This window comes from Ostrinia furnacalis, unplaced genomic scaffold (genome assembly GCF_004193835.3).
Source record: "Ostrinia furnacalis isolate ACB-3 unplaced genomic scaffold, ASM419383v2 OfSCF2049, whole genome shotgun sequence".
NCBI classification, from domain to species: domain Eukaryota; kingdom Metazoa; phylum Arthropoda; class Insecta; order Lepidoptera; family Crambidae; genus Ostrinia; species Ostrinia furnacalis.
This window is the reverse complement of record NW_021132288.1, coordinates 392,759-461,178: the sequence shown is the minus strand read 5'-3', so window position 1 is coordinate 461,178 and position 68,420 is coordinate 392,759. Positions and strand designations below refer to the sequence as shown.

General features: G+C 36.4%; 11 protein-coding genes across 16 annotated transcripts in view; 5 read left to right on the top strand and 6 right to left on the bottom strand.

The window, feature by feature from the left end:
* Positions 1-4,030, top strand: part of Zip71B (Zinc/iron regulated transporter-related protein 71B) — a 9,628-nt gene extending 5,598 nt beyond the window's left edge. Inside the window, exons 3-4 of the mRNA XM_028306818.1 lie at positions 1,676-1,870; positions 2,015-4,030. Of these exons, the coding sequence (XP_028162619.1) occupies positions 1,676-1,870; positions 2,015-2,937 (1,118 nt within the window). The 3' untranslated portion in view covers positions 2,938-4,030. The remainder of the gene's footprint in view (positions 1-1,675; positions 1,871-2,014) is intronic.
* A 1,493-nt stretch (positions 4,031-5,523) lies between these two features.
* Positions 5,524-7,172, top strand: LOC114354439 (uncharacterized). Of its 2 annotated transcripts, none has more exons than XM_028306826.1 (3): positions 5,524-5,676; positions 6,440-6,493; positions 6,967-7,172. In XM_028306826.1, exons 1-3 carry the CDS (start codon positions 5,644-5,646, stop codon positions 7,069-7,071), a joined length of 192 nt encoding a protein of 63 aa, XP_028162627.1. In that variant the 5' UTR covers positions 5,524-5,643; the 3' UTR covers positions 7,072-7,172. The 2 variants fall into 2 exon arrangements, with proteins under 2 accessions (XP_028162627.1, XP_028162628.1); XM_028306827.1 differs by lacking the exon at positions 5,524-5,676 and adding an exon at positions 6,078-6,241.
* Positions 7,105-7,925, bottom strand: EMC4 (ER membrane protein complex subunit 4). Its single transcript, XM_028306825.1, has 2 exons — positions 7,752-7,925; positions 7,105-7,657 (listed from the first exon to the last, which is right to left on the bottom strand). Exons 1-2 carry the CDS (start codon positions 7,805-7,807, stop codon positions 7,195-7,197), a joined length of 519 nt encoding a protein of 172 aa, XP_028162626.1. The 5' UTR covers positions 7,808-7,925; the 3' UTR covers positions 7,105-7,194.
* A 2,544-nt stretch (positions 7,926-10,469) lies between these two features.
* Positions 10,470-13,839, bottom strand: LOC114354437 (tyrosine aminotransferase-like). The gene is made up of 5 exons (XM_028306824.1): positions 13,413-13,839; positions 12,724-13,052; positions 11,714-12,187; positions 11,103-11,285; positions 10,470-10,765 (listed from the first exon to the last, which is right to left on the bottom strand). The coding sequence occupies exons 1-5, from the start codon at positions 13,558-13,560 to the stop codon at positions 10,565-10,567; spliced, it is 1,335 nt and encodes a 444-aa protein (XP_028162625.1). The 5' UTR covers positions 13,561-13,839; the 3' UTR covers positions 10,470-10,564.
* Positions 13,840-16,637: 2,798 nt separating this feature from the next.
* LOC114354443 (tyrosine aminotransferase-like) lies at positions 16,638-19,729 on the bottom strand. Its single transcript, XM_028306830.1, has 5 exons — positions 19,538-19,729; positions 18,550-18,878; positions 17,541-18,014; positions 17,266-17,448; positions 16,638-16,830 (listed from the first exon to the last, which is right to left on the bottom strand). The coding sequence occupies exons 1-5, from the start codon at positions 19,677-19,679 to the stop codon at positions 16,654-16,656; spliced, it is 1,305 nt and encodes a 434-aa protein (XP_028162631.1). The 5' UTR covers positions 19,680-19,729; the 3' UTR covers positions 16,638-16,653.
* A 3,793-nt stretch (positions 19,730-23,522) lies between these two features.
* On the top strand, positions 23,523-25,008 carry sicily (NADH dehydrogenase (ubiquinone) complex I, assembly factor 6 homolog sicily). Of its 3 annotated transcripts, none has more exons than XM_028306806.1 (5): positions 23,523-23,731; positions 23,820-24,057; positions 24,135-24,367; positions 24,452-24,614; positions 24,703-25,008. In XM_028306806.1, the coding sequence occupies exons 1-5, from the start codon at positions 23,607-23,609 to the stop codon at positions 24,880-24,882; spliced, it is 939 nt and encodes a 312-aa protein (XP_028162607.1). In that variant the 5' UTR covers positions 23,523-23,606; the 3' UTR covers positions 24,883-25,008. The 3 variants fall into 3 exon arrangements, with proteins under 3 accessions (XP_028162607.1, XP_028162608.1, XP_028162609.1); XM_028306807.1 differs by having other exon boundaries at positions 23,524-23,731; positions 23,816-24,057; XM_028306808.1 differs by having other exon boundaries at positions 23,646-23,726; positions 23,816-24,057.
* Positions 25,009-25,118: 110 nt separating this feature from the next.
* Positions 25,119-27,536, bottom strand: Paf-AHalpha (Platelet-activating factor acetylhydrolase alpha). The gene is made up of 4 exons (XM_028306809.1): positions 27,334-27,536; positions 26,900-27,106; positions 26,587-26,709; positions 25,119-26,499 (listed from the first exon to the last, which is right to left on the bottom strand). The coding sequence occupies exons 1-4, from the start codon at positions 27,397-27,399 to the stop codon at positions 26,218-26,220; spliced, it is 678 nt and encodes a 225-aa protein (XP_028162610.1). The 5' UTR covers positions 27,400-27,536; the 3' UTR covers positions 25,119-26,217.
* Positions 27,537-27,852: 316 nt separating this feature from the next.
* LOC114354424 (deubiquitinase OTUD6B) lies at positions 27,853-29,073 on the top strand. Its single transcript, XM_028306805.1, has one exon. It carries the CDS (start codon positions 28,045-28,047, stop codon positions 28,909-28,911), a length of 867 nt encoding a protein of 288 aa, XP_028162606.1. The 5' UTR covers positions 27,853-28,044; the 3' UTR covers positions 28,912-29,073.
* Positions 28,634-31,810, bottom strand: LysRS (Lysyl-tRNA synthetase). 2 transcript variants are annotated; one of them, XM_028306803.1, is made up of 8 exons: positions 31,500-31,810; positions 31,046-31,424; positions 30,679-30,930; positions 30,203-30,595; positions 29,938-30,120; positions 29,700-29,860; positions 29,336-29,576; positions 28,634-29,256 (listed from the first exon to the last, which is right to left on the bottom strand). In XM_028306803.1, exons 1-8 carry the CDS (start codon positions 31,592-31,594, stop codon positions 29,155-29,157), a joined length of 1,806 nt encoding a protein of 601 aa, XP_028162604.1. In that variant the 5' UTR covers positions 31,595-31,810; the 3' UTR covers positions 28,634-29,154. The 2 variants fall into 2 exon arrangements, with proteins under 2 accessions (XP_028162604.1, XP_028162605.1); XM_028306804.1 differs by having other exon boundaries at positions 31,636-31,781.
* Positions 31,811-32,492: 682 nt separating this feature from the next.
* Mo25 (calcium binding protein Mo25) lies at positions 32,493-35,706 on the top strand. 2 transcript variants are annotated; one of them, XM_028306860.1, is made up of 7 exons: positions 32,493-32,574; positions 32,801-32,986; positions 33,112-33,228; positions 33,498-33,640; positions 34,071-34,239; positions 34,362-34,631; positions 34,897-35,706. In XM_028306860.1, exons 2-7 carry the CDS (start codon positions 32,858-32,860, stop codon positions 35,074-35,076), a joined length of 1,008 nt encoding a protein of 335 aa, XP_028162661.1. In that variant the 5' UTR covers positions 32,493-32,574; positions 32,801-32,857; the 3' UTR covers positions 35,077-35,706. The 2 variants fall into 2 exon arrangements, with proteins under 2 accessions (XP_028162661.1, XP_028162662.1); XM_028306861.1 differs by having other exon boundaries at positions 32,565-32,668.
* Positions 35,707-36,743: 1,037 nt separating this feature from the next.
* LOC114354466 (uncharacterized) lies at positions 36,744-49,429 on the bottom strand. Its single transcript, XM_028306859.1, has 14 exons — positions 49,219-49,429; positions 48,832-48,871; positions 48,553-48,751; positions 48,399-48,457; positions 48,099-48,285; positions 47,411-47,583; positions 46,996-47,323; positions 46,809-46,911; positions 46,614-46,731; positions 43,501-46,531; positions 42,933-43,173; positions 42,187-42,315; positions 41,402-41,593; positions 36,744-40,557 (listed from the first exon to the last, which is right to left on the bottom strand). The coding sequence occupies exons 3-14, from the start codon at positions 48,745-48,747 to the stop codon at positions 40,403-40,405; spliced, it is 4,911 nt and encodes a 1,636-aa protein (XP_028162660.1). The 5' UTR covers positions 48,748-48,751; positions 48,832-48,871; positions 49,219-49,429; the 3' UTR covers positions 36,744-40,402.
* Between the last annotated feature and the right edge of the window lie 18,991 nt (positions 49,430-68,420).

Below are 68,420 nucleotides of genomic sequence, written 5' to 3'. Positions count from 1 at the left end.
AGCGCAGGTTTGTTTAAGACGATAAACAGCTGATAGAATGCAATTGATGGACAATCTATGGAAATAACACAAGTGATCACTGTGCTATTGCTTACAAAATGTCGAATCAACAAGGCAAAAAACATATGATGACACACTAAGGTACGAGACAGGTACTATGAAAATTAAATGACTAATTACATTGTTCAAGGTTTCGTTGACGATTTTTACTATACCCTTGAGATGCAAATTAAAGAAAAGGAGGAAATGATTTTTCATTCAAGTAAGTGTTCGTTCATGACTAGGCACCGTGATCCTTGAGTGAAGTGGTCATTGTGATAGAGTTGGCCAATGGCCTTCCCCCTTAAAATATCTAAGCACCTATTCCTAGATAAGGCTCCTAAGACACCTGAGAGACATTTACTTCATACAATGTAGTTGCAAATTGCAATATTTGCAATACAATCTTCACGTGATCTAATTAATCTAATAAATCACTCAGGATTTCTAATTTGCTATTCGTCATCGTAAGTTGTCCTGTGAGTGGGAAATATTTTAATGCAACTTATGTATTATCTATATTTCAAGGTATTGATATCACCGTCAGTCTAATAAGGCTTTGTTTGTTTTTTTTATGCTAAACAAGGCAGGTATTTGACCACAATCGCACCTATTATCTCAATTATTATGTATTTTAGTGAAGCAAACATCTAATACCAGTAGGTATTAAGTGAGTCCAATGATATTGAAGCCGGTGACCTCATCTACTTTTACATAAATTCGCGGAAGCAATCTTCTAACTTACTAACGCCAAAAAAATTACTATGCTATCTGAACATTTTTTACGCTCAATCGAACTGTCCACTCATTTTATTTTCAAGGTGTAACTAATTCCCATAAATTGCAATTCTGCGGCTCGCAGTTTGTATTTAACATCATTTTTTGCCTAACTGTAATATCTAACTTGGAACATGCCTCCTTAGATAGCAATAACTTATGTCAACTGTAAAATTCTCATCTCTTTACATAAGCACAATACCTACTAACATAGATTTTGAATGTTTGAAATATACTGTTGCATTCAACTGCTAATTATAAATTGACAATAACAAATATTTCCAATCCGGTGTTACAAGTGGAAGGCATTCGTAGAAAGTGATGCAGCAGTTTGATCTCGCACTTTCTCGTTGAACCCAACCGGAGGTTGAATCTACCTACTTCTATGAATGAATGTATTGACCGGTATACCTATGCAGGTATTTGTTATTTAAATCCGCAATCATTGGATAGGAATACAGATTACACTTTATTTTATGGTTTACTTGGTTTTTATTTTCACAATAATGTTTTCATTTCCTATCTCATTGAGTTTCATCTTGAAAAAGGTCAATAAAGTATAATACCTAACAACAAGACGGACGGATAGTGTGATTGCCATTTATGAGCGCGTGATTATCCTATTAGGAGAGAACGTCGAGCAAGGCAACTGAGAGCTCGCCTGCGCACACGGCTCTCGACCCGAGTCCCGACCCTTGTGAGCCCAAGGCCCTCTTTTAAGTCCCATTTAGAATATTAACTCTACTGGTTCTACGAGGTTCCGGTTAGCAGCGCTGCCGTTACGCAGTTCAGCGAGATTGAGGAGTTTAATACTTTAATAGACAGTAGGTATAATACTAAAGACACATTTTTGTTTCAGGAGAACCAATTTTGAGGAAGTCATGCCTATCACCAAAAGAAATTTTAGAAGTGTACGGAATGGAGAACGAGCCGGGTGTCATCACCATCGAGCCCAAAACATTCTTGGAGATGTGTCCAGCGCTCGTCTATCAACTGGATCAACGCTCCTGTTACAAAACGGAAGCACCCGCACCGAAACTGGAAAGACACTGGAGTAAGTCGTTTGTTTATGAATGAGATATTACTTCTCAAACGACACGACTTTGTGACATGCACGCTATGTTTTAATTAATGTAAACAATAAACTACGCTACAGCAACAATGAATACATAAATAATAACACTTTCTGTTGTTACAGCATGGATATACGCGAGTTTAAGCATTTTGGTCATCAGCGCTACGGGTCTCGTGGGTGTAGCGATAGTGCCCATGCTCAAATCGGTGATATTCAACCACGTCCTACATTTCCTTGTGGCAGTTGCCGTCGGCACATTATGTGGAGATGCACTGCTCCATCTTCTGCCGCACGCACTGAAATCCCATGGGCCCTCATCAGAACCACAAGAGGAAACGGAAGTGGTACTAAAATGTAGTGTCACATTTCTTACCATCTTGCTTTTTTATACCGTAGAAGCCATAATGCAAACCATACACGGTGGTCATTCGCACTCCCATGACCACTCCCAAGGCAAGTCAGTAGAAGAAATAAAGACAGATTCAAGTAAACAAATAGAGCCCATCGAGCTAGGCGCAATGATGCCTGGATCACCTCCGCCGCCAGTCGAACGGCCGATGACCTCGACTGCTCTGATGGTGATCGTGGGCGATGGTCTTCACAACTTAACAGATGGCTTGGCAATCGGTGCTGCATTTAGTGGCGATCCAGTTACCGGATTCGCTACAGCTCTCGCAGTATTTTGTCACGAGCTTCCGCATGAGCTTGGAGACTTCGCCGTGCTACTGCGCTCTGGAATGTCAATAAAACGCGCTCTATATTACAATTTACTTTCCTCAGTGCTTAGTTTTATGGGAATGGCTGGTGGGATATGGCTCGCGGAAGACCACGAGTCAACCTCTCAGTGGATTTACGCCGCAACAGCCGGTACATTCTTTTACATAGCTTTAGCAGATCTAGTGCCTGAAATCAATGAGAACAATCATGGTAAAACTATGAATCTAATTTTAGCTGTGTTGGGTATTCTTGCTGGCGGAATCATAATGTTGCTTATTGCACTTCACGAAGACTCGATTCAATACCTCTTTAGAAGCGCGGAACAATGACCTTAGGCTTTTTGTAGGCTCTTTACATGTTTAATGTGATAAAAACTCATGGTTGTTTTTGTACGTAGTCCAATAGTAATACTTACCTTATGTAGTATTAAAATGATTGCCTGATTGTTAGTAAACCTAGTTTTTGTGAAAGAGAGTAAATAAGAAGTATTTTTAACTGCATCATTGAATAATAAAAATTGCCTCTACAAGTCTACAAAGTGATGGAAGAAGATTTAGGTGATAAGCACTCAACACAGACTGAAAGCCAAAATATTCTATTTATCAATACAACATTGTTTCAGCTAACCTGTAGGTACCTACTGAAGTCTTGAAAACTCTTTGCAAAGTATTAACTCGTTTTTTTGGTACCCCGTAGATTTGTGGTGACAGACAGTGCATATTATGGTTTATCTTAGAGTTATCTATCATAGGAGTGAATATTAAATTTAATCTGTTGTACCTTAATCATAAGACATCGAATTAGACCGGGATTTCGATTCGATTATCTACCCCCCTAGACAAGTTGCACTTTTTGATCGAATCAAAAATCGAAACTGTCATAACTCCATACAAAAAAGAGGCTTTTCGACCATTTTTCGACTGATTTGCGATTATTTACTTATAATGTGCACTTTGTCTAGACCCACTGGTCACTGTTTCTTCTTGTAAATAATTACTCTGTACATTTAACACGGTACGTACTACTCTTATGTGTTTTGAAGTGAAGTAAAAATGGAAATGTTTATGTTAAAGTAGGTAAGCAATATTATGTAAAGTTAAGTTGAACTGCGGCGCGCCAGGAAGGGTCACTGTAGTTATTATTTGCATGATACGAGTATGTCTAGAAATGCCTGAGTTGTTTATATGTAATTAATTCATTAAGTTATAATATAATTTTATTTCGTGAGCCCATCAAAACTTTTACTTGTGGGATCATCAATTTCATTATTTTATTGTTTAAACTAATTTTTTAAGTTTATTTAATTTAAAAAATCGGTCAGGGTGCAAGGGTTTTAAAAACATTGCGAAGCCTTAATATTAAACCTTTACCTGGTAGTGGCAGAATTGTTGCCACCATATTTTGAACCTTATTGAGAAAACATAAGGTTCAAAACTAATGAAAAATATTTTTCTCTATACCAGTTAAAGGGTTTTCTACATAATTTGTAAACTATGGGCTATCAATAACTTCTCAGAATTGTACAAATTCCAATGATAATTATTTATACATTCCAAATATTACATTTTAATTTGAATCCAATTATTTAATAAAATCTGCTTTTATATGAAATCTACGTTAAGTGTTGTAAATATTGAGTTATTTAATTAAAAATTAAATTAAGTATTTAGTGCTATAACCTAAGTACCATAATGAAATAAATTAACTATTATTTTAAAACATTCGATTATCTTTTATTTGTGTCCTTGGTTATTTTTATTTTCAGTCAATGAATGGGTAACTACAGGGAAAAAGATTATCTCAGGGACATTCCTGAAGCTCTTTAAGTGGTAGAAAAACAGTACCTCTAGTAGGAAAAACTTTCGAGTTCGTTTCGTTGCGTATTCAAAGTGTCATCGAAAAATTTTGTATGAAAAATTAAACAGCGCCCCCTAGGGCGGCTATAATATAGGGGGCGCTGTTTAATTTTTCATACAAAATTTTTCGATGACACTTTGAATACGCAACGAAACGAACTCGAAAGTTTTTCGTACTAGAGGTACAGAAAACTTTAGGCTAACGCTTTCGTAACGAAATTACAATATGCCCAAAAAGAAACCGCTTCCTCCAGTAAAATGCACATGGTCTTCTTCTTCTTTTCTTGGCAATACTCATCGAGGCCGACTTGATGCCAGTGTCAAGTAGGTATAGATGACCCACGCTGAACTGTCCCGCCAAACTCAATGACAGGGGGGCGCTACCATCGTTCAATTATATGGTTTCCAACATGGCAAAAATCTGAACCAGCGATCCGGTATTGACGGTGGCGCCCCACTGTCAATGTCATCGACAGGACAGTCCAGTATTTTGGAACTANCAAGTAGGTATTTTTAATTCAAGTAAATGATAGATGAGATGATAAAATCCCCCCTACACCATGAGTTTCAGTAAAGATGTGACACTTTACTGAAACCGGACGCGGACTTCTTGAGGGAACTTGAAAACTCATGTTGCACTGTTTTGTTTCATTTGGCTCATGCACGTTCAGGAACACTTTTAATAATCCACCATTAATTAGTCGGCTAAACACGAATTTTAGAAAATAAATCAAAACTGCTAACACGACGCTTCTTTTTCCCGCCAAGAAGTCCAAATGCACATGTTAAATCTTTTTTGATTTGGAGCCGATTCTGTGAAAAACTGTCCTCCATGTATTCACACTTTTTGGTGCCAACCATAAATCTATAGCATCGTTCGTTCGTTTCAGCCAAATGACGTTCACTGTTGGACGAAGGCAAGAAAAATTTGTTCTATTTTAATAGTAATATAGTATTAGTAGTTTGCTAATATTTGTAAAAAAAATGCCTTTCTTACTAATAAAATGTACAATCATTGTCATCTTTGCATGTATCAACATAAAAAAGTAAAACTGTCATTTCATGGATCAGCTGTGTCTGCTGTCAGAGAGGGGTGTTGTGTAATGTCAAATTGAAACGAAAAATTAGTTCAATTTACATTGAATTGGTTTTTGTGGTTCAGAAAATACAGAAAAGCCTATGAACACAACTAACAAAATGATCAAGGGGCTGGTTAGTAAAATATCATCTTATCATCTGTACTGAAAACTAAGTTTTCATTAGATAGACTACAATAATTATTGCAGTCATTCAGTGTATTACTTTTGAATTTCTACTGTTTATCAATAAAAATAACCCATTAACTTGAACGATTACCAATATTATGAAAGAGATCAGCATAGTTGAGTCAAAGTTGAGTACCAACTTGCGAAACATTGTTATTTTGGTACTATTTTTAAGTGTGTGAAAAAAGGGACCCTAGTCATGTGAATGTGTAAAATAAGTTGTAGAACTTGTAATTTATAAAAGTTTTTAGTTTCATTTTGGTTAAATATTTTTTGATTTACCTTTTTACTGGTAAAGAAAAATCTGTCAAAGAATAGACAACCAGATGAAATCATCATTCAAATTTAGAATGTCAAATTGACTACTTATTTCTATGTTGATTTTTGCAGAATTTTAATAAATTGCTGGTTATGCTGTTTAAAATAAAAATGCCTGGTTAAGCAGTTCTGATATCCTATTGAAACAATCCCCATAAATCATGGGTTGTTTTTTTTCTCTGGTGAAAACATCAGTAAGTTTCATAACCTATGAATCTAACATAACCATTTCAGTCAGGGAAACAAAGAGGGATGCACAATAGGAAATTGTCTTAAATTTTATTTAGTGCTTATAGTGAATAGGTTATCATTTTAATACCTGCTTACTGGGGCTTTGACTGAACAAAACATAGGTACATGTTTTATTATTTTTCAAAATAAAATTGTTTCAGATAATATTTGGCACGGGATTGTATGCTGGAGTATACATAGCACAAAATTATCAGGTAAAATCCAAAGTACTAAATTCGTTCTGTTTACTGCAACTTTCATTACCTTTTTAATTGCATATTTTATAGTCGCAAAGGAGGCCATGCCTAATTCCATTTTATGGTCGTCCATTTACGTTAGTTGCCTTTGATTTTTGTTGCAAGCATTATATTATTTGCAGGCTTGCCTTGATTTATGTATAGGTTCCTGGTTCAACATGTATGGCCTCTTTTGTGTGTTAAGTTTGTGTTTTGCAGTCACTAGATTTAGTATTGAATATACTTTCTTCCTAATGCAGGATGCCGCTGGGTATGTTTGTAAGAAAACAGCTCAGCAATGTGAAACAGTTTTGGATAAAAAGAAATGGTTGGTTTTATTTCAATTGCTTATTTTTTTCCTACATTTTGAACCAGGAGTAATAATTTTGTGGAGAACAATCTATTAATGATTTTCAGATCTGTCAATGTAATAAAAAATGTTTTATTTTCAGATTGACAAGGTTGAAGATCCGAAGGTTCTTTTTGAAAAGGCACAAGCTTTCATTAAATCCAAAATAGGAGGAGATGACGGCAAAAAAGGTGGAAAGGACTGCTAATATTTTGAAAATCAGTTTTAAGAAAATATCCTATGATTTTGTAAATATGTTTATTAGTTCTTATACAATGATAATCTAAATAAATTAGCATTAAAAACAGATACATGTGTTTAAATTATTCTATTACAATAAAGATAGGCCACCCCCAATATGTTCCACTCGAGTCAGGGGCTCTTCGAATGCAAGCCAATCACTGGAATGTGTAGGTAATAAGCCCATACTCTGACATTTGTACAAAGCCAACAATATATTCACAATGTTACCGATAAAGTATACAAACTTTTGACCAGCAGCTTGTGTGCCCTCTACAATTTTGAATGTACTTTGAGTTGTAAATAATGCTTTCACAGGTCGCACAATCAACATTCCCACCATCATTATAGGAAAAATGGAGATGGAATTTCCAGCCATGTACATAATGAATAGATTCATAGGCACCTGTTTTAGTGGTCCCAGTGCTACATCCCACAATTTCTTGATCAAAAGATGGTTAGAATCCGTATCTTTGGATGTCTCGGCATAGTTTGCACTGGCTGATTGGCTGTATCCTGGCGGAGACGGCAAATCCCCGGAGATAGCTTTATTTCTGTAATATAAAAAGGTTTATAAATTATGTACATTTTAATTACATTTATCACATACCTACCTTCCGAGACTAGATAACTTTAGACGACACTTACTTCTGATTGTAATCCAAAGCCCACTTGAACTTTTTGTTCGTTTTGACTTGAGACATTTTACAAGTTTAATATTTATGTAGCTTTTGTGCAACAAATTAGGAATTAAAATGTCTTGAAAATCCAATAAATTCCAATTTGAGACTAGAAAGAATGACATTAATGACACTGGATGACAGTGATGACACTAATAGTTTTTTGTTCGTTTTTTTTTTATTTTCGGAAAAGGCATTAACTATACAGCCAAGTTAACAGTTTTTTTATTAAATGAATGGTGGTAGATGATACCCCCTCAGCTACCCTTGAATTTGGCGTTGTGAGTCAGTAAAGATGTGGCACTTTATGGAAAAATTATTTTGCATTGTTTTGCCTACACTCATACACTTTCACGAACAGTCGGCGAAACACAAAAGAAAATAAACAAAACTGCTGAACACGACACGAGACGCTTCGCNAATGGCCGTTCACTTTCCCGCCTAGAAGACGGCAGATTTTTTTTTTTTTGGTTGTGCAGGAAATGGAAAAGGCAAAGGCATTTTAGGCATTATGCTATGCAGCCAAGAGGGACGGGGGGCGATACCATCATGAAATCAATAGCCCAACATCCTGGGGAGGGGGGGAGGGGTCCACCCTACCATTCCGGGGTACAGATGAGACAGGGATTCCGGGGGGAACCGTGTCAACCGTGTCACCCCGGACGCACATGGCTAAGAAGCGCGTCGTGATAAATCTTATCATTGATTTTAGACGACTTTAAAAGTTATCGCGTAACATTGATAAAATGGCGCGTTAAGAGCTTTTCGCAGCTTGCATCATAGCCATAACCTTACTGGTTAGCTTTAATTTCGTTAATATTTTGTTAATATTAACCATTTAGTAACTGAAATATAGTTAAGTACTTCAAGTTAATAAAGACCAAAAAACTGAAGCAGTTCGTTGTAACTATTGAGTACCGATTTTTACTTTGTTAACAAATTTTTTTACCGTTTAATAACCCACATTTAACTTTTCTTTGTAGCCTTTTTACCTACTACGTAGGTATATGCAATTATTGTACCTAATGTGCGATAAAAATGTAAACGAGTTTTACAAACGTAATTTTCACTTACGAGCATGTTTTCTGACGAAAATGCCTTACCTACACAACAAAGTGTTCGTCCTTACCAAGACTTGCCCACTTAATTATGAGTAACTAGCATAGCTGGGCACCGTTAATCAAATAGTTAACTTCGTTAATCGTTAAACCGTTAATAAAAAAATTAACTTCGTTAAACGTTAAAACGTTACATTTCGGAAGATTTAACGCAAGTTAACGTTAATCGTTAATCCGTTAACACATGATAATAAAACGAAAAAAATAATTGTATGCAAGGTTCAAATAATCTCGAAAGCTTGTAACGCGCATGGAATTTTTTCCTCTTTTATGTTTGCGCTACAAGCTTTCGAAATTATTTGAACCTTGCATAAGTACAATTATTTTTTTCGTTTTAGTACAATTCTGCATTTCAGATAAAAAGCTTGTTTTTCAAAAGTTTTTTAATTATTCTAATTTTATTTTACACTTTTTAGTAGTATCTCAATCTCAAAGCCTTGGTTCAATTACAATACAATTTAGCACCAAAGTGCTCGAAAAGACAAATCCAGCAAACCCAAACTCGATAACTTTCCACCGTTTCGTTTAAGAATTCCTATGGCCACCTCCTGACTCCATCATCAGGACCCTGGACATCATCTAGTACTAAAGTCCTCGAAAAGACAAATCAAACGAACCCAAATTCGATGCGATGCCGCCGTTTCATTTAGGAGTTAGTATGGCCACCCACCTCATGACTCCATCATCAGACCAGCCATAACATTGCATTGTCATCGTACTTACATAAGTATACCAAAGGATGATGGGCACAAACGTATGGAAAGTGGTACCCGCTCCAATAGCCATAACCAATATTATATATTNTCATAGAATAATCATACTACAACCCACGCCAGCGTCCTGACAAGCGCGCGTGACACTCGACTGATATAATACCCGCCGGCGGGGCGCTTCGCTGTAGGTAATTATCGGATGTACCGCGCGGAGTGAGCCAGGCCTGGTATTGTCGACCGATGATCTAATGGTTCACGTACCCCGGACTATAGGGCAGTAATCGCGGGTTCGATGGTCGCGTATGAACATCAGGCTCTGCGTTTATAATTACCTACTAAGTTGCATAGCGTATTTCCAATGTTTTTAATGAATATGATCTAAAACATACCAGACCATATTTTTCGGGCAATCTTACTGCGGTTTACAATAAAATTTGTTTGCAAGATTGATTTTATGAGAGTCACCTTCCTTCTATCTTGATAATCTTGATGACGGACATTGACTGATTCCAACATTATTATTAACGGTGTCTGTGTAATCATTCAAAGAATAATAAACTTACATTACATACTTAAACAAACTTGAAAGTAAATAAATGCACTTATTTCATTTAATAACACTTAAATAATAACGATGCGTGTAGAAAAGACATCAACGAGTTAGACGCCAAGAAATTAAATGAATATTAATAATTTAAAAATTCCAAAACGTTAATGCTTAATCTGGACATAGCTTAGTTTATTTGTAAGTTTGATACAATATGTAATATCAGAAACTTCGACATGAGTGTTGACGTGTTTTTTACAAATAAGTAAGTGATGATGATCTACTTATACAAAAAAAAACTAAAAAAATATTTCGTAAATATTTATTCAATAAAATAAAATCCCCGTGTGCTGAATCGTTTAGCTATTTACAAAAAAAATCTAACAACAATGTCGTTAATTTGCTAATTTACGCGTGGCAGTGCGTCATCGCAAATGACTTCAGTTGCATTAGGCATGGACACCACGTTGGTGTCAATCTCTTTCAGCTTTTCTCTGGTCACGATGTGATCTTGGCAAAACTTGACTATCCTCTGACACGCTTCCCTCATGATGTCTTCTGGCACAGTTAACACGATGCGCATGTAGTTTGGATAGCAGAAGCACTGAAATGAAAAAAAAAGTATTTAGGTACCTACCTACTTAATATGTTTAATAGGGTGTTGTCTCAAAATTAACATTGACGTAAGTCAATTTCATTATAACGGAAAACTTGCTCATTTTCAACACATAAAAAAGACTACGCTCATTTTTTTGCGCATTTAGATACCTAGTTAGGTACCTATTTGTGGAACTGAAAATTCACAAGATTTTGCGTTTAGGGATAGAGTAGATATTTTTTTACCTAGTTATCTTTAAAACTGTTATATTTACTAACAGTGTTTTCGACACGGGTAATATCAAAAGAGTGAAAATAATACATAGATAGTTATATATTTTTACCTCTCCTGGCAGACAGAACACGGACTGTTCTGAGACCATTCGCTCCACAAACTGCAGTTCGCTGCTGAACTGAGGGAACTGCGCCATTTTTATTTCAATCATCATGTACATCGCCCCTTGTGGCATAATGGGCCGGAGCCCTGGAGCTCGTCGTAGCTCCTCATAGGCCAGCTTAGCTTGGTTCTGGGAAATAAATAATAGCTATTAAGTAAAGTTTAGAATTCAGTGGGATCTCTTTAATTAGTACCTACAACTGGCTACTTTATGCATAATTATCTACTTAATTATACCTTACTGTTGTGAAAGGATAGAAGAGGTCAACAAGATCAAGCTGATTAGGTATTATCAATTGATTTACATTTATAACTTTCTCTGTTGAGGATTCGGTTCCTTTAATTTCAGAGTAACATTAGTATTATTATTGTGCAATAGGTACATTTTAATTCGTCTAATATCTAAATCTCGTTTAATTAAACAAATACTGTTTGTTCATTCGTTCTCATGAATGAACGCATTCTAAAACTTTCGATATTACCGGGAAAAAGGGCTTATCTACACAATTCCGGTTAATAACAGCTGCCCTAACTCGCCGCGTGGAACCTTCCACTCACCTCGATAAAAAGGACAACCTCATCGAAGAAACTCTGCGGTGTGGTCTTGAGTATAGTCGGCAAGGCTCTCTGTATTAGCGTATTAGGTCCGAGTATTTTACTTGCTAGATTGCTTATTCCCTTTCGAATTTCTTTGCCTAGTATATTTTGCCGATCGTGCACGATCAGCCATCCCATCCTCCAGCCAGGCACCAAAAATCTTTTGGTAAGGCCACCGCACGTCAGAACAGGTACGTCTTTCGATAGTGCTGAAATAGCTGTGAATTCATGGCCAGAAAACACAAAGTGTTCGTATATCTCGTCTGCAATTAAAGGCACACAGTTCCTTGAAGCTATATCTATGATCTCAGTCAAATGCTCCTTGTTGTACACCGAGCCACATGGGTTTGACGGATTGATCACGACTATCGCGGCAGTGTCATCATCTATTTGATTTTCTAGATCCTCCAGATCGACTTTCCATTGTTGATTAGGCTGGAATTTTATAGAAATTCATATTAATAATATTTATGCCTAACCTCTAATCAAGGATTTACGCAGTTACAAAGGAATAAATGCGTAAATAAGCATATGCAAATTTGGCTCAGAGTATACTGGAAACCCGTTTTAATCTAGAAACTCGTCTCACATCGCCTCATATACCCATTTACACACTAGCCAGACGAGACTCCTCGTTACGTCTCAATTTTAGGGTACCGTATCCGCGTGACATCCTATTGATTATTGTCGATGTTCTAGGTACAGCACATTAATAACATTTTTTACCTCGTCAAGACATGTTTCATATGCCTGACCTAACCTTTATTAGAGGACTCAATGGACATTTAGCGTCAATTTAAAATGGTATTGATTTACGACCGTTAAAAGGTAATGCTAATGATGAAGAATTTACTTAAAGGAATGTTGACAAATATGGAATGCGAGCATAAGTAGGTCTTAACTGTGAACTTGATTGAATACCAAAAATAGCTCTCATTTGACTTGATAAATAAAACACTGTAGTCACTCACCAGTAAGTTGTAATACTTGATTTCTATCCCCAATCCTTCGGCAACAGTTTTGTATATCATGAACCCGGGTCGGGGGACGAGAACGTTCTGTCCGGAATCGGCGAGAACCGTGATGGCGAGTTCGATGGCGTGCGAGCAGCCGCTGCAGAGGATCACGTCCTCAGCGGCCACGGGGCCCTGGTGCGCGCTGTACTCCGCCACCGCCTGGCGCGCCTCCGGGTGGCCCACCATGGACCCATACCCTCGACTTGTATGCCATTCTATACTCTCCCGCACAGCTTGGATCACTTGCTCCGGCGGATTTAGGTTCCCAAAAGTCGTTGGATCACCTGAAATTCACAAAATTATTTAACCTTTTCGAAAATTTTATGGATAAGTAGCATTATATTTTTAACGTAACAAAATACAAAAAATCTCGCTAACCTTGAAATAATTCTGTTAATTTTATGCGCTAATTTTCGAACGTGATACCTATTTTGAAAATTGCGTCAGGTTTTTATTTAATAAAACTTTTATTTAGAATTGTATTAGATTTTATTTCGCTTTCGTATCAAAATAACGCTCACTCACGCGTCACAAGAAAGATCTCTACATTTCTAGAAGCTTTATCAAAACAACTATAACTTTCATTATCCTTAACGCCGCTGCGCACTTGCACAATACGAGAAAAGGTTAGTAAACAGACTCACCTACTGAAAGCGCTATCAGTTGTTTTTCGGGGTTCGGCTCTACTTGCAGATTTTCGACGATGCTCCTTATCAGATTGTGCGTATTCCGAGCTAGAGCTGACGCGCGCACCTCCCAAGCCCGCTTGTCCTGCGATCGACCTGACGACATCGGCACCAAACTTGCGGGATACCAAAAGCTGTGGCGACGCTTAAATGTTTATTCAGAATATTGCCCACGAACCAATACACCTTACTTTTGTATCAGAACTGTGGCGTTTGACGAATCAAGCTCCCGAGCCGCGGAACTGGTTTCAAAATGTAGATGAGATGACGGTAGTGCGGTAGTAGAGCGACTTATTTAAACATTCCTCCTATTCACTATTAAAATATTCATGATAAAAATATGTTTTTACGATTACTTAAATTATATTAATATCAGTTTAAAACTCACGAGCGAAATAAGTACATACTATATAAATTGCAATGTGTCACGTTTATTGGCACCTGTATAATAATATTTTTATATCATCTAATAAGTAAAAATAATACACTCAATATTTTTTTATAGGCTTAAAAATGTAGAATACAGAAGTACCTAAACCTACTTGTTTCAAAGCGCGTGAACTTATTATTATTATGAAAAGAAAATTACCTCATTTGCGCAAGGTATAATTTTTATTACGTTATTAAAGCGCTGAGAAATCACTGCATCAGGATATAATAATAAATATTACCTGCAACATTAATTTAATTTTTAGCCTGTAAACAAACTTCTTACAAGTCCTTGTTTGATTCAAAGGATGCAAGTACGTAATAATATTATGTTGTTTATGTTATTGTGTTTTGTTTGTAAGCAGATAAATACTAAGGTACTTGATACAAATAAGGCCTACCTAACTTTTAATGCTTATATTTTAATATTAACGCCAGTCAACAAAAACAAGGTTAATTAAGTTCTTCCATCCTTTAATTTTAGCGATATTACAAAAAATAACACAATTTTTAACTAAATCTATTCAAAATAAGCAAATTACGAAACCACTGATTTTGGCTTTATTAAATCACCTACACGGAATAAGGCCTATATGATTCAAATGCCTGTAGACCTTAAAATTGAGGTTGTATTAAACAAAATGCGGTCTTATAACATTAAACACGTCGATTTGTTTGCGTTATCAAACNGATAAATATTATTATCTAGTTATGCCTAGGTATGCTAGCTAGATTCAAACTAAGAATTCAATATAAACACATACACAGATGTAAACTACAAACAAATGGTTTGTGCTTTTATGTATTTTATATTGCTTACGCAATACGCATATTATGTCCTATCATATGACAAAGGCCGAAGCCACCACACAAACCCAAATGACATGAACCTCTTCAAAAAAGTTCATATTATAAAATCAAGTGTGATTGCGGTATCAATACCTTTTTTTCTTGGACAAATCTTTTTTTACGTCGGGAATTGCTTTGCCGATGGAGACCGACCAGTGGTTTATGTGGGGTATCAATGGGACTCTCCCTGCGAGGTCCTCAATATCTGTCTTGTAATCTTGTTATGCATAAAAAAATATAAAAGTTCCAATTTATTCAGGACACTATTATTCAGTTGTTTATTTTCAATCCTGTTAGAATTTTTAACTAAATATGTATTTATGTAAAATACATATACGAACAATAATAACTAAGTCCTAAAACATCAACAACGAACGGCACTACTAATATTCAAGTCAACTGACACGATGTGATATCATGACATTAAACATTTTTCTTATTGCTCATGTGATTTTTGCGTTATTTCATAGCTAAGAGAATGTTGTTTGAGTCACTGTTCGTGTTTAACTAAAGGAGACAATGTAATAATTTCCATGGTTATCAAATCAAACTTCGCTATTATGATTTTTGATCAATATTAAAATGAAAATAGGATTCCTCTTCGATTCCCTTAATATTACAGACTTTTTAACGGCCGATAGATTTTTCGGGCTGCAATCAGTTATTTATAAACAAGTATGAAAGTTAGGTACCTACACGGATTTGGTAAAGCTACACCGGGTTTGGTAGCACCGAGTGTACCGACTGGCAGATTCCTCATGCAAATTAGAAGCCATCCAAATTATCGGCCGATAAAAAGTCTGTGGTCTCATAATAAGCTTTTTATTTTTTAAATTTTATTCTCACGTTTTCATGAAACAATCAATAAACGGTAAAATGAGACTGTTTCAACTGTTTTTCTTGTTTAAACTGGGCTGATGTAAATTTTTAATCATTTGCTTGTGATAGGTAATTTTAACGTGACTCTACAATAGAAGAATGTCTAACTAAACTTACACTTTCTTAACTTCTGTTTTTTTTTTATTTAAATATTTCAACACTCTTTCCACTGCACTGAACAATTAAAGACTGTCGACAAAATACATGGTTTGGCAATATAATTGTACCTAGCTAACTTTTTTTGCTTAGTTAATTAATGAATCAATAAATTATTCAAACAATTAGGTATCTTATCCACCATCCCGTGCAAATTTTGCACTACTATATAGGGTGTCCCAAAATGGGTGAATCAAACTGCTAGGGAAGGTAGCTCTACTAATGTAATATCCCTAAAAAATATTTAAAAAAAAATTGGGTTCGGATTTTTTTTAAATAAAGTGCTCTAAACTCGAAATCTAGTCATTATTTTCAAAAGTTTGTTTACAGATAAACGAAGCGATCATGTACAATTAATATTAGTAAGAAAAAAGTACAAATAAACTCCAAATGCAGCAATTATAGCCAGATACTTAGGCAAAGCTGATTTATTTTCTCTTTAAAAAAATTGTGTCCTTATGCGCTTTTTTTCATATTTTTTAAGGATAGTACATTAGTAGAGCTACCTCCCCTAGCAGTTTGATTCACCCATTCTGGGACACCCTGTATAATTTTTCGCATTCATATTGCAAACGGTTGCGAATTCGTTCGTGCATGCGTGTACACAGGGTTTCATTCGTTGGTACCTTTAGGGAAAGTACTCATAATATTGTAGATAGAAAATTTTACTGAAAGAAAACATTCTTTTTTTTTAAGAAAGTTGCAGTTTGCTTTCAAACATTTCCAAAAATTTGTTTGCCACACCCGGAATCTTACCCGGTGATTTTGTAATAAGCTTTTTGTATACTAAGTAGGTACCTATCCTGAAATATTGTACTCTTTTTTTTGTATGCTAAGTTTAACGCATATTTTTTCTTTAATCAATAGAATTAATGGCATATTACACTTAATAAATAACCCTCCATTCTTTATCAACCGATAACTTGTTCGTAATCATTTCCATGTGTTTTTCTTTCGGTGTTGCGTGGTCCTTGCAAAATGCGATGATCCTTTGACACGCCTCACGCAGAATTTCCTCAGGGACCGTCAGTACAATGCGCATGAAGTTCGGATAGTAAAAACACTGAAATGTGATAAAACACATGAAACGTGCTGCATTTAATATAAAATAGTACTAAAAAGTGCAATTTAAACATACTCTATTGTTATTGATGTTCATTCCATAAAAAAACTCAGGAAAATGTGATAAAGGTTACTACATTGTATACTTTTGTGAAAATGCATCTAGAATATTGCAGAAGCGAGTTTTCCTGATATCTATGTAAGGTACATTGGTAATATAATAGGTAGCAACACCACTTTTAAGCAACACGAATGGACTTCTATTACAAACAAATGACAACATACTNAACTGGGCCTTAATAATGCAGAGTGCAAAGAATACTCGTAGGTTACATACTTTATAAATCTTACTAAGTAAGTAAGTACTTAGTGTATTTTTAGTCATGCTGTCACAGCAAAAAGTAGGTACATGAATCGATGACCGTCATAAACAAACCTGTCCAGGTATACAGAGCACGGACTGCTCGGAGTATAAGCGTTCAATAAACTGGAGATCGTTCTGAAATTCGGAAAACATAGACACTTTGATCTCTATCATCATGTACATTGAACCTTGGGGCATTATCGGGCGTAAGCCAGGTGCCCGCTGTAAGGCTTCGCAGGCTAACTTCGCTTGGCTCTGAAAACAGACATCATGTTATCCCTTGTTATTTATTTTAAATCTACCGATGATAATATCACTCGCAAAGAGCAAATACGAACAAAACTTACCTCTATGAAGAACATTACTCCATCGAAGAAATGCTGCGGCATGGACGTCAATATACTAGGCAAGGCATGCTGTATCAACGTTGTAGGCCCAAGTAGTCTACCGCATAAATTCCTCAAACCTTGGCGAATTTCTTTCCCAAAAATGTTGTTCCGATCGTGTACAATCAGCCACCCCATTCGCCAGCCTGGTACTAAGAACCTCTTTGTGAGTCCGCTACAAGTAAGAATAGGAACATCCTTGGAAAGGGCAGACATAGCCGTGTACTTATGCCCTGAGAACACAAAATGCTCATAAATTTCATCGGCAATAATGGGCACACGGTTCTTAGATGCGATGTCCAGTATTTCGAGTAGGTGTTCCTCGGAGTAAACTGATCCACAAGGATTTGAAGGGTTAATTACTACAATGGCTGCAGTTTTGTCATCAATTTGTTTCTGTAAGCTCCCCAAGTCTACTTTCCACTTTTGTTCTGGCTGAAAGTAACCAATCAACTATTACAGGTAAGACGTAGTTGAACTTTGTCCATCCCTTGTCGGAACGAATTGTTTATAATAGTGGAGTCTCTGCTATTCCATCTTAGGCTTAAATTATTCCTCAGTGGGTACAGTAATTAAAGTAAGTAGGTAATTCAGTGTAATTTAAACAAGGAAAAAATATGACAATAACTTATGTACCTAACTACTTACCTACTTAGATAATAATGCAAAAGTTTCAATGACATTGAAAAAAAAACATAAATTGTACCTACTTATGTGTAAGTAATTATCTTTTCATACAGTAGGTAAGTACTTAGGTTAATAAAATGAATTGACGTCACCGGCGCCCCCGGCAAAAAGAAATCATCAACAAACAAGACATTTACTTGGGCACCTAGCAACAAAATAATACCCTATTTGCTCTTTTTTTCATCCATCTAGTAGCAGGGCAATTGACCTAAAGTAGAGTTCTCTACTCTTCTAGAGGCGTTGGTCAAAATATTTCAATTCTAGGTAATTCAATATAACGTACCAACAAGTCGTAGTACTTGATTTGTATTCCCAGACCCTCAGCTAGCGTCATGTAGATCATGTACCCTGGTCTCGGCACGAGGATATTTTGTCCATCTTCAGCCAGCACTGTGATGGCGAGCTCCAGTGCGTGCGCGCATCCGCTGGTGAGTATGACGTCATCAGCCGTCACGCGTCCCTGGTGGATGCTGTAGTCTGCGACAGCTTGACGGGCCTCAAGCTGACCATTAGTGGGCCCATATGTACGGCTTTTGTTATTATCTATGCTATCCCGAACGGCTTGCAACAGTTCTTCAGGCGGGGTGATATTCCCGAAAACTGTAGGGTCACCTAAGATGTAATTTTTTTAATAAATAAACAAATAAATCTTTGAACAATTTCACACAGCGCCAGCTAGCCCCAAAGTAACCAAAGCAACTTATATTATGCTTGTGTTGTGGGTGCTATCTTAACGGATATACTAATACTTTTTAACGTAACTTTATACATAGTTCAGTAACACCCAGACACATCGCAGAAATTAAAATTCATCATTTCAGCCCGGCCGGGAGTCGAATCCGGGACTTCTCGGCATAGTTAATAGTCCGTTCTGAACCACTACACCAAACGGCCGACGGAATTTTCACCTTTTAACAAATTCACGTCCTTGGCCAGTATTAGTGAGCGTTCAATCGTGAATAAAGAAGAATTTCATGAAATTCTGACCTACGCGGGAAATAAATGATTTGTTAAATGATTTATAAACTAAGTTTTACATTGAATAAACATGCCATGAAAATTAATTTTGATGATAATTATATATGTGTGTCTCACTTAGTATCATAAATATCTCTATATTTTCTAAGTAAGCTACATAAACTGACCGAACAAAAATAATAATCTAAAGTGCCTAAAAGTTATTTCAAAGTCTGTAATAAGTAGGTATTACGTAACATACGTTTCAGTAACTTTTACTTTATAATTTAACTATTAAAAAATAGGACACTCACCGAGAGAAAGCGGGATAAGTTTCTTTTCCGGATTGGGTTGAACTTTCAGGTTTTCAATGACGTTCCTGATTAAATTGTTGGTGTTGCGAGCCAGAAATGTTGCTCGTACCTGCCACGGTCTCTCTGTTCCCTGGCCAGCCATCTGTGAGAAGTATCTTATCGGATTAAACCGTGTAGTTGCATTCGCGCTCTTTAAAACCGCTTAGCTAACAGACACAAGGTCTGACTCTAGTCGATAGTTAATTGAGATCATCTGTCGATGTCATATTAGAAGTACATAATAGGTACACCTTGTTGCAATCATTTCCTCCATCAAAATAATATAGGATCATACTTTCCTGTGCAAAATATTTTTAGTAACTTACTTATTTACTGTCTCAGGCAGGCGTGAGGCCACGACTTCATATAAGTAGTGTTGCCGATCTAAGCGCAAATATTGTTTTAATAATTTGTATGAAGCGTAATTGCCCCTTTTAGTACTTAATGTTTGCCCTGATATTTTGATAGAGGTCCCCGGACACCCAGATGCGGGGTAATTTATAAAATATATTGACCCGACCAGGAATCGAACCTGAAACTTACTTACTTTTTCACGCCACTGCGCTCTGAGACTAATCTTTATCTAATTTTTCATTCGAATATCTTTTAATAGCTACTTACTTAAATTTATTCTCTAATAAATATACTAACCAAAAATGATAAATGAAAACCTCATTTTCGCCATTTTCTCTGCTACCCGGCCTTAAATAGCGGATAAATAGTGGATAAATAATATAGAGATAAATAAATACCTACAGGGCACAGGTCTGCATACTAGTTAAGTAGGTGCTCTGACTATTTAAGTAGGCATCGAAATCGTTACATCCCTAAAAATAAAAATTATTGTATGTACCTACCTATTGATTTATTTTTAGGACTAAAATTAATAGAAAAACTGATTTCTTCATTCTCACTTGAAAACTGCACACAGGATGTTAGCAAGGACTGGCCAACGATATGAGGNAACGATATTACTTATTTATTACCTTTCCAACAACTGGTTGTCTCACAATTAAGTCATAATATCGCCAAGTCCAGCGTAAATTACACCAATCATCAATTTAACATAAGTCACGGGGAAGGTGAACTCAGGATATCCTTCAATGCAAGTATTGAAAATGTAACAACCACGCTACACCATACATACTACGCAACTGTGTAAAAACGGCGGTAAAACAGCGACGTCACGACGTCGTTTTTTTTTCTGTCGATTTTTTTTATGGCTACGCTATGCCTCTTGCCAGTGTCCCAGTGTCGAGTTAAAAACGGAGAAACGGGAATTTATTTACCTACTTAGGCATAGGACGCAGGCCGCTACCAACCGGGCAACATGGAAACCATTGGGGGAGGCCTATGTTCAACAGTGGACGTCTTATAGCTGAGATGATGATGAGATGAATAAGCATATTAAGTCTCTAAGATTAAAGATGTGGGTGGGTACCATAATATTTTTGAAGACTTAGGTCAGTCCTTCCAAAAAAAGAAAAATTTTGGTAAGGTGCATAACAACATAACATTTTTTATTATTATAATAGAATGCTGCATTTTCTGCTTTTCCAAGAATGTTCGTTCGGTTTCAGCCGAAACACGTCCACTGCTGGACAAAGGCCTCCCCCAAAGATTTCCACAAAGACCGGTCCTGCGCCGCTCGCATCCAGGCACCTCCCGCGACCTTCGCCTGATTGTCGGTCCACCTAGTGGGAGGCCTGCTCATGCTACGTCTTCTAGCTCGTGGTTGCCACTCAAGAACTTTTCTGCCCCAGCGACCTTCAGCTCTACGAGCTATGGTGCCTCGCCCCTTGCCACTTGATTTTAGCGATTCTGCGGGTTATGTCAGTCACTCTGGTTCTCCTACGGATATCCTCATTTCTGATTCGATCACGCAGGGAAACTAAGAATGTAAGAAGACAATAAAGGCGGAAACGTTTTTTCTGTACTCTGAGGCGGAAACCAAACCCTGATAATATAAGTGGCGGTAAAAACAAGTGAAGTCTCCTTTGGCACTTTGGCAGGCGATGTACACATCAATGTACCAAACAAAACAACAACCTATTATTTTTTTAATTATTTTTAATCAATCTTATGCATCTGTAATCATTGTTANTCTACAACAGTACTGATCCTCATTATTGTTTTTATGATGTACAATATAGAATTTTTTCAAATCCATTATTTTGAAAATATTTATCTTTATAGTGTACGTATTGTATTATTTTCAAAAAATGGATTTGGAAAAATTCTACATTGCACATGGAAATGCAAATAAACAAAAACTTTTGAATTTAATAATTTTACTTTATTTATGAACACATATAATATTATACACCAAAAGCGTCTTTTCGCAAAGTTTTCAACAACACTAAAAAAGCATTTGCACATTGAGAAAACTCAGATCACTTGTGAACATAACAGAAAGTTTCTTCGCGATTCACGAAAGAACGAACAAAACTCCGATGAACCAGAACAGCAGCAGGTTCGAAGGAATGAACTTGAATTTGACTGACTCGACTCTTCAATACTTTAATAGGGCCACAGAACACTTAAACGATGGCTAAGAAAACAAGAATGCATTTAACATAGCAAAAACAACACCGGCCATTTTGGAGGAAAAACAAAGTTGCCATATGTTAAATAGTAATTTCTACTACTCTATTATGTAAATTATAACAAAAATGTCAATGTTCAGTTTTAAATTAAAACAAATTAATTTCATTTAAATAAAGTTTTCACATTGTAATTAACAATATTCTCAAATATATTTTAATTAAGAAAATAATGAAAATATGAAGGAAACAGGAGCAGCGACATCTAGAGCGTTTTAGGGTAGTTAAAAAGTATTTGAATTTATTCACCGATGTCGCTGTTTGGAAGCAAGTTTCACTTCGATGACCGTTGTACGGAAGTTTCCACACCCTGAGCCCCGATTACGGTAACTTTTATAACGTCTACAATCCAGACGCGTTTCTGATTCTGCGATACGATTGGTCAAAACAGCTGATGTACGCTGTTGAACGACCAATCGTATCGCAGAATCGAGAAGCGTGTCTGGATTGTTGACGTTAAAAATTACCGTAATCGGGGCTCTGGCTTGATGATTGACAATAGCAGCGAGGAGGTAGCAGATCCAAAGATAATACAACTACTAGATAGATTAAACCTTCCAAACAGTCCAAAAGTATCTATACGCACTGTCTGCGCGGACGATTTGCTGCATGCGATCATGCGATTGCACTAAGACTAAGTGCAAATAGTGCAATACACTTGATTGAAAGTTTTTTGTGTGAGTACGTGGTCGCCTCAACTTTCCTTGAGCGTCCTATACATAAAATAATCAAGAAACATTTAAAACACATTTAAAACCCTACCTAATTGGACCGAGCTTATAGATTAGANGTAATCATTGTTAGCCAAAATTTCACTAGAAATATTAAGATCATCAATTTTATATAGTTCCAAAATACTGAACTGTCCTATCGATGACATTGACAGCGGGGCGCCACCGTCAATACCGAATCGCTGGTTCCGATTTTTGCCATGTTGCAAACCATATAGTTGAACGATGGTAGCGCCCCCCTGTCATTGAGTTTGGCGGGACAGTTCAGCGTGGGTCATCTATAGTTCCAAAATACTGAACTGTCCTATGCATGACATTGACAGTGGGGCGCCACCGTCAATACCGGATCGCTGGTTCGATTTTTGCCATGTTGGTAACCTTACAGTTGAACGATGGTAGCGCCCCCCTGTCATTGAGTTTGGTCACGGTATTACTTATGATAGTATTACCGTGGTTTGGTGGGACAGTTCAGCGTGGGTCATCTATAGCATGTTTGTTTAAAGTTCCAAAATATCATCCAGATAATAAAAGTAAAAGTAATAAATAATATCATTTTATTCTGTGGACGTTCTTCGTATAAAAAAAATTACCATGACATTGACATGAGTGAGCTTTTCGGTCAGCTTTGTCAAATGTCAAAACTTCAAAAATAACCTATTTCAAATCTCTGCATTTTGTAAATAGAATAAAATAATAATGAAACTACGTAATTTATTGTACTTGAATAGTGTATTTAAAAATCCGGTTATTGTTTTTGGGCCGTTCGTTAGAAATGCATCTTCCAATAAGAATTCTTTAAAATACTGTGCAAACATTGTTAGGTATTTTTCTGCTTTAACATGGGTTCTGCAGTGTTTTTATTACATAATTTTGACAATTTCTGGTACTTTGTTGTTGTTTTACAGATAGACAGCACGACTATGAGAATTTCCTAGCGACTCTACTAATGACGAAAGCCATTCGGTCGCCAGCCCTGGTTGTAAGAGCTTTTAATGTAGAAGTAGCTCGAATACAAGACCAGACCACGGACCCGCAGACAGCAGCATTCAGGCTTCAGTTCTGGCATGATGCGCTGACTATAATATTCAAAAAAGACCAGAAACAACAAAATATTCCAGCAAATCCTATTGCACAAGAACTATTCAAAGTAATGTCTTTGGACACTAAGTTAACATGACTTATTTATTTCTATAAAAATGCGGTAATAACGGCATTTTGTTACAGGTGTGTAGCTGCTATTCCTTACCTAGACGACATTTAGAGAGACTGGTGACGTCGAGAAGTGGTTTAATTAAAACACGCTATTTCCGTAGCTTAGAAGATTTAGAGAGATATGCAGAGGATGCTGTTTCACCTATATATTATTTGCTTTTAAATGTAGCAGGTGTTGCTGATATACATGCAGACCATGCTGCTTCCCACTTAGGAAAAGCCCAAGGAATAGCTAATGTCCTTAGGTGAGATTTAAAGGTGATATCTATTCAATAAATGTTCATGATCAACCATGACATAACATAAAAATTTCTTTATCCAATTTCCAGATCAATCTATGTTTCAAATAATCATAAAATTATGTCTCTTCCTATGGATATACTCATGAAGCATGGTATTAGCCAAGAGGAAGTTTTAAGAGGTATTGACAGTGAAAATATGAGAAATGTTACATTTGAAGTTGCCAGCCAGGCTAATAGTCACTTAGAAAAGGTTTGTTTACTACGTAAAATGTACTATTGTATAAAATTATGCATTAATTTAGAATGTGTACTTTATATTTTTAACAACTTCTTTTCAGGCCAGAAAAATAGCTATACCAAAAATAGTGAATCAAATATTTTTGCCTGCAGCTGCCGTTGAGGCATACTTGAAAAAACTACAAAAAGCTAATTTCAATATCTTTGATAAGTCACTTCAGATGCAGAACACTACCCTGCCCTTTAGTCTTTACTACAGGAGGCTAATGAATAAATATTAGTGCTTAGTTTTATTATATTATGTAATTTATCTCTATGTTTATAGTAGTCATTTGTAGTTACTTAATATTAGAATGATTATTAATTTATGGGACATTAATAAATGTTATTCTAAACCAATATAAATTGTATTGTTTTTATCACTTGGGGTGGTTTGGTTAAAATAAAAGCAGTTTATTTTTTAAACATTTCATTGAAAAAATTGCACTGTTACTCTCAAGCTTCTTTCATGCAAATAAATACTTAACAATTTGAGATTCAAGCAGTATGTATGTTTGGCAACTTGAGTACCTAAAAGTACCTTATACATAAATAACTAGCTACACATAATGCTACTGTGATAATATCATACTTAACTAGAGGGATTTCAATATTGAAAAATAAAGTACCTACATGCATATTTCATAAATTACAGACATACTAGTTGACACAAATTGATCAAATGTTAGTTGTTTGTTAACAAATAATATTGCCTTTACATGTAAATATCAAAAATATTGTTAATTTATGTTTACTGTTACACAAAGGAATATTCACATAAACTTTGGTTGGAAATATAAATATAATATCTTTGGTAGCAATCAATTCCATTAAAACCATGGTATACAATCAAATTAAATGTGAGACTGTACTTCATTTTATGCATTATACATTTTAGAAAACAAGTTTATAGCAGCAAAATATTCAAGTGTGATCTTAAAAAGTTAAGACTATCAAATTGGTTTTTTCATGATGTTCAATAAAACACTTATAGAATTACATGGATTTTCAGAATATTCTTTTGATATGCTAGTATTGAACTTTTTCTTAATCATATGATTCAAATAAATCTGGAGTTGCTTACTAGACTGGTAATAAAAGCCAAGTTAACAATATTCAAAGTACCAAAACCTATAATGCTGTGGTAATGTGTTATTCATCTATCATCATTTAAGACTTCAGATGTCCAAAGCTGAATATAGGCCTCTTCTTGGATCTCAAGTAACACATTCCATAGTGGTTTTGTATCCTTACAACTTCCTGAAACCTATCTCTGAGCTCTTTCAGGTAAGCTACTATATTACAAGATAACAAATAAACAGTGAAAAATTACACACTTCAACAAGTCACTTTGATAATTATAAAGAAATTAGGTGTAAAAGACACAGCCAATAAGAAAAATATAAGTCTAATTTGGAATGTACATGTTAATAACTTTAAAATATTTCTAAAATACATACTTAAGCCTATATAAAAAAGCTAACTGTAAGTACTGTTTCATCACAATGAGCTTGCTGCACAATAAAAAGCTATAAATTCATTTACCATCTTAAGGATTGAAGGTTAAAACCATATACCTATTCAGATGGTGTTAGGTCTTTTTCTGGTTCACCTTCAGACAATATTTGCTGAAGCAGGTCATAAATGGGTTCAAAGGCCTTTCGACAGGCTGCGTTAGTTGGAATGAGGTAGTCATGCATGTCGTGATGGCTTATGGTGCCATCATTTTGAATGAAACCTTTATCTATTGACACCATTTCTACCTTATTCATATTTACAACCTTTTCTTTTAAGAGTTGATTAATTTTAGCATTCCTTTCTCTCAAAATGTTGGGATATTGACCGCGAGGTAAAAGGCTCTGAAAAAGAAAAGATACAATTAAATCAATAAAAAATAGTATGTTAAAGTGATTAATGTAGGCAAATGATGCATGAGACATACTTACAGGTAATACAATATAAGCACTTGGGTGTTTCTCCCTGATAGTCTTGACAATCTCTAAGATACCTTCACACACCTGCTCGGGGGTGTGTTCAACGTTATTGGTGCCAACATGCACTACTATTACCTGAAATAACATTATTGTTATTGAAATACTTCATCAATATTAACTTTGTTGTAATATTTGTTAGATAAAGTACACTTATTTAGAATCATTTGTGGTTATGTAGTTAATATTTTTACAATAAATATGATTTATTTAGGACATGATTTCTAATTGGAGTAACTAGTAATAATTGCTTTAATTAATTTCTTACTTTTGGGTCCACATGATCCAATTCTCCATTTTTGATGCGCCATAAGACATTTTGAGTCTGATCCTTGTGGATACTAAAGTTCAGGCAGTGAAGTGGAGCAAACCATTGGTTCCAGACTTCGGTGTGTTCTAAAGCTTGTAAAATTGAATCTCCTATAAAAATTACGTCTGCATCCTTTCCTTTCGCATCAGATAGAAACCTATTGTGCTGGAATATAAATGATACTTAATTATTACAAAATACAATCAAAAGTAGGCCAGGAAATAAGTATTACACTTAATTAATGATTCCAATTTAACAACGGTAATTGCTGTGCGACACTAATTAATAAAATTACTTAACAGCGGTAAAATATTATAGGACCACGTAGAAACCTTGCAGCAATAGCTACGATCGCGAAAATAATCAATTATAAATTCATTGATGGCACTTACGATACTATTCCATCTACCATCGCCTTCCGTATCTACTTGAGGAGTTGCAACAAAACAAGGATTCATATTTTCGAACTTTAGAAAATCTACCACATTTAAATCAATTATTTAATCATACAAAATGTAAATTGTAGAAACAAACGGCTTGGCGGTTGACTAAAATAAATGATGAGGATGTGTGACAGGAGAAACGGACGAGTCCAACTTTAGACATACTCTCTAATCTGTGGAGTCCACAGATAAGATAATACAACTACTAGATAGATTAAACCTTCCAACAAACAGTCCAAAAGTATCTATACGCACTGTCTGCGCGGACGATTTGCTGCATGCGATCATGCGATTGCACTAAGACTAAGTGCAATACACTTGATTGAATGTTTTTTGTGTGAGTACGTGTTCGCCTCAACTTTCCTTGAGCGTCCTCTAAATAAAATAATCAAGAAACATTTAAAACCCTACCTAATTGGACCGAGCATAAAGATTAGATAGANAGATTAGATCATAGAAAAAAAATAATGTCAGGCGACGCGAGTAAAAAAATTTATTGCACGAAAAATAACCTAAAAAAATAAATCTTTTTGTTTAAATTTATCGCCAGACGCCAGTGCCACCCAATGCCCTTTAAATAATTATTATTCTAATTACACATTAATTATTTCAGCTTGCATTTAAATTAAAATTTGACAAATAACTTTCAAATCAATACAAATGGAACTTGAGGACAATTGCGATTCCTCCATCGAAGTAAGACACAGAAAGGAAAAGAAAGAACTACAAGCTCAAATCCAAGCGTTAAAGAAAGCTGCTAAAAACGATAAAACGAAGAAAAAGGAAATCTTGGCCGAGATAGTAAGATTAGAAATTGAAATGGATAATCGCCATCAACAAGAATTACTAGAAGCTGAGCAAAAAGATGGATTAAAAGAAGTACATGAATCCAATGATAATAATTTAGATAATATGGAAAATGAGGTAGCAAAAGTAAAAATTTCAAAAGCACAAAAACGTCGCGATAAAAAGTCGCAGCAGGAGAAAGAAAGAGAACTACAAATTAAATTACAAGAAAAAGAAAATTTACATGGCCCTAGGAACCAAGAAATTCAAGAAATTTCAGCTAGGCTAAAGAAGAGAAATCTAAAAATTTTTGCTATACCTTCTGATGGAGATTGCCTCTACAAAGCAGTAGCTCATCAGATGTTAATAAAAAAAAATGAAATCATAGCAACAGCAGATTTAAGAAAAAAGGTTGCTTCTTATGTTAGACAGAATAAGGATGATTTTTTGCCCTTTATGACCAATCCAGATACTCTAGAGATGCTCAATGATGATGAATTTGAGGCTTATTGTGATAAGATTACGAATACAGCTGTGTGGGGAGGACAATTAGAAATCCGAGCTTTGTCTAATGTTTTAAAGAACCCCATAAACATTATCCAGGCCACAGGGCCTGAATGTATAGAGCAGGGTAATGAATTTGAAGGTCCTCCCTTAGTAATTACTTATCATCGCCATATGTATAGCTTAGGTGAGCACTATAATTCAACCTGCATCAATGAAGAACTTCCGAAGTCCTGAAATACCCAAATAGACACATAGTTACAGGAATTTGTGCATTTATGATGCTTAACTTATAGCAAACCAATTTTAATACCTAAGGCAGTCAATAAAATGAACAAAATAAATCATTTTTTCTAAGAAGTTTGATAATTTATTTGTAAGCAAATAAGGGTTAGTAAACAGACAAAACATTGTTACGGTATAGTAAATAGCTTGGAACAAAGTAAACAAACAATAAACTGTATTCTTAATAACTGGTGATTATTTTCCATTTGGTAGTGATGTTGATTCAGTTGCCTTTTCCTCTTCAGTGTTGTTTTTATTAGGGTCATCTGGCTTCATGGCCGGGAACAGCAATACTTCCTGAAACATTTACAAAGAAGAAGTTTTAATAAAGAGCTACTGGGTGCCAGTTATTTCACAAAAAAACTTCGAAACTAACCTTGATGTTGTTTGAGTCAGTAAGGAACATAGTCAGTCTGTCAATTCCTAAGCCCCAGCCTCCAGTTGGTGGCAGCCCATATTCGAGAGCTGTGCAAAAGCCTTCATCAGTTGGAGGAGCCTCATCATCACCAGCTGCACGGTCCTTGGCTTGCTGCTCAAACCGCTCCCTCTGAGTAGCTGGATCATTCAACTCTGTGTATGCATTGCATATTTCTTTTTTCATCACAAACAATTCAAACCTGTAAAATACAGTGGGATTTAGATATTTTAGTCATTCATAGAATTCATTTCCTGGCACAAAACATTTTAATATCAGCCCCAGTTAGTCTTGACTTAGTCTTAGTATCTAACATATCAATTACCTTTCAGTTAGACCTGGAATATCCCTATGGTATTTAGACAAGGGACTCATGATTTGTGGATGATCCAAAATAAATGTAGGATTTATACATTTATCCTCCAAGAATTCACCAACCAGTTTATCAAGAAGTCTTGCTGTCGTCCTTGGTGGTGGGCATTCTACCTACAAAGACAAAACATAAAAATATCTGTTAGTTAGTACACAGTAAAGTGAATGAAAAATACAATGCATTTTTATACCTCATGTTTCTCACACAGCTGACTCAGCAGTGCATTGGTTTCAGCAGAGTGAAACTGGTCAGGTGGTGGCAATTTCACATTTAAAACCTTTTCTAATGTTGCAATCATTGGCACTCTTGCAAATGGAGGGGTGAAGTCAATCTCTACTTCCTCACCTTCTGGTCCATCAGGATGATATTTAATCTGAAAAAAATTAAAATACATGTAGGTATGTACATTACAAACTTTTCTTATTACTGTTTACTAATCAAGAGTGAAAAAATACCTTGTAAGTTCCATGAATACTCTTCACCATTCCTGAAATCATTGATTCCGTGATGGTCATTACATCATGGTAATCAGCATAGGCCATATAAAATTCACATGTTGTGAACTCAGGATTGTGGGTTAAATCTATGCCTTCATTGCGGAACTGCCTTCCGATTTCATACACTCTGTCCAAGCCTCCAACCACTAACATTTTGTGGTACAGTTCTGGAGCTATTCTCATATACAGATCCATGTTCAAATCGTTGTGATGAGTGATGAAGGGTTTGGCTGTAGCACCCCCAGGAATCATGTTCATCATTGGAGTCTCAATTTCCAAGAAACCCAGATTATCTAGAAACCGTCTTACATAGGCAATAATTTTTGCTCTTGTATAGAAAATTTGTCTGACCTGTAAATTTTTGAAAATTAATTTGTGTTTACTTTAAAGTTTTAAATTCATAAGTAATATTCAATTTGTATTTTGAAACTTACTTTATCATTTAGGATAAGATCTAAGTATCTCTTCCTGAATCGTGTTTCCTTGTCCTTGAGACCAAAATGTAAGTGAGGCAGCATGTGCAAGCATGGAGCCAGAAGCTGTATTTTCTTGGGAATGATTGACAGTTCCCCCTTCTTAGTCTTTCCAGGATGTCCTACACACCCAATAATATCACCTCTTCTCAGTTTATCAGTATCTGATGCAAACTTTTCTTCCGATTCATACAATTTTGCATTAGCCATCACCTGCAATCATTGATGATATAGAAGTTAGTCATTCAATACTACAGTACCTATTATATTATTGTTTTGTTTTAATGCAGAACAAGACAGGTGTTTATGCCTAATAAATAAGACTGACCTGTATTTTAACACCTTCTCCTCTTAAGTCATAAAAAACTAGCTTAGTTCCAGATTCTCTGATAGAGTGAACTCTACCAGCAACTGAGAGGGTTACATTTTCTAACACCTCACCACTAGCAAGGTTGTTGTACTTCTCAATAAACTCTTCCAGTGAAGTCGTAACCGTGAACTTGTGTGGATAAGGATGATCCTCTTTGTCACCATTTTTGAGAGCTGCAACAGCTGTTGTCCTTAACTTATAATATTCATTTGGACTTATCTCTTCCTCTGGCTTGGAAGATTTCTTTTCTGCTGTTGCGGTAACAACAGGCTGCTGTGCCGCCTTTTCTGCCTTTTCCTTCAACTTTTGCTCAGCTTTTAACCTCCTTTTCAATTCACTACAAAAGAAACAGAACATTCGAATTTGAATATTTTTGGAAAAAAATAGATTTATGAACATAAACTCAACCAACCCTTTACTGATAGAAGCCGAAAAATTCTGGAATCGAAGAAGTCTTGGATTTCTGATGAAAGCCGCAGGTAACGTTGCAATACTTTTTATGATCATCTTGTCCGAATGTATAGGACAGGATCTCAGAAAATACTCACTTCTTGGACAACTTCTCGCCAGTAGAGTCTGCCATGGCTGGTGCCAAATTAACTATTAATTACTCTCCAGTTCACTCGCAAAAGATAAATTATAATTTCGAATATAAAATTCCCAGCCTATTTCCTAACCTCAAATTCTTTTTTTGACAGTTTGAACTGAACTGACACGCGCACCTTTTCTGTATTGGTGTTACTACGATCTTTAGGCCTATGGATTTTTTGATCAACTTATTTGTCCAAAGGCACCAAAATAAAGTGTGTAACTTTTTCTAAAACGATAGCCAATAGCCGGTCGACACAGTGTTGCCAGTCGGGTCTTGTCAGAAATTACCAGAAATATAAAAAATTGTAACCTTTTTGAATAAAAAGTAACCTTCATAAGGGGGGGGGGGGGTGCGGAGCGATTGTGTAAGGTTGTTCATGGATGGAAAATGAATACAATTGATCATCAATCGTTTACCTATAATATAATTCGAAATTTTGACCATTCCATGAAGACCGAAAAGTGACCGGTCGTATAAAACCGTTTCATGGATTTGCGTTTTATTATCGAAAAACATTCGCCAAAACTCATTTTCTGTAACAAATAATAAATCAAATTCATGTTTAAATGCAGTTTATGACATAATTTTTAAATTGTCACTATTAATATTTTTTACTGAATGACCTGTAAAAGTTGATTCTACAATTTCTGAAAAATCACCTAAAAGTAACCTTTTCATTAGGGTAACCTAAAAGTAACCAATGCAGTTCAAAAGTAACCTAAAAGGTTACAAAAGTAACCTTCTGGCAACACTGGGTCGACAAGTGACTGAAGGCTGGCAACTCTTTTATTTGTTATCTTATCTGGCAATCATTCTATTGACTGACATTTGACATCACAGCTGTTCGTTTTGCCTGTGGTTCTTGCTAGGAAAAATTGTAATAATTATTCTGAAAGTGAGTTTTTGCCCTAATAATTGAGTATTCGACAATAATATAGTTGAAATACATTAACTTAAGGAATTTGTAATAATAATTGGCTCGACCTCAGGTTGGCAAACGTTTTATGAAATTGACAAATCTCCTTTTAGTTTTTTGCATTCTTGTGAGAAATGCAAATGCATAAATATTGTGATCTTGTGATTTGATAATAAGTTCCTTGTCTTTTCTCTTGATATTGCAGGTACAATCTTATGTAGACAGAATCACTTAGAATAACTGTGTAAATTATCGAAATACTATGCCTCTTTTTGGTAAGTCTCAGAAAAGCCCAGCGGAGCTCGTGAGATCGTTGAAGGATGCTGTTACAGCGTTAGAAAGAGGCGACAAAAAGGCCGAGAAAGCTCAGGAAGATGTGAGCAAAAACTTGGTAAGTGACCTTGATAAGTACTGGCTAATTTACAGTTTGTTTTCTATGATTTTAGATATATGTAATAATACCACATGGTTCTTAATTAATTTTGTCATAATATACGTCATATTTTATGATATCAGGTGTTGATAAAGAACATGCTGTATGGGACATCAGATGCAGAGCCACAAACTGACATCATAGTAGCACAGTTGGCACAGGAACTTTATAATACAAATTTGCTGCTTCTTCTGATTCAGGTAACACTTCTTTTTGTAGTAGAAATAGATATTTTTTTACAATATTGGTCAACATTTTTATGTGAGTTTGGTAAACTGAATTAAATGAAATTATTGTCATGAGAGTTAATATTAATTTATATTTTCTATTCTAATGGGTTATTAGCTTAATCCTGTATGGCGCTATACATGTTCCAGCATTTTCATGGATGGTCCATTCAATTTTCTTTTCATTTAAAAATAGAGGATTTCATACAATTGAATGATAATATATTTTTCCTTATTTTTAGAATCTGAACCGGATTGACTTTGAGGGGAAGAAAGATGTTGCACAAGTTTTCAATAATGTTCTGAGGCGTCAAATAGGGACTCGTTCGCCTACCGTAGAGTACATTTGCACTAAACCTGAGATCCTGTTCACCTTGATGTCTGGGTAATATAATCATTTAATAAGTATTGCATATCATTCAACATGTTTTGCCTTTGCTATTCAAGTAGGTAATTTAAAAAGGTGAGGAAAAGGATAAGGAAAAAGTTTGAAAACCTAAAGACATTTGTCACTTAATTATTATTCTTCAATTAGGTTTTTACCCAATAGATTTTTGTAAAAACTCACAGTATTTTTCAAAAGAATTAGATCCTTAACTGGCCTAGTAAAAATGTTTGGTGTGTTATCAAAAAATAGTGAGGTTTGATAAAATTAATAATACTGCCTTTAGTTGTAGTTCTTTATTTCTTTTTATTGGTTTACCAACAATTTTATCAAGACTCAGAATTATTATGTAGGTTTTGGACCATGAACTAATTAAAGTGAACAATGGAATATTCAATGAAATTATCAGTCATTCTTTTTCCTCTTTTAGGTATGAACACCAGGAAATAGCATCGAATTGTGGTACTATGCTCAGGGAGTGTGCCAGATATGAGGCTTTGGCTAAGATAATGTTGTATTCAGACGATTTTTACAATTTCTTTCGTTATGTAGAAGTTTCCACTTTTGATATTGCCTCAGATGCCTTTTCTACTTTTAAGGTAAGTAGTAAGTTAAATGTGTGCTAGTTTAGTGTGTTCTCATTACCATTCCACAAAACCAAATTTCAAATAACTATAATTACCATTTCATATTGATAAATTATTGTTTTTTACGATTGCAGGAACTCCTAACCCGACACAAAATGTTGTGTGCCGAATTTCTAGAAGCTAATTATGATAAAGTGTTCAGCCACTACCAACGACTGCTCAACTCGGAGAACTATGTAACACGACGGCAGAGTCTCAAGCTGCTTGGAGAGTTACTTCTCGATCGACACAACTTCTCTATCATGACCCGTTACATCACCAACCCGGATAACCTTAAACTCATGATGAATATGTTAAAAGAGAAGTCACGCAACATACAGTTTGAGGCTTTCCACGTTTTTAAGGTATTCTTCTATTATATTTAACTCATAACTACTAGCTAAAATATTAGGCATTGATTTCTCAGACTTAGTACCAGTTTAGTTCAACATTACTAAGGTACAATACAATTCTAGGTGCAGTTTGTACTAGTACAGATGACAGCATGTCACAAGCTACATACGGTGCCATCTTTTTTAGTTGTAATAGGGGCGATTTTGACAAAAAAATACAGACATACCATTTTATAATATTTTATTTGTGACTAATTTATTATTTATCTATTTTCAGGTATTTGTAGCCAATCCCAATAAACCAAAACCCATTCTGGACATCTTATTACGAAATCAAGACAAGCTGGTGGACTTCCTCACCAAGTTTCACACCGACCGCTCCGAGGACGAGCAGTTCAACGACGAGAAGGCTTACCTTATAAAACAGATCAAAGAGCTCAAGCCAGTGGAACACTAACAGTTATTGCATTTCATATTCGCAACTTCCTCCGCGAACAGAAGTTAGTTATAGATGCTATTATATTTAATGCTTCTAAGTCACCCCAGGGTGCGCGCGGCGAGCTGCAGACGAGTTCAGCATAAACATTGGAATTCTAAATGGATTTACATTTGGTCTGTGATGAGTCAGGGAAGAAAGTATATTTGTGCTACGAGCAAATTAACATTTTTAATAAAGATTTGTAGTAATTAGTGTTACATATGGTTTGACTTATATATTTCGTAAGTTGTTAAAACCATTTTTAGTTTTATGACGTGTTTAGTGACAGATCCAGAGTCACAATCGAAATATATTTTGTCACATCAGCCTTCTTGTGTCCCTAAGTTTTAGCCGTTCGGTGATAAAACAGTTTAGCAAGATCTATAATTGTGTTTAATCATGTATGTTTTTAATTATTTTTTATTTCCATTATAATCTAAATCATTTATAGAACTATAAATTGTTAAACATGAAAGCTAGTTTTATACGTATATTTATCAGTATTGGTAACAACATTACAATAGTTTATTCAATCATTATTTCAAAGTAATCAGGATTTATTGTTCAAAAGTGTGTTGCAAGAAAGTATAGTAGATAATTCAATATTATTTTAAGTACGAAAAATCACATAGGCGTTGTATTTACATAATTTAAATTAGGTATCTATTTTGTTGTCAAATTTTTGTACTATGTATATTATTAAAGTATGATTTTTATTATCACCATCATTATTGCAATTACATTCTATGAAAACTGAATAAAATAAGATATTTATATCAATTCATGTATTATTTATTTCATTGAATTAGCTTTAACTTATTTTTGGTTGTGTAGTTCCATAGACCAAGTAAAATTTGTGACGTAATAAGCAGCTATAGGTCACGCAGCGAAAGTTGGGGCAAACCCGGTAATCACACTCATGTAATATTTGGCTAAATGAGTGCGAGACAGAAAGAACTTTTCAGTCAAACTACGTAAAACGTCATTACTGCAAGTGCTGCATTCTAAATGAGTACAAAAAAATGGTGGCAACGTCTGTTTAATACAAGAAGTGATCCCGTCATCTTGAAGTTCATAAGAATAGGCGGACACCGTTGATTTTTAGTTGGCCGATAGTTGTACTCGATTTTAATTTGTATGAAGAATCGGCCAAATCGAATCTAGTGTGCGCACTCCCATACATGCCCATACTGATCAACTGCCCGACGAAAAATCAACGGAGTGCGCCTACTCTAAATCTTTGCTAGTGTCTATCAACTCTCGCTGCACGATCTCTATGTAGGCATTAAAAGTCGGAGCGAAAAACTCGGAATTTAAACTGTCACGAATTCTACTTTGTCCCTAGGCGGAAAGAATGAAGTGAGCGAGATCCTAATAGTCCTGTGAAGGTAGTATGTTGATGGTGTCTGATTTACATGGCGGCTCATAACGTTTGCCACCTGAGAAAAGTTGTTTACAATCCTCGAAAGTTGACGAAATATCTAAGACCAATGTGTGATAAAGGTGAATTAATACAAAGTCAACTATTTCAGTTTTATTTTATTCAATATACATTCCAAGTATTGAAACTCTAATATATATCGTATTTACATAGAGAAAAAGAAGTGTTAGACATCAAAATATTATGTGCCTTAGTATCTAATATGCGTTGATAAAATTTGAATATGGATGCCTACAAGCAGCTATTGCTTAAGTTAATATTAACATTTAGTTTTTCATATAAAACTAAAACAAGAAGAATTAAATACAAACCTTTTTAACTGAATATTGCACTGCTAAGGTACATAAATGGAGGCGTCGTGATTAGCCCACAATATAAAAGACGACACAGTAAACAACCCTCAATGTCCAAGATCAAAAATGTTTTACGTTTTCAGTTCTGTCGTGAAGTCTCCTCAACTCGTGAACAAATCTTGATGATTTATTTCATAAAAATGCATTTCCACTTGAAGGTACTAAACCTGCACTGAGCTCCACATAGGTACTATTATAGGTAGACGTATTTTTATAGCAGGCATTGATCGTAGTAATATTTTGTAAACAGCCTTACCAAAAAGGTACGCTTGGTAGATACGTGTCAGTTTTTACGTTACGCTTTACAACATTTAAAGCACATGGAGAAACGTCTCCTTCGAAGCTTCTCTCCAATATTGAGGTGCTTTTGCACAACACTCATTCATCCGCGTCCTCAACAAAAATTACTAACTGTAAACTCTATTTCCAGAATCTTCGTGTCTTTAATTAAATCTTAGTAAAGAAATATTAAATAGTGATGGCCATGTAGGCCTCCAACAATTTATATGGTTTTTATGTATTTAATTCTTCAAGTTATATACGTAGACACATATTACAAACCTACTAAATAAATAAGCATTTTAAACAAATAGAAGTAGATAAATAAATAAAAAGAAATCGTGGGTTCAATTCCCGCCTTAGGCAGTTCGATTTTTTTCAAGTTATTTATAATTTTCAAAATAAATAAAAAGAGATGTTTAGACGGAACACCTTTCTTGCAATTTAGAAGACGAAAAACTTAGTAGGTTTTATAAACATGAAAGCTACATGATCAGCCGAACATAGCATTCAATAATTTTGACTGGGCGAACTAGCCGACACGAAGGTTTAGGAGACGAATAAATACATTTAGTATACGTGGGCGACTTCGACATGGTCCAACAAAGTATTTCAGTCCAGATCAACAAATAAAATGGGTACTATTAATTATCATCATTGAGATTACTCAATAATTACAATTTTAATTAGAAAATCATAGCGAGATTCACAGTCAGTTGACAATCATGTTGCGGGTAACGCATACGTTTTCATATTATTACAGTCAAACAGATAAAACCTTATTATAATCGTGTGAATTGGCAAAAGCACCCTCAGGTTGCTATTAGGACTTACTTTTGGTTTGGGTAACTAAACCAAACCAAAAAAGGGTACCTAATAGATATTATAATAAACTCGTCTTTTTTAATGTCTCCCCAGCCCGTGCCTCATACGTAGCCCGCGTATGCCTGCATTTACCTCGTGTCAATAAAATTATGCCCATCCTTGCAAAAATACAACGCAAGATTGGCTAAATTACGTTTCAAAGCAAAAATTATCCCTATTATTTTAAAGGATTTCAATTTGAATTGACTGTTATCAGTTAGGCAAATATGTAAAAACCTATTTTAACCTTCAGATTGTTCCACACGGTCCAAATAAATCTATCCATTATTATACCCTGGTCGAATCAATCAGTCTATTAAACAAAATATGAGTTAAACATATTTGCACTAGCTTAGTTACACTAGAAATCCAATGATTTAATAACTACAGTAAAATAAATAAGTTTTTAGCGCAGAACATTTATATGGCTATGATATTGCATTAACAATATTTGAAAACATGATAGTAACCTAATTTTACTTAGCAGATATACACCAGTATCCCCAACTGGAGTGTGTAGCGATAACATAATGGAAGAACTCAAAAATAAAATCAATTTAAATAAATCCATCCCATCACTGCTATTGAAATTAACGTAGAACGTTGCTTTCGTAATTGTACGCTAAATATTAAACCTAATAAAGTGTATAACTTTGACTTATTGATAAAATACATAGTTAATAGTGTGTCCACACTTTAAAACTTCACTAGTCTAAAATAAGATAAACGTTACAGTTGCATTATTTAATTAATATGATTAGGTACGGTCTTATAAATTTTATTAAGGTTTAAGGACAACCTAATATTCATACGTCAAGAAAAATTTAAATACTACTAATCCGGAAAATAAAAAGATACACATAGATTGTGTAAAGTAGGAGTTTTTATGAATATAGTTAATTTATAGAAATCAAAGGAAATGCTCTCTTGAATCCAAAATATAAGATGCAACTAACTCAACACATACATGCTGATAAATAATTTATCAGAGATAAATAAGTCTACCCATAATAACTTTGAAACAATTATGTAAATAGGTAGTAAACAACATTATTAAAAAAAAACTAATTATGATTATGAACAAAAACAATTATCACTTAAAACTCATAGCAGCTGGATGATCCCTTGAAGGTTATGTCATTGAAAAAACACCTGCTATTGAATAAGCATAATAATAATATTTACGCTGTTCACCCCAATGATTCAAGGGTACGGATTTCATGATGAGAGCAAATGAAAAGGAAAAATCAAGACTAACATCAATTTATAGATACAGTAAAATAAAAATAGTACAACACATTCTGCACACGTTGGGCTGCGTCGAGCCACCACCCACAAATAGTGAGTGCAAAGTCTAGACGCTAGATGTTAAGGATGTTCTACTATTCTCTTTTACTACGACACGACCTGATGAAAAGTTATAGAAGAGATTTAATATTAAATATTATAATAGTATATTTATTAATAAATATCTACCAGTAGATTCTAACAATTAGTCGTTTATTACTAGGCTACTATAATCCAAAACTTTAATCACAATATATCTTAACACATTATTCAGACAATCAGTATGTAAGGTTGATAAAACCTTGTATATTCAACTTCCATAAATTGTGATTAAAATGTTGGTTGAGAATTACTTTCGTTCAAATATTAGAGTTGATTATTTTATTTGTGTAATGCTACGATGATTAAACTGGTTGAAAAAGTTGGGTAAGTAGGTACTACATAATGTATAAAATATGAATAGAGAGGGTATGAAGTTGTGAATTCGATGTGAAATGTTTTACATTTTCTTGAATGCACGTATGAAATCTGTTAGGCCGCAGTAAAAGCGAGTCAGTTAGCCTCGTTTAGTTAGTTTCATATTGACATAGTGGCGATTTGTGCAACAATACTAATATTTGCATGAAAGATAAACCATGCAGAATAAATTTACTTAGCGAAATTGGCCACTGAAGCGGAATCTTCGATCAGATAAGCCAATCAATTGGAACTTTCTGAGATCAATCGTATAAGATAAAGCCATCTTGAAAAATTTCTGCGAAGGCATAGATCGTTTCATCCACAAAGACGCGCCCCACCATTCTTCCCCTAACGTTGGAGTGTTATCGGTACACTACATTATCCATGAGTGCACACGCACACTATAATAATGACGTTCGGATCAAACTCCCCGCTACCCGCGCTTCCCTCGACCAAAAATTGGGCGCGTCTTCGTGGAAGAAACGATCTTGAGTATCTTAATTTCATATAGGATTGTGTCCGTCAAAAAGTAGTTCCTGAATATTTTGAGTCAAAATGTTTGTAGAGTCCTTTCATGTATTTGGGGTTGAGTTAGGACGATGGCAGTGGCATGGCTGAGGGCTTAGCTCATGATGATGAGTTGTCCGGTGTTGTTGGCGTAGACGAGCCCCTGGCCGGGCTGCGGCGCCCAGCGCAGGCAGTTGAGGCTCGTGAAGCCGTGCTCCCAGTTCTGCTCCAGCTCCTTGATCGGGGAGAGTCCTGTGCGGCTGGAGCTCTCTGCAAGAGGAGAAAAAGTAAGTAGGATTTGTTGTTGTCTGATAACTCGTAACCGGATTTGACAGACGAAATTAACACATTAGGCCCTCGCCCGCGGAGACTTTGTAGTGATCCTGTCGCGCGTTCCGTAAACGAGCGACAGCTTCGCTACTAAAGCGCGTTAGTCGCATTTGCAACGCGCTACAGAAGTGATGCCGACGCGCTACAGCATCGAGACTGTATCGATGCCAACGCGCGACTCTCTCCGTTCTCTCCCCGCGGACGACATCGGGGAGAGAACGGGGGGAGGGTGGCGAGGCAACTGCATCAATCGCAGGTAATTTTGTGCCGTTACTGAATCGCGTTTGCATCGTGACAGAAGCGCGACATTATCGCGTTTGAACCGTGTTTATGTGGGCGAGGGCACACAGTATCGCTACAAAGTGTCGCCGTGGGCAATGGGCCTTATACGATTTTTTGCATTTAAACCATATGTTAAAGATTTGCAGAGAAGGCAAAAACGGTTCATGTCCGTTTATAATACGTAAGACTTATTTTTGGGTTAGTCCCAACGGCCCCGGTGGATCTGCCCCGTCAACGGGGTGGATGGGAAAAAGTGTTTCAACGACCCCGGTAGTCATAGTCTTAGCTATACTCTATAGCTATGACTACCGGGGTCGTTGAAACACCTTTTCCCATCCACCCCGTTGACGGGGCAGATCCACCGGGGTCGTTGGGACTAACCCTTATTTTATTTTTGACAAACAGCTTAGATATAGCGCGCAGTGGGCTGGTGTGCCAGTATAGGTAGGCTTGCGTACTGGTATAGTCAGTAACATGAGTGTGCTAGTGAGGGGACACGTACCAAGTGGGTCGAGGCGGTACAGCAGCGCGAACACGTTGTTACGCGCGTGCGGCGCCGAAGAGAAGCGCCGCGAGCCGAGCCCGACGGCGAGGTGCCGCGCGGTGGGCGACAGAGCCACTGATACCGCGCTCTGTTCCAACACCGCCGTGTGCAGGCACTGTCCCAGCCGAGACCACTCTAGCGAGTATACGCCTGCGGAGATAAATCCAACACTTTGTAAAAACACAACAGAACCCTTGTGAAGCCCTTAGTGAGCTGATTTTTCAATCGTCGGTTAATTTTTAACTGAAGAATAAGTTTGGCACATTGACAGTTTTAGTATGAGAAATATGTCAAAATGACAAGGTTATTCTTCAGTAAAAAGATATCTGACGATGAAAAATCAGCCCTAATCGTTTGGCATAGTTGCTCGAACCACATTTTTTTAATATTACACCACTTAGCGCTCCTGCACACGACGCCACCGGCGCGGCGACGGCGCGGCGTCGGCGCGGTGGCGGCGTCGTGTGCAGGAGCCCTTACATGTAATCCCTCCATTTGACTTTCCTTCCTATTCGGTGACACCAGTTGGAAATGCGACCAAAAACATTTTTTGGTGAGACATTAGCCCCGTCGCAATAGCCTGTCGTCTCATATTGTATTTTGATTGAAATAGCAAATTACATTCATTTTAAACCAGTATTCAACACGCGTTTTTTATGCATATCAAGGCAGGTATTCGACCGCAATCGCACGTGATATTTTATTCTGAGCTTCGTCTATTTAGATATTAATAGAACACTCACCGAGCCAATGATTCGTATGCCTCAGGCGCGGCACAGGGAGAAGCGCCACTAGCAGCCTGCCATCTTTGGAGATATCAATGCTGGCATCATTGTGGATCCTGCACTTCTGAACCACCACGTTCTTGGTACCTGGAGACATTTAATTTTAATTTTTAATCTGGTTTTGCGTGACATACCGAGAAGGATAACACGATGATTGGCTGTGGTGGGTGATCGAGTATATTGTACTGAGGGCTTAGTGTGAGTTTACATCAAAGGTCGTCAATAGCGAGCGCGTTAAAAAAATATGAAGATTTTAGTTCTTGAAAGTTTCCGCTAGGGGCGCTGTACAATCCGTTATACATTAATGTCACATCGCATACGCAGTCAACATTGAATGCATTTGACGCCCCCTAACATTAATAGGGATGATGACTGGGTAATGAAATTAAAATTCTATTTAGTCCGTCAGACAGATAATTAGAAAATATTAGACTCATATTTTTTATTTTTTTCCATAATCGAATAATTAGCTACAGTATTATATTGAGTTGAAATGTAGCACTGTTATTATTTAATTATGAAAGAAAATAAAAAATATGAGTCTAATATTTTCTAATTATCTGTCTGACGGACAAATAATTGAAATTTTGTCATCTAGCCTATTCTGGTACAATCAAATTGGAAAATCTTTTTTTTAACTTTTGTTGCACATAAAAATGTATTATTACATACCTTTACTAGGATCTTTATAACTAGGATCTTACTGTCAGCAATGTGGGGAGGGCGGCCCATAGTGAAGTCCCAGGCCTGCACGCGGTGGGACGGGGCCGGCAGCGCCTCGGATATGATGCCGGCGTCCAGCAGACCCGCCATGCCGCCCAGCCGCCGCGCACCCCCCAGCCCGATGCCCCCTGGCCCGCCAGGCCCGCCCGGCCCGCCGCCAGGCCCACCCGGCCCGCCGCCTCCCTCAGGACCGCCGGCGTCGTCGTCGACTAGCATCGCGTTCTAAAATAAAAGGTAATTGAGGTTATGTGATGACAATGAATTGATATGCTTTTGTTTAAGACGCGACTCCATCATAGAGTTTGGACTGCTATTGGAATGACGCCTCGCTTAGACAGCTCAATTGACTATTTTGTTGATTTCAAAGCTACTTAATTCTTTTTTTATTGCTAAATTAAAACCAATTGATGTTTTTTATTTTATTAGGTGCACAAAACAGGGATACAACCATAACATACAAAGCATTTAAAGCAGTTTTCAGGTACCTATGTATGCAGTTATTTTTTATTTTAATGAATTTGGCAGTAAAAATTAATAAAATGGAATTACCTGAGCCAGAATGATGGGTTGCAAGTATTCGTGAATACGCGGTAGCCTCTGTTGCTGGCCGCTTGGGGCTTCAGGGTTCGCCGGCAGGTCGTTGACCTGCATCAAGGGCATGGCGACGTTGTTCAGCACCGTGTGGAACTGACCCGGCGGCTCCTCTGGGCCCCGGCTGGTTGACTCGCCGCTGCGAGGCGTCAATATGTGAGGCCGATACGCAGCGAAAGGCCGCCGGCTAAATTCAGACCCATTTTGCGGAGACCTATTTTCTGGCGGATTATCAGAATTATTTGGCTGCAAAGCGAACATGTCTCTCACAGACGAAGGAGTGTACAATCGAATAGTCTGTAGTCGTCGGAACCTATTTCTAGCAGCATTTCTCAGTCTGATAGCTTGTAAATGAGCAATTCTGATAAGGTTTACTCTGTGTTCAAACTCATTCAAAACTTCTGATCTAGGAGCATCCTCGTTCGGATTTTCAGCTGGGGGAGACGCATTAGAAGGGCCTGCAACTGGTTCGTTAGCAGGTTCATTTCTTGATGTCACCTTTTTTGATTTAATTTTAGTGGGTACGTGACGTAATGCAGGTATTCTGTAAGTTGAAGAGGGCGGCAAAGCTCTTTTTTTAATCATTGGATGCGCTGTAGGATTAGTCCTGTGCAAGGCCTTCAATCTTCTACTTTCTAAATATAATTCACGTCTGCTTCTAGCTGTTGCAGAATTATTTCTATTGGCAGCGGCGATTTGAACAGCAAGACGATTGCTCCAATGCTGGGCAGCGGACTGCGACGTTTCAGTATCGTCTTGCATTCTATTTTCATATGAAGTTGAAGGTTGAGGGCTATTTTCCTCTGGTTTGTGCTCAGTACTTTTATCAACTTTTTGCGTACGATCTTCTTCAGTATCATTTGGCACTCGTGGGGAAGAAGGATCATCGGGTCCGTCTACATTGACGGGGCCAGGATGTTCAACATTTTCAATACGAACAACATTTAGAGATTCAACTCGTTGATTAGGATTTGCCGGATTATTGTTAGATCTTACGTTTCTGTTCGTCATTAACATTAAACACGTCAGAGCTAATGCCTTTTTCAGTGACCTTAACATGTTTATGATGACTTGGCTGAGACCTCGCTCTTCTAAACACATCATCATCATGTTAAACATCACTGATAGTACTTGCATAGCTCTCACGCGAATGACGTGTCGAGTAGCGCTTATTTCTAACGCACGCGCAAAATCACGACGCGCCCTGTTAGAATATCGTGGAGTTCCGCGATTTGTAGTTAGATTCCTATAACGTCGTCTTATTTCGTCTTCGGGTCGCCACCTATAGCCGGTTCGTAATCTTCTTCTCATAGAAGGTGAAATATGGCCACCAGGCGAACGGGATAACGGGGACCTTCCTGGAGGCTGTCTTGAGCCAATGCTATACGGAGTTGGCGGATTGGAGTCCCTCACTGGAGAACTAGAAACGCCAGTATCATCGCTCGCAGGTGCAGTACGACTTCCCTCGGGATTTTCACTTCCTTCACTTCTTTGAGGAGCACGAGGCGACCTTGTCGTGCGAGACACATTCTCAGCCATTTCAGTCAACATCATACAACGCTCTAACAAAGATCTGGTATAATAACTGGGTATATCATTCCTGCCAGTCTCTCTATGAAGCATCAAAACCCGCCGACGCAAATTTTCCCACATGTTTCTTAGCTCTCTCATAGTTACGCGAGTTCCCCGTAACCACATATTCGTGAGCTGTAAAGTATGTTTCTGCAAAGCATTAACCCCGATCCTTACTTTGCGATATGCTTCATGCGGAGGGAGCGTGAGCTGACCACCTCTAACCCAAAAAGTGTCACGACTTGTAGAAGGTCTTTCTGAATTATTGTTATTTTGAGTACTATTGGTAGAGTTATTTTGAGTGCTATTGGTAGAGTTATTTTGAGTGCTATTGGTAGAGTTATTTTGAGTACGGGAACTTGTGGACGCTTCGTTTCTCTCCTCAGTAGTTCCACTGGTCGATGGCTGTGGATCGTCCTCGTCGTCATCACTATTTGACCGAACGCGGAATCTACCACTTGCCATTGCCATAGTATAAGCACCACCACGAGTTAGTTCGTCGGCTTGTAGATCAGCGGTCAACTCGATCACCATACGGTCGGTCGGACTTAGACGCAAATCAGGCGAATCAGATGGGCTGTTCGATTGATCTTCGTTTTCTCGTGATTCATCTTCACGAAACGATGAATTTCGAGTCCTAAAAATACTCACTTCAAGAGATTGATCACTATCGGAATCTGAACTGGACGAAAAAATATCTCGAGGCATGCTTGAATTCAAAAGTCGCAAGCGTGCCGGTCGCATCCCTACCCTAGGAGTAGACCGGGTGCTGTCACCTTCATCAGAGTAGGCACGCGAGCCGGTACGGCGAGGCATATTACGTTCCACGCTAGCCAGGGTCGATAAGGACATGTTCGTGATTAGATTTAATAATCGTGTACCGGAGTCTCTCAATATGTCCCGTATCAAGTCGAGGCTCTCATTTATAGTCTGAGCATCAACAGGGGAGGGACTCATTTGAGTAGAGGAATTCGTCATTGTTGGCCGGGCCGACCCTCGAGATGTAGATGGCATGCTTTCAGGAATGCTAGATTGAGAAGTTGATGGACGTGGCGTTGAAATAGACGGAGAATCGTTATTAGAGGGGGATGCATCATTATTTATATTTGAATGAGGGCTGTGTTGCGAAGGCGAGGAATTACGCCGCCGACGCAGAAGCTCTGGACGCCTTGAAGATGTAAAAATACTAGTCCTGGACGTAGTAGGTGTATTTGCATTGGAATCACTAGGATTATCAGTCGTCGTTGTTCTGCTTGTTTGTGATCTACCTAGAGTAGATGAAAATGGGTTAGGTAAAAGTCTAGTTATACGTTCATTCTGATCAACTGTCCTAAAAGAACGACCCGATTCATTCAAGCGCTGAAAAAGCGAGGCTCTTGATCCAAATGTGGAATTTTCTGGAGTACTGTCTTCATTCCTAAAAACGAAAAAACGTGGATAAGTATTTTGTTCATCAATGATAAAATGTTTGTTCATCAATATCCTTAATAGTATTATACCTGGTGGGATTACTGTCGAAAGTCAATACATCTAGATTTAATAAACGACTGCTACTCCCTTCTCCATCACCACTATCGCCGCCATCTTGCCGACGTGAAGGTCCGGGAGTTGGATTAGCTAAAGCAATAAGATGACATTGTAGAAATATTTTTTAAAGTATCTCAAATACAATAAACAATATATTATTATCTTACCGTTGTCAGATCGCTCTGCAGATGTTGACGGTCGGGTCGACCGTGACCAGCCTGATGTACTTGGTGATGCATCAGTTTCCATAGGATCAGTACCTCGATCAATCTGTAATGATAAGGTAAGGGTACCATAAATTAATGAATTCTTCTTTAAACTAGTATTTATCGTAGATATCAAACAAATACATACCATATTTGGTGGAGGTGGTGTGTTGGTGAGTCGATGCCTCACCATGAATAGTCTTTGGTAATTCCTTACCAAACTATCATATCTTTGTACTAAGTTTTGGTATGAATTAACAATCATATCTTGTGCTGATCCCGAGCTTTCTTGAGACCTGCTACTCCCAGGAGCTTCATCAAAGTCATCTCTGCGAGAGTTGTTAGCATTGTTAGGCGACGTCGTATCAGTCCAAGTCCCATTTGATTGCAGTACCGTTGGCGCTCCCCCACTAGGGTTGGACCATAGCGATATACCTGTTATTAATTTGTAGCCGAGTGCATCAAATGCTACATATCTGGAAGTAAATCAACAGTAACATTTTAGCATCCTTAAAAATAAATAATATGTAAATGATTTTAATAAAAGCATCCATTTCACATACCTAACTTTTTCATTGACATTATTAGTCGAAACTTTGGTGAATGGTTTAGGTCGGCTCCAGTCCCAGAAATAAAGTTCATTGTATGTTGCTATCACCAATAGCTGTTCTCTAGGATGAAAAGCTATTGATGCTATCACAGTCTCATTCCGCACATTCCAAACTTCACTGCCACCCTGTGTAGTTCAAATTAATAACATGTAGGCCCCTTTTAAATAGTCCATACACATCCCAGATATAGCTTATAAATAAATAGCTGATAAATGTTTCCATAAAATAGCCTAATATGCCATTACTAGATTACATAATTTTCAATCACTGAAAGAATTTCATAATTCAACGTAACCAATAGTCCTGCTGCCATTGGAGAAATAGGATTGGCACAAAGTGCAATCTTATTTAGATTATTTGTTTTATATTTAAAGAATTCAGATTCATCTTGTGATTATTGATTTCTATACAAATAAGGTTCAGTTTTAATAGAGGGATGTGATTGAGTGTCAACAATAGTTTTCCAAGCAGTTTAAAAAAACAACTATGTTTTTTTAATACACATCATACACACACAAAGCCACCTTACATAGCATACCTACACAGATAGTGACTACAATGTAAAGGTAAAACTGTTGCACAGATAAATAATTTTTAGACCTTTTTTGTATTTAAAACTTTAAAGTAAATCAAAACTCACTCTGGAGATGTCCCACACCCTCACTTGACCTCCGAGGCAGCCAGATCCAATCAATTGTGGGTGCGATGGATGGAATGCAATACACCACGGTGTTCGGGGGTGTCCCTTCAGTATTCTGACGTGCTTGCCACTAGCTAGCTCTGATACATACACATTGTGATTACCATGAGTTGATGCCACTTTAGTCCTAAAATTTTATTTATGAATTAACTCACTTGTGTATTATCACAATTTAATTCAAGCAGATGATAGGTAGTTTAGCTGCAACTATATATTCTATGTTAAAATACTAAAACTTACCCATCAGGACTAAAAACCATCAAAAATGTTGATCTTGGATAACCTGGCAAATCACAACACTGAAACACACAAAATTAAATTAAAAATGTGTTAATTTATTGAAAAATAACATAACTAAATACAAAAAAAATAAAAAGTTTAATGAATCTCTTACTCGAATTTTAAGTTGTTTCCGAACTAAGATGTCTTCAGCAATGTTTTCGAGTACTGTTTTGTTGGGCTGGCTGTGTGGGGGATTAATGCCATGCTCCCGCCACTGCCAGCTTCTTGCCACATTACCAACACACTGAGTTTCTTCGAGGGGGTCATTCTTGATACCAAGCCAATCATTGTCAATCGACGGATCCATTCTCCTGTAAACAAATTTCTGAATTGAGAAAATAATATTACTAAACAGGCTTCAGAAATATTGTTGTTGTGACTAGATACTTACCGTTTTGTTAAGTGATTACCACTTTACAAAATGAAGAAATCTGTAAATAAAAAAGATAAGTGTAATGTAACACTCTATGGCATAACAACTATAGGTTATGTAATGAGATACAAATTAATTATTGAAGTAGCTTTGACTATACACTTTATCTAAATTGCTATTTTCTGCTTGTTCAAGTTATACATAAGCCAGGGTTGGAGTGAGTAGGCCATATTGGAAAATGTCAACAGGTTAACCAGCTCAGTAAATTATGGAAAATCTTATAAATACGTGTTTACATGTAATGAATCGATATATTCTCAAGTCTACAATACATTTTTATGTCGAAATCTGTACACAATCATCTCATCCATGCTAATACGGCATTATCCATGGACGTCATTTTACCTTGATCATGTTGAAAAAATGTGGATTATTGAAGGAAAACGGAAACCTATTAAAAATTATAGCTTTTTCTTTACTTTTTAAGCACAGTAAAGTAATAAATACACAAATACGGCATAAAGTTCCACAACAGAAAACAATCCAACGATACACAGCTGCGAACTGTCAAAACGCATTGTTATTGTTTTCCTAAATTTTGATCAGGTTGGCAAAAGTCAATAGATATACAGCCTATGAAAAGTGAAAAAAAATCTTGCTTGTTTTTTCTAACTTATCACTGCTTGTCATTAATTTGACTGACTAAAGCATTGATTATAATTCTATAGTTCCAAAATGACTGTCCTGTCGATGACATTGACAGCGGGGCGCCACTGTCAATACCGGATCGCTGGTTCAGATTTTTGCCATGTTGGAAACCATATAGTTGAACGATGGTAGCGCCCCCCTGTCATTGAGTTTGGTGGGACAGTTCAGCGTGGGTCATCTATACATGCAATCATCTTACAATAAAAATCAATAGATCATAATGGTCACACTTTATGGCCATTCAGTTTATGTTATGACCTTCTTCTCATGGTCATGATCTTCATTTTCGTACTTAGATTTTATGTAGCATTTCATGCAGCAATAAATTATTAATGTAGGTACTTATCTTGATGGTGAGGAATTTGACACAGTAGCGGCGTAAGGGGGGGGGGCGGTGGGGGCGGTCCGCCCCGGGTGCCAAGCATCAGGGGGTGACACAAGTCGCGCAGATTAGTACTCACTGGCGCATCTGCATGGCAAATCTGCGGTGTATGTCATGATACGGGGGGGTGCGATTGTCTTTCAATCTTCAAATCGGTAGGTAACCCCAAAAACCTGAGGGGTACCAGGGGGTGTCTTAGGACTTATGACGAAATTGCTAAAATCTTTTTATAGTCGTGAAAGAAAAGTGGTTCACAAAGTGTTAAAGTATTTGTCGAAGAGAAATACTAAGGGTTCGGACAATATTTTCATTGAATAATGTTTCCGACAAAGGTTGTCAAATTGACTAACATGTTTATCGTATAGTACAGTCCACTGGTTTTATTAATCTAAGAGTCCACTATGAAAATTAGCTGTGGTTTGTTTTAACTACCTATTTTAAAGTTTTTTGTCACTTTCTAAGTGTTGAATTTTATGGAATTGGGAAAGAAGTACCGAGTTTGAAGCGTTCGCCGTTCATGAGCAGACATTGCAGCTGAATATTCAAGTTCTGAATTTGATTATTGATGAATAATAAAATAAATCCTACTAACTCGATTGATGGTTACATTTAATTTATTTAAACCAGGTTACCTATAATAATATATTTTCGTTAATTTATGAAAATATCAAATTAGCCCGTAATCCTGAATCCTGATACATAAAGTTAGCCTATTAATTTAACACAGGTACGACTGTACTCAGTGTTGCACTATCAAATGCAATTGACGCGCCTCTATGCCAGGGTTTTTATGTTCCTGGTCAGGCTATACAATTAAAATCAATAGATCATAATGGTCACACTTTATGGCCAATCAGTTTATGATACGAGATAATTACCTTCTTCTCATGGTCATGATCTTCATTTTCGTAGTAGATGTTATGTAGCATTTCATGCAGCAATAAATATTAATGTAGGTACTTATCTTGATGGTGAGGAATTGTACACCTACTGCTTGGCTATGTTTTTTAAACATGCGCTAATAAGTATTTAAACTATGTTTAAAAATATACCTACTTTAATAATTAATTAAACTATACTATTTTATTTAATTGTAAGTACATATTTCTTTTTTTTTTGTAATCTGATCCGAACCTTTGATACTTATGCCTACTTACATGGTTAATTTATTGTACACCTACATTTCCATTTGCAAATGGCAACCATACATTTAGCTCGATCGCTTTAGTAAATTTATTAGGATAAAACTAAAACAGATTCTAAACCTACTTTATTTGCTTTAATAGGTAGATCAGAAATAGTGCATTTTAAGCTTTCAGGGACATACTTAATACATTAGTATGCATCATCAATAAATGAAGAACGACTTCCGTTGGAACTCTTAACTATCTAGGTAGAAATAGGAACCTAAGTAGGTACCTACTTCAGAATCATCCATCTTTAATAAAACGCCAATAACTTCTAGCGGTCACGAAGTTACCTTTTACTATGTGGGTATGGGTATAATATGTTTGATCCGTAGCGAACAAAGCAATAATTAGCTAATTTATAGACAGTATTAAATTAAACCCCAGGAGGCGATTGATTTGCGAATGGCGGCAGAAGTTCAGCGACACGACAAGCACAACTACGATCAAAGCTTTTGATCCTTTGAGCGTTAGCTTCATTAAAAACTTTTCATACCAGGTCAATATTGCCGTAAACTTTCTACCGTATAATTAATTGGAATCCTAAAATAAAACAAGCAATTACCTAAGTAGGTAATGTAGATACTTATTATAGGTAATATGCCTGAACCAATAATTATATTTGGATTAAATTTACAAAAAGGAAACGCATCATCATTTACTTACATAATGAGTGTTCTTAATATACTTAGGCAGATACGATTAATCCCAACTATCCCAACTAATATTATAAATGCGAAAGTAACTCTGTCTGTCTGTCTGTCTGTCTGTCTGTCTGTCTGTCTGTCTGTTACGCTTTCCCGCTTAAACCTCGCAACCGATTTTGATGAAATTTGGCATAGAGATAGTTTGAGTCCCGGGAAAGAACATAGGATAGTTTTTATCCCGGTTTTTGAAACAGGGACGCGCGCGATAAAGTTTTTCTGTGACAGACAAAATTCCACGCGGGCGAAGCCGCGGTCGGAAAGCTAGTATAATATAAATAGCTTAGAGAAACACAACACAAAGTACGGGGTACCTACTTAACTTAAGAAATGGAAAACCATGGAACACGGAACAGTCGCCCGGTAAGCGAAGAGTGTTGGGTTCGATTCCCACTTAAAGCAAAGTTATAGAAATTAAGTTTGAGATGCAATAAATAACAAAAAAAAGTTACCATGGAAAACAGTAGTCCGTTTCAACACCTAATAATAGTAAGTAGCTTCACCTACCTAAAAACTCCTCCTATCTGTGCAGTTGATATGTTTAATCAAGGAAAAAGTGTAGTAAGGTATAATCATTTACATAAAATAAATGAAGTAAGTAATTAGAGAGAGTAATTCTGCCGAATTGTATTTAAGTACTTAAGAGCGTTTACGCCGTTTGGCGCAAAAACAGTACTTTTTCNTCAGTTTTACAAGTTACTTTAGACGAGAACACTTTCCCTTCAACACGAAGATTTCTGCCATTTAGATTTACGAGTGCGTCGTAAAATAAATCTCAAATATTAGGTAGGCAGGCATCGGCGCCGCTTCCGCCCTATTCTTGAAAATACACAGCGTATTTGCAAAAGTGACACAAACATTTTTGCTGTAAAAACTTTCCGTTTTATTTTCTTTACGAGCTCAGTTATTCTCTTATTCGCTGAGCAATATTATGAGCTTATGTAATATTCAGGTGCTGAGGGTGTTTCAGCTTGCTTAGATTTTGAAAGATTTACTTGGTTGACGGCGTTGAAACGTTGACGAATATTTAAGCGTAGGGTACCAATCATAAAGTCAGGAAGTGAGTAATAGCAGTAATAATCCAGGGGCTACCTAGGTAGGCTTACGAGTAGGTACATTAAACGTTTTTAAAACTTGAAGTTTTTAAAAGCTCAGACTTACCCAGCTTAAACTTTCATTTTTAATTTAATACTAAGTATTCGAGAATTTTTACCTGTTATCATTACTATTATATTATTATTGTAAGTAAATGCCTAAATGAAGTACAATTCATGCCATCTCTACTGTGCTCTACCTTAGATTTCCTTATTTCATTGCGTCGAGACGGTAATGTGAAAAAGATTTCAATCAAAATTTAATGTGATAGTTGCAGATATCCAGTCTGCATAATCGGCATTCATAGCCAAGTCCATACGTGTTAATACGAATTGCATAATTAAATACACACATTGCTTGATCAATATTCAGAGATTGGGGAAAACTACGCAACCTGGTTGCCTGGCCGACTGAACGAGGTCAACGGGACTGATCTAATTAAGCATAACTGCATAGTGTATGTGGAACGAGGAATTCAGTTATGTTATGAACAGTATGCAGATTTTTCAGCTCAGGGGTGAATTTAATATTCCAAATCAAAATGCATTGCAAAGTTCAGGGATGAATTTAACAACTAATTTAAAATGCATTGTAAAATAGGTACTGTTGTGATTCTGAGATTGAATTGCTGCTGATTTAGATGGCTTTGAGAAATAAAATAAATAATTATTTGTTTCTCTTTTGTAAACTATCTCCGCCTGAAAGTTAGTAGTTAATTTAACATTGCAGCAATCGAAGAGAGAGATTTCGTTGAGATACCTACTGCAACAAAGTGTGTTTAAATAATAAGAAATTATTTCGTAGTTAGAAGGCTGCATTAAAGTTCGAACCAGACCGATATAAATGGCTATATCTTTTTGTTTAAGTACCATATTATGTCGATAACCAATTCAATAGTCATTATATTTATCCTACAATTCCATTACCAAAGCTTTTTCAGTCCAATGCCTCTAGCTAGAGTCTAGACAATTTAATTTCGTTACAGATATCGATTTGATAAGTCCTATTGTTAAGTCTGTCGTTTTATTTTATTTAGGGACCGTAGGAAGGCAAATCAAAATCGAAAGTTATAAACACTATCTTACACTTCATTAAAGGCACTGAAAGTTTTACTTCCCACATACGTTTTAATTCCCTTTTTTTCTGTTTTAATCTGGTTTTTGACTATTAAATTAATATTATGTGAAGGGTTTTCTTAGTGACTTCTGTAAAAAATAACTTTTTAAAACTCTGAAACCACAATTTATTTTCAATGTTACTTGGTAGTCAACCTCCCAGTAGTCAAGCTGAATGCTTAAGATGTCTTCTGTATGGTGCCAGTAGTGGAGTAACAGACGTGGCCTTAATGCAGCGCTCGCTTCGTGTCGACGTCACTTCATGTTTTCGAGCCGATTATATTCAATTTCGTCAGGCTTCACTTCAAATTCTGCGCTTAGTGCAAAAAGACATTGATTTGGGCGATGCAATATTAAAACGCTTGACGTACTTAGCTACCTAATTGCAGCTGTGAACTTCTTTGAAAGTGCATAAAAGGCGTGGTTATCTCTCAGATAGAACCTGAAAAGTGTGTATGTACTCTGCATTAGTTTATTTCATTCTGAATTAGCTATAGTATATTTTAAATAGTTAATTTCTTATGTCATTACTTAGATGGTTGATATTAAATAAACTTTATGAGTAAGTATACATATTACATACATATGGTGTGTTCCAATGCTGGGCAAACCCCAATATTCAGCAATTCCTGCTGAAACTAAAGCTAAAAATTCTGAGAGTATCTCGTCATGGGNATGTGAGCCAATATAGAACCCTCGTCATGATATTTATTACAATTTAATGACCATATTTAAATCGTGGCCACAGCACAGCAACACGTCTGCAATAAGGAAATGCTGTTCCATTTAATTCAAAATGCGTATATCTTTACATACATTAGATGCCAAAACGACGCCCGTAACGAGATTTTTCTCGAAATTTGATTCGCGGCAATTTTGCGCTAGAAATGGATTATTTTTCCGGGGAAAACGTTCAGCGTAAACGTAATTTAATAACAACCCTATCAACATTTACAGTTTTACACGGAATTTACTAAGTTGGTAAATATAGCAGCAATATTGAATCAATACCGACATTTTCGAACAGCCGCACCTGTGATTTATTATGATTAGCGAAAGGCCCATTACACGAACACAATATTTTAGAGTGGTTCGTTAGAACCAATTTCACCTAAGGAGTATACTTATTACACACCTAAACTTATAAAAATGACCTCAATTCCGAAGAAAATTATAATATAGTGTAATATGTCTTGATATATAGGATTAAAAGCTATCGGGCGTGAAATAGCGCCTTCGATTTTTCCTAGAATAGCCAAGTAAATCGTTCAGTGCCTTCAGAAATGAGTAGGTTAAAAACAAATAAAATTCCACCAGCTTGCACTAAGCGTTTCGATGACTCTTTTATAATGCGAACAGCTAGGGGGGACTGGAATTCGTTGCCTGCTGCTGTCTTTCCGAAAACTATAATCCGGGCCTCTTCAAGCCGAGAGTGAATAGGCACTTACAGGGCAGATATGTACCATCCTAGACTGCATCCCACTTAACATCTGGTGCGATTGTGGTCAAATACCTGCCTTGTCATGCATAAAAAAAAAGTTAAAATACTAGCTTTCCGCCCGCGTGGAATTTTGTCTGTCACAGAAAAACTTTATCGTGCGCGTCCCTGTTTCAAAAACCGGAATAAAAACTATCCTATGTCCTTTCTCGGGACTCAAACTATCTCTTCAAAATCGGTTCAGTGGTTTAGGCATGAAAGCAAGACAGACAGACAGTCAGAGTTACTTTCGCATTTATAATATTAGTATAGATAGTACATATAGATTTCATTTTTAGTGTTGTCCAGGTGCACTTACAATAAACTGTCCGTCCGTATAGCAATATATCCTACGGATTGTGAAGTCAGGTTACCTACTCGAAGAGAAAAGGCTAACATTGTTGCTGTCCAATTGGATTGGACTAGTTCCGGGTGTTCTGGATTTAGACACGGATTTCATCCTGTCGGGCTTACTTATACTTAACTTCACAATAGCAGCACTCCCATCTTACACCCGGCCCCACTCAAATATTCATCCAATTCAAAAATAGATTGAGCTAGCGACGAAATATCCTTCGGCTGAAGTTACTATAAACTTCTGCTCCTTATCGATTTTACGCCCCGACGGGTCTTTGTTTACTTTGAATTTTTTCGTATATTTATTATTTCGCCTCAATTCTTCATTATGCTTTTGAAATTATTGTCATTCAGTCCCAAGGTCCTGATTAAAATGCATAGCTAACAATAGGCAGTTCCAGATCAAACATTTTTGTTCTTTGAATTTACATTTAAGGACAATGGTAATGCGGAAGGACTTTCAATTTGCGACATTCTTTGTTCCCTGTGTATTAATTAATAAAGTACTGAGGCGTAGTAGTACGTTCTCTTTGAAAGATTTATTAAATTGCAAGCTTTGTGGAAAGGGCGCAGATTTAATGTGAGGCGACAGTTTTTAAATAGTGGATTTTTCAACTGTCCAATGAGAGGTTATTCCGTGACGTTTAGTCTCGGCTCTCGGCGGAGTCGGAGGGCCGTCTGAGGACGTGCGCAGTGCATTAATTGTCAGCTTCAGTCCTCTGGCGCTCTGTTGTTTCATTCCAAATTTCTTTTCGTAGTAGTTTTAATGTTGTCAGTTATCCAGAATATTTGGTTAAGTTCTATCGGATAATTTAGTACGGTTGACAAATGTATTGTCTATGTTTATTATACTGCTGTTTATTCAGATATTAGACATATAATATGACTATTCTACAGTAGGTACCTAATATATTGGCTAACTTAGAACATAATCTACCGCTCTGCTGGCCAAGTAGGTACCTATTCGGGGCTCTTAGCTAGTTAGCAGAACTTATAATGGAGAGACAGGTCTCTTAGGAGATATTTAACTAATTAAAGTCGCACATATACGCGCAAGCCTCTGAAATGTCTTGATAAGTAATGTTATGCGTACATTTAGGCTCGCAAATGTAGAGTCCTACGCATGTACGAGTTAGCAAAACAATTCTTGCCATTTTGAGGTAGTACTACTTCTGGATGCAAGCGGCGCAGGACCGGTCTTTGTGGAAATCCTTGGGGGAGGCCTTTGTCCAGCAGTGGACGTCTTTCGGCTGAAACGACGACTACTTCTGGAAATCAATTTCGTCTTAACCATTTTACTTACCTATATTTATTACAACTAAGTAAGTAACTGGTTTTAAACTATGTATATGATTTTAAAAAAATATCTGTTTTCGTGAATCAATAATAATGTTATGTCTCTATGATTGTGACTCAACTTACAAAAATTTTACCGATTAAAATTTGCTACTGTCTATTAGTAGCGCGAACAGCTAGACCAAGCTGCAAGAGCAATAATGCAAAGTGACTAAGCTTGCACATTGGCCAAAACATATTTTGGGTTTAACGGCATAAAATATTTCATGGCGTCACTTTTCAGATCGGGCCCTGATGACCGTGTGAAATGGTCCCGTACAAAATGTCATATATTAGGTAAAGGGTTGAATTGGAGGGATAATGTGGGAACACCATCCGGGTGAAAATAGCGCTGTAGGTTCGCAGCCCGGTCCTCGTCATCAGGCCTTTGACGACTACCGTCAACCCTGGAGAAAAAAGTTACTTTTGAATATTGTATTAGAAGCTCCCTTTTTAGGGGTATATTTTGACAAGCGATTGCCCACGTCTTCATCTACGTAGTTAAGCTAATTTAATACGGAAAGCATGTACAAGTAGGTAATTAGGTATAAATATAAGTAAAATTATACAAATACAATTTCATAATTCATTCTAAGGATTTGACACTAAGTAACCCCAAATTATTAAGTAGTTTAAACAAATAAGTTACACGTTTATAATAGCAAAATAAGTTGAATGTAGGTGGTACTTATGTAGATACTAACTTAATTCGAATTTTATAAGGCATTAACATCTGTCGCCATCGCATTGTCGCCTCATGCACTAAGTAGTTACTAGATGAGCGTTTGCATTTCAGTTGTTTATGGTCACACGATGAATGCAATTAATTCTCAATCTTAATTATTAAGACATTAGAGCTGCAGCTGTTGTTGGGCGGAGTTCAGTGGCTCCGACAATTTGAACCACTGCCAGGTCTGGACAATTTCTAAAGGACTAACATAACATTCTGTAGTAATTCCAGTAGTAATAACTGTTGGAGAACAAATACCTCTGTTGTATATGGCTCGTTATTTTACATCATGTTATGATAGTTTAACCGTAATGTTACGTTTTTAACTCAGCCCCCCTAGACAAAACGCACTTTTTGATCGAATCGAAAATCGAATCCGTCAAAACTCCATACAAAAAAGGGGCTTTTCGACCACTTTTCGACTGGTTTGCGATTATAATTTGCACTTTGTCTAGACCCACAGGTTTTATATCGGTCTATTGTTGGTAGTGTTAGATTACACTTTGATATCTTCTAAAGGCATAGAGTTAGGTGACTTGATAGCATAGATATACCTCCATTATCCCAATATATTGTGCAATTTTAATATCACTTTCGTAGTCNTGCAATTTAAAATTAATTTTCGGTTTAAATTGAAACTGCTCCAAAAGAAACTAAGATTGAATACAGATGAAATCTATTTCCATTGTCAAATGTTTACAAAAGGAACGCAAAGATAGATGACAGAATTTAATCTGCAGAGACGCGAGGGATCCAATCAGCATCTAGCTCCAGTTTTCATAGAGCGGTCATATTTCACCCGCTTTGATAGTGCGCGGCGCCATGTTTGGGGAGAAATGTTTGGATTTCGACTTTTCCCAATTTTCACGCGTCTCAAACATGTTGTTAAACGAAATAGAGGTAATAATAAAAATGCGTTAATATTAACACATGAAGTCATCACAGCGAATGATTCAATATTTTTTTAGGACCGTTCAGTCTGATTTACGCTGTATCACGGCTAGAAAGACGCTGTTACTCGGCGTTTTTCTTGTTTTAAATTATACGAAGCGTAAAACAACGAGAGGTTCTTTTTTTAACGTTTATTTTCAATTAATAGTAGCAAAAAGGGCGGCGGCAGAAGGCGGGTTTTCGCTGATTCCATAGGAATTCCTATCGTCAGTGCAATCTGCCCGGCGCCCGGCGCGCGGCAATCGAGTAATTTAATGAACACTTCCCTAATCGAGTGACGAGTTGAAAGCCGCTCGGACGAAAAATAACATTAAAAATTGGATTTCCAATTTAAACTTCCAACGAGAAAGTTATTACTGATTATGACTGTTTTATCTCTTTAATTAAATTCAGCTAAACAAATGGAAATTTATTGCGCCGTATTTTATAGGCTCAGACTAAGGCTAGATAAATCCGGACGAACAATAAAGGTCAACCTTATCTCCCTTAAACTAGAATACCTACTTTCTAATTTAATTTTATGACTAGCTTTTTCCGCGGCTACGCCTGCTGAAATTCACTTGGTCACAGAATGATGGCCTAAGTAACTTTAAACTGATCGTTGTTACTTTTATTTGGTCAACTGAAAAAAACCTGAAATGTTCTGAATAAATCGAAAATGTATCATCAAAATATGAACTACAGTGAGTCATTGTTATTATTACCGGCATTAGAGCAAAACAATTTCATTTTAACCTCTCAGATCAAAATCTGAAGCAGCTTTATTTTTATTTTATTTCATCATGATCTGTGTTTTTCCAACCACTGATAAATAAATCAATAAATAATATCGTGCTTCGTATACAAACAATAAGTAACAATGATATCATTGGTAGGCATTGCTGCGTAGTCTATCTATAAACATTTGGGTACGACGAAAATTACATTAAAGCAGGTCAGAAAGGCGATATATCAAAGTAGAGATGACGTTTACAGCCGATAGCAACTGATTTGTTCCAGATCAAATGGGAATCCAATATTTACGCATCATAATGATTGAGGAAGGAGACGGAAACGCAAACATAGCTATTAAATTTGGTATATTATTGCAATACTATAGCATGGAACGTTTGCCAAGATTTAAACGGAACAAATACTTATTGCATGAATCCAAGTTATTATTATATTTATTAATTGTTATGCATGTAACAGGTCTCCCCAAATGTAAATGCATAGTAATAAGAACTACATAAGTACATCTGCACTTATAAAAGACTAGCTTGTAGATACTGAAAGTTTCAGAAACTAAAGGCATTATGTAACCGGTAAAGGAGAGAGTGAGACTGGGAAGAGATCAAAACAGAGAGTAATGATCGCATTTTTTTATAAATTGATTTTTATTTTAGTTAGTAATGAATAATTATTTCAAACGCAATCTCAAAAGCATTTTTTTTATGAAGAAGTAGATATCTTTGATTTATTCCATAGAGGCAGAAGACAGAAAAAAGTTATTTACTCAGATAAAAAGCAGGTGTATAGTGATTAGACGGTATTCACATGCTTACACAGATTTCAATTTAAGTTTAACGTTAAGCGTGGACGTTACTGAAGTCTCTTAATTTATCCTTAAGCTTTACTTAACGCGCTACATCAACGTCCTCCAGTAAAGCTCAACATATTCTGTGTTTAGTATTTTGGGACAGTCGTACGTTCCTACGAGTTAGAGCTCGTATATCATGGTTATCGAGCAGTCAGCTTGCATACTGCACTCACGGATGCTTGGAGACAGCTCTTTATGAGATACCACGTATCTCCAGAATACGGTGGAGTTAACCTCTGTCAGTTCATTCAACATTTAAGATTGAGATGCACATTAGCGATTAATGTCTACATATTGATCGTGATACTCGTTAATTAAGTACGTAGTAGTCCTTCAATATTTGAGATCCTGATAAATTTTTGAGTAACTACTGCTGTAGCAAACGCTATAGGTAGGTATGTTAGTGCAATGTAGAGTTAGCATTTACCTGGCGTTTTTACTATTAAAATTGTTAAAATTTACAAAACAAACTCGAGGCCGGTACTAATGTACGAGTATACTGCCTATTAGTAAAATACATTACGCGTAGCATTAAAAATATGGGGCTGTACGGATACTACGTAACAAAGTCAGTGACGCAGAACACATTATTTTTTTCATCAAACGCAACGCTGTGCTGTGCGAATGTAATCCCCTTCCAACGTACTTTTCTATTATCCGACAGGATGGATTCCATGTTTTATCCCTATATTTCCATTAAGCATTTCGATTTTCAGTATAGGTATGCGGCGGCAAAAAAGACAGTTTTTGTGAGAAACATCGAACTATAATAATAATAATAATAAGCCCCGCAGGGCAGCTTTGTGGCGAGCTGTTGGTGAGTAGCGACACCACGGGGCCAGTTGTTAATCCGAGTGCTCCCGAGAGTCGGTCAAGACCCTCGTCTTCGGCTTGCCGAAGTGGAATCCGAGAGGGTCNTTCTTTGGGTATATCTATTACACGAAAAAAAAAGTTGGATTTGAGTAGGGAATTGTTTGGTAAAATCACAAAATGTTTAAAAGCATCAATGAAATCACTTATCATGCAATGTTTTAAATGGAGACTGCATCCTGAAACTAAAACAATTAATGTAAATGTAAACAGTCGGCCGTTTGGTGTAGTGGTTCAGAACGGACTACTATGCCGAGAGGTCCCGGGTTCGATTCCCGGCCGGGCAGAAATTGAAATGATGAATTTTAATTTCTGTGACGGGTCTGGGTGTGACTATGTATAATATGTATGTATTTAAAAAAAAAAGTATATAAGTAGTATATCCGTTAAGCTAGCACCCATAACACAAGCATTAAGTTGCTTACTTTGGGGCTAGCTGGCGCTGTGTGAAATTGTCTAAAGATTATTTTTTTATTTATTATTATTAAAAAAATAAAAGAACAGTCTAACTTGAAATAAAAATCAGACACCATGACGCAAGTTAAGGTGTAATTAGGATTAGGCTGGTGATTTGTATTGGGCTAAATTAGACAAAGGGAGCGCGTTCCCTACACATCAGTATGGCGCCTCACGTCACCCCAGCCTTTTATTGTGAGCTTTCCAATTACATGAGATGGAAGTACCCCGCGCAGCGACTTGTCAAGTATCTCCGAACGAGATAGGAGCAAGGGTTCTTGAAATAAAAGCCTCATGCTTTCGTTAAATTTTTCATGCATATTTATTCGTAGGATTATTTGCGAAGTAAATAAAATAAGCACACGACGTGTGATAACATCAATCGTTAAATTGAATGACAATCGGGACGTGTTCGAGAACTTTTACTGTAGGTAGTCATTTAATTAAATAGTTACGTAAGTAAATGTGTAATTGCTTTCAAATAAGTAATCTAGCATTTAAACTATCCAGAGAGGTAATTATTTAAACTACAGTGTCATTAGTGAGCAATTAGATTTGAATTGGATCCACACATTTCATATGAAACAGAATGGACATAACATTATCCTGGCAACACACAAGCTTAACAAAAAAGTTGCTTTTACAGACAGATGGAAATCAGCTACAGCTGGTTTAGGTCAAAATGAAAATTTAATCACCAACAGGTTCCAATTTCCAAGCTACGCGTCAACTTCAGCTAATATAGTTATTATTGCAAATGATCAAAAACATCTGAACAACGATAAAATTTTCATTGTAAACTTTCCAAGAATTTAATCAAAACAATAAATGACAAAAGTTACAGTCGCAGAGGCAGTGCCATAACTTGCATTTGGTAGCGTGACTTGGTAATCGCAAGTTAGGGAACAGACTCATCTCTTAAACTTCCTAAGTCCTGACACTGGTTAATGTAACAATGACTGATCGCTGTTTGTTGGTAATTAATTAAGCCTCGGAGTGAAGAAGACTTGCTCTTCGATTTGACGTTCGATCAGTCGCTGTGTCTTCGTAATGGCAGCTCTCTTGTTTGTTATTTATCTACTACAGAGTTTTGTTTGAAGGTTCGGTCGCTGCTGCTGGCATCTTGAGAAATATATTACTCATAAGATTGAGTATTACAGATTGATATTAAATCATTAAATTGTATTAGTAAGTTTTTGTAGGCTCTATGGGGATTACTTAATTGTTTGAGTCTAGACATTTATGGACGTTGTTGCTGCATGTAAATCTTACTTAGTGAAAACTATAAAAACTAATTTCATTCAGAATTACAAGGTTAAATATACCTTCATTAAACGACATAGAACTGAAGTAAAAGCCATAATCGACGCATAGGACTATAACTTCGATGCAATTGCTAGATTCAATATTTCTCCAGCAGATGTCCTAAATGGCCTCGTAAACGGCATGGGCGTAGTTAGTACCGTATAAAAATATTATTTTGCGACAGGATACACAATAAATTGTTGCGGGAAGATTTATCGGCACGTTTATCCGGATGATCCCGTGGGGAGAGCCGGTAAATTATACTGTCCTACTTGTCTTTCGGCACTGAGTTTAATTACCAACCAATGGTGATATTTGATGATAAAAAGTAATTCTATACGATGTGTTTATAAGGTAACATAACAGTGGTGTCCATATCCCTATTGCTAAATAAGTGAACGAGTATAGTTACGCGCCATGTCTCGAACGATTGTAAGTTGTAAAATAAGTATATTTTATTGTAAATACAAGAGCTATGGTTACCAAATAATTCAGAAGTGTCTAGGTAAGAAGGTAAAATAATTTTCAGGCGGAGCGTAGATTCAGTTTTTGTGTGTATTGTTGTGGGATTACGTAGATGTAGGACCCAAACAAGGACAAAAAATCTAATTGACTCATGACTTTTTTCTTTTGTGATTTAGGACAGATAAAGTGAAAAAAAAGTTATTTATTTTTCAAAATTGATTACATTTTTAAGTGACGTGGAGATGGAACCGTCGTCAGCACCAAATTATGATGGGCAGGCAGATTATATAAATAATCTACATTACGGGGCGACCGACTTTTGTATGAGAAAAGGGGCGGTGCAGGCGAGCCTTTATATGGTCTCATGCAAATATCATTAGCCCAAGTCCTCCTAGCACCTACTTCATAATCTAATACGAGTAGGTATAGTTTTATCGTGGTCTGACTTAGGATACCTACATGAAACATCATTGTATTGTCATACCGTCTTTCACAATGAACTGAAGCCAAAAACTTTTAAGGGATCCACCCAGGTGTGCGTCGTGAAAAGAATATTTTAAAACTTCGCTGTTTTATAAACTTGTATTGTCCTTTAACTTTTGACACTGGTGTGCAGAGTGCGACTACGAGTAAGGTTCGTCAACAAGTACTAAACTTACTTTATTTATAGTCATTCAACGGGAATAAATTGTCTTTGACTTTGGTTTTAATTTATTCTTGTAGTTTTTACAAGTTCTTGTGGTTCTATTTTTGGTACAATTTTAAATTGACCTTTAAGACAATTTTTTTGTACCTAATTTTATATTAATTGGAAAGCCCAGCTTAAAAACATAGCCCAACACAGCGCACTGTAATTGAATCTACCAAAGCGCACACGTGTGTGTGAAGAGTCTTTGTAGTCTCAGCCTAATATTACATACAGCCTTACTGTTTGATTCTAATAATGAATTTTAACTATTTATGAGTAACGTTAACTTCCCTTATCTTGCAGTACCATTCTCTCATAATACTCATTAAATTAGTATAATATTATTCTGTTGAAATACGGCCGCCATGTGTACCTATTGAGACGGATTTACTCCGCCGTTAATGTTATTTTACTAGCTGCAAATTTCAGGTCATACCGTACCGTAATGTGGGTCGGCGATGTATGTGGATCATCTAAAAGTGGCAGGATTCGTACTCAGTTGATATACAGGCGGAGTTAAAACAAAATCTACTATTATTATACAGTGTGAGTCACGTTAAAGTGTACATATGAAAATAGATGAAACTAGACCTATTTTTATCGACAAAAAAGAGGTCCAAAATTTTTTGAGATTTTTTTAAAATTTTTTATAGAATTTTTTTTCTTCCAATAACTTATTGTAAAGAAAACGTTATAACTTTTAAACTAAGCGGTATATCCTGATAAAATAAAAACAGTAATAATGATAAATAACAGGCGATACTAAAAAAATACATAAAATACACAAAAAAGGCCAACAAATAATAAAAAATGGTACTTTTTGCAAAAAAAAAATGCTTTTAAATTCGTGTTTTTTGGTTATTTGATAAATTTCTACAAAAAATGCCCCTATAACCGGTAGTTTTCAACCGACTTAAAAAAAAGGAGAAGGTTCTCAATTCGACCCGTATGNTACTGAAATATGGTATAAATAGTAACTTAGATTTACATCATAATGCGAGTAAGTACTACGAGTATATGGATAACATTGTTCTATACGAGTAGTTAATTGTTAATAGATTCCTATGGTACTTATTTATTGATACTAACATTTGCATTATAAGTTTTATTTACAGTGTTTTATTGCATTGTTGGTAGATATTATCAATTTTGATCATAAAATGTAGTTCATGTAAAGCAGTACATTTCCTTTTAGCAGTTTTCCTTAAGAAAATACTTGAAGTACGAACTACTCTGTGAAGGCCCATTTGATCATTGACTCGCCCTGTATATTTCAGCTTTCTCGGTAATAAGGTTAACGAGGTGGCTGAAGGCTTTAACTAGAAAAGGATTGCGAGTTTTATTTAATTTAAAAAAGGCAGCCAAGAGAGAAATTGTAGCATCACCAGTGTGGAATAAGCAACGCTTTTTCCATCGCCATAACTAACATTTGTATTTCAGCGGATTAAATCGTAGTCGTACTTTTTACTTGTGAACGCTATCATAAATGGCATTTTCCTGCGAATCCTTTTTAGATGAAGGATTTCTAAGAAGTCCAACCTAATGTGCTAATGTGTACACAAGTCTGAGAAATGTTATGCACATGTCTGACATTTTGGTATAAATGTGTAAGGGATAAGTTGGCAAATAATAAATTGGTCCAATGTATTGCAAGTATGCCATTTGTTGCTTCACTCCTAAAAGAACGCCTACCACGTATGGTATTAAATAATAACGAAGATTTATTTATGATCGCAACACAAGAAGCTACAAATAGCTTTATTACATAAATCGTCGTTGCATGAATGGATCAATAAATGATAAAATTGGGACGCAGATCGCGGACGCTATTTCTATTCCGGGAAAAACTTATGGCAACTCGATCCTTGCTATCTGTCCGGAAGTTTTATGGCTCGGACGAGATAAATTGGGATTGAATGCATTAGTAGCCCATCGCGATTGTGACATTTTCCATCTGTAGGTCATAGCGCTTTCTTGTTGGATTAGTTTTGAAAGTAGGTAGGTACTGTGAGAAGATGTTTGTTTGTCTCTTTTGAACATTTGATCACCTGCGGGCTTCATAACTACAAAATTTAATCTTTACTACATGTATCAGTGCATTCATTTATACATGTACCTATATTCACAAATATCATTTTCTAGGATATAAAATTTGAAAAGACGAATATCTTTAAATTAGAATCCGCAATTGCGTCTTAAGTTTTCAGCGTTAAAATGTGAACGGGGAGGCTTACAATCCCCTTCGAGGCCGTTCATTCTTCGGAATCAGCCTTTTGTCGCAGCTTTATTTCGCTGACTTAGCCGGAAGTTTCAGTGAATGGCAGTAAGTACAGTTCTAAACAAACAGTTATTCCCAAGTATAGCGTGTGTTCGTACTGGTTGGTACGTTAGTAGGTTGTTCCCGGCTGAATAACACCCGATGCTATCTGCGGGGAGCAGCGCGGGCTCGAGCCAAGTGGGAAACTTTGACAAATCACCACTCTAATCCTTATAGTGCAGTCTGTTTACACTCAAACTGCGAGATTGGAATTATTAAGATGGAGTCCCGATTGTGAACTTGTCGGCAGACTTGAGCGGAATCTTATTCAAATGCAGATTTGGGTCAGACGTCAATTGACTTCGAACAGTGTAATTATGGAAAGACCTTTCGAAGTTAGATTGCTTAATTTCATTGTGAAGATAACGTAATTTAACTATTTTCAGTTGCTATATTCTGGGAATATCAATTTTAAAAGTTACTTGATTGTTAGTTGTAGATTAGTTCTTATTGAATTTTTGATTGAGCTTTTTCTTTCTCTATCTACCTACCTACTTTGAAATGGCGTGATACTATTGAAGGTTAATAAAAGAGCTTTACTTTTAAAACGCAATTTTAGTATGAGAGTACCTAAGTAAATAAACTATATGCAGTAATACATGCACCAAATATTCAACGTTTCTGTTTTCAACCAACATAGTTTATTTGTTTTCAAATAGTAAATAAACCCAACATATTATCGTCTACAGGCGTGCGTGCGTACGCAGAACGGACATTGTAAATTCACGAAGTTTCGAAGCCAACAAAAAATAATGTAAAGGAAGTTTACGCAAAAGTTCGATTGGAAGTGGGTCACGCTCGCGGCTGGCGCGGCAACTTCAATAACCTTTGATGTAAGTTCGTGAAAAGCTTCATATTTATTGTGCGAGAGTAATATTTCACGGTATATATTTTTGCGATTTGTTTATAAACACGGGTAAAGGAATCAGTTTTCAATTTAAACAAGAGTTTTAAAAATGAAGAGTTAGGTATTATTTTCATTTTAACTACATAGGAATTTACCTAAAGGTTGATAGCACCAAGAGAGGAGAAAGTCGTAAGACAGAAAAACGACAAAATGTTAAAGCAAAACATTAAAATAATTAATATTCAATAGATTATTTAAGGAGCAAAAAATCTTGTTTTTTGAAATCCCGAATGGTTTAATTAATTTTGTATTTAAGGAAAAACCATTGGCAAAAGAAAATATCTGCAAAAAATGGCGAGGCCAGTGTTTTAAATCATTGCAAGAATTCGCAGAATGAGTTACGGCGCAGTTAATTTAAATATTTTCTTGTCAAGCGTAAATACTAAAGAGTAAGGGGAGAGAGACAAGGCGTCGAATGGAGGTCTTTTGATGAAAAATGTTGACATTATATGGAACAATCGAGCGTGAGTGGAATACGCATCGCGCGTGGTTTCTCTGTTTTGGTAGTGCGTATTCAAATGTAACGACAATCGCAGAGGGTGACAAAAACGGAGTGCATATCGCAAGGTGTTAACAAAAACGTCCAAAACTTGAGTTCTTTGTGCTGCTAAAATAAAGTCGTATTTTTATGCACATGGAACCTGAAATTGAACTAAACTGGATCATTGTACAAATTGCTGAAGTTTTTTAAAATGAAACTTAGCTACTTTAATTGCAGATGGCTAGACATCACCGATATGTCATTTATCTATGTATTTATCTGTTTTTCTTTTTCGCTCGTATCTACACGAGTAAAATGCTTGCGAAACTTATTCTAATTTACGGATTTCATAGACACGTTTTTAGTTCAAATCGAAGTCGCAGTTGTTTCTCGTTCCCATCAATTTGCGCCGGTACACTTATCGGCTTATCGCGGGGACTGCTCAGTACCTCAAGTACGAAAAACTTTCGAGTTCGTTTCGTTAGCGTATTCAAAGTG

Excerpts from the sequence above, each read along its gene's own strand:
- LOC114354466 (XM_028306859.1), bottom strand. The coding sequence starts at position 48,747 with ATGGATCCGTCGATTGACAATGATTGGCTTGGTATCAAGAATGACCCC. Across the intron at positions 46,732-46,808 it reads TGCAGAGCGATCTGACAACG|CTAATCCAACTCCCGGACCT; the intron begins GTAAGATAATAA and ends TTATTGCTTTAG. Across the intron at positions 40,558-41,401 it reads GTACCGCCTCGACCCACTTG|AGAGCTCCAGCCGCACAGGA; the intron begins GTACGTGTCCCC and ends CTCCTCTTGCAG.
- Paf-AHalpha (XM_028306809.1), bottom strand. The coding sequence starts at position 27,399 with ATGAATCCTTGTTTTGTTGCAACTCCTCAAGTAGATACGGAAGGCGAT. Across the intron at positions 26,710-26,899 it reads TGGATCATGTGGACCCAAAA|GTAATAGTAGTGCATGTTGG; the intron begins GTAAGAAATTAA and ends ATGTTATTTCAG. Across the intron at positions 26,500-26,586 it reads GTGCTTATATTGTATTACCT|AGCCTTTTACCTCGCGGTCA; the intron begins GTAAGTATGTCT and ends TTTCTTTTTCAG.
- LOC114354437 (XM_028306824.1), bottom strand. The coding sequence starts at position 13,560 with ATGTCGTCAGGTCGATCGCAGGACAAGCGGGCTTGGGAGGTGCGCGCG. Across the intron at positions 12,188-12,723 it reads TCAAGTATTACAACTTACTG|CCTAATCAACAATGGAAAGT; the intron begins GTGAGTGACTAC and ends ATAAAATTCCAG. Across the intron at positions 10,766-11,102 it reads TGTTCTGTCTGCCAGGAGAG|TGCTTCTGCTATCCAAACTA; the intron begins GTAAAAATATAT and ends TTTTCATTTCAG.
- LysRS (XM_028306803.1), bottom strand. The coding sequence starts at position 31,594 with ATGATCATAAAAAGTATTGCAACGTTACCTGCGGCTTTCATCAGAAAT. Across the intron at positions 31,425-31,499 it reads TCGGCTTCTATCAGTAAAGG|TGAATTGAAAAGGAGGTTAA; the intron begins GTTGGTTGAGTT and ends TTTCTTTTGTAG. Across the intron at positions 30,931-31,045 it reads GAGAAGGTGTTAAAATACAG|GTGATGGCTAATGCAAAATT; the intron begins GTCAGTCTTATT and ends CAATGATTGCAG.
- sicily (XM_028306806.1), top strand. The coding sequence starts at position 23,607 with ATGAAACTACGTAATTTATTGTACTTGAATAGTGTATTTAAAAATCCG. Across the intron at positions 23,732-23,819 it reads TACTGTGCAAACATTGTTAG|ACAGCACGACTATGAGAATT; the intron begins GTATTTTTCTGC and ends TTTTACAGATAG. Across the intron at positions 24,368-24,451 it reads GGAATAGCTAATGTCCTTAG|ATCAATCTATGTTTCAAATA; the intron begins GTGAGATTTAAA and ends TCCAATTTCCAG.
- LOC114354439 (XM_028306826.1), top strand. The coding sequence starts at position 5,644 with ATGAACACAACTAACAAAATGATCAAGGGGCTG. Across the intron at positions 5,677-6,439 it reads ACAAAATGATCAAGGGGCTG|ATAATATTTGGCACGGGATT; the intron begins GTTAGTAAAATA and ends AAATTGTTTCAG. Across the intron at positions 6,494-6,966 it reads ACATAGCACAAAATTATCAG|ATTGACAAGGTTGAAGATCC; the intron begins GTAAAATCCAAA and ends TTTTATTTTCAG.
- Mo25 (XM_028306860.1), top strand. The coding sequence starts at position 32,858 with ATGCCTCTTTTTGGTAAGTCTCAGAAAAGCCCAGCGGAGCTCGTGAGA. Across the intron at positions 32,987-33,111 it reads AAGATGTGAGCAAAAACTTG|GTGTTGATAAAGAACATGCT; the intron begins GTAAGTGACCTT and ends TTATGATATCAG. Across the intron at positions 33,641-34,070 it reads CTGTTCACCTTGATGTCTGG|GTATGAACACCAGGAAATAG; the intron begins GTAATATAATCA and ends TTCCTCTTTTAG.
- EMC4 (XM_028306825.1), bottom strand. The coding sequence starts at position 7,807 with ATGTCTCAAGTCAAAACGAACAAAAAGTTCAAGTGGGCTTTGGATTAC. Across the intron at positions 7,658-7,751 it reads GCTTTGGATTACAATCAGAA|AAATAAAGCTATCTCCGGGG; the intron begins GTAAGTGTCGTC and ends TTTATATTACAG.
- LOC114354443 (XM_028306830.1), bottom strand. The coding sequence starts at position 19,679 with ATGGCTGGCCAGGGAACAGAGAGACCGTGGCAGGTACGAGCAACATTT. Across the intron at positions 18,879-19,537 it reads ACTTATCCCGCTTTCTCTCG|GTGACCCTACAGTTTTCGGG; the intron begins GTGAGTGTCCTA and ends ATTACATCTTAG. Across the intron at positions 16,831-17,265 it reads TGCTCTGTATACCTGGACAG|TGTTTTTACTATCCGAACTT; the intron begins GTTTGTTTATGA and ends ATCACATTTCAG.
- LOC114354424 (XM_028306805.1), top strand. The coding sequence starts at position 28,045 with ATGGAACTTGAGGACAATTGCGATTCCTCCATCGAAGTAAGACACAGA.